This window comes from Poeciliopsis prolifica, unplaced genomic scaffold (genome assembly GCF_027474105.1).
Source record: "Poeciliopsis prolifica strain line A6 unplaced genomic scaffold, Auburn_PproV2 SCAFFOLD035, whole genome shotgun sequence".
Classification (NCBI taxonomy): Eukaryota; Metazoa; Chordata; class Actinopteri; order Cyprinodontiformes; family Poeciliidae; genus Poeciliopsis; species Poeciliopsis prolifica.
The window spans coordinates 6,209,925-6,282,013 of record NW_026562410.1 but is presented as its reverse complement, the minus strand read 5'-3'; the positions used below and the strand labels follow the sequence as shown (position 1 = coordinate 6,282,013).

At 40.8% G+C, this 72,089-nt stretch overlaps 1 protein-coding gene, 1 long non-coding RNA gene and 2 pseudogenes across 3 annotated transcripts; 2 read left to right on the top strand and 2 right to left on the bottom strand.

The window, feature by feature from the left end:
• LOC129374331 (rabphilin-3A-like) overlaps window positions 1-26,008 on the bottom strand; it is a 27,158-nt pseudogene extending 1,150 nt beyond the window's left edge.
• Window positions 26,009-35,336: 9,328 nt separating this feature from the next.
• LOC129374103 (tyrosine-protein phosphatase non-receptor type 11-like) lies at window positions 35,337-47,691 on the bottom strand (annotated as a pseudogene).
• Window positions 47,692-48,977: 1,286 nt separating this feature from the next.
• Window positions 48,978-54,141, top strand: LOC129374346 (transmembrane emp24 domain-containing protein 2). 2 transcript variants are annotated; one of them, XM_055052733.1, is made up of 5 exons: window positions 48,978-49,318; window positions 51,413-51,605; window positions 51,729-51,746; window positions 52,595-52,702; window positions 52,815-54,141. In XM_055052733.1, exons 1-5 carry the CDS (start codon window positions 49,139-49,141, stop codon window positions 52,937-52,939), a joined length of 624 nt encoding a protein of 207 aa, XP_054908708.1. In that variant the 5' UTR covers window positions 48,978-49,138; the 3' UTR covers window positions 52,940-54,141. The 2 variants fall into 2 exon arrangements, with proteins under 2 accessions (XP_054908708.1, XP_054908709.1); XM_055052734.1 differs by lacking the exon at window positions 51,729-51,746.
• A 5,399-nt stretch (window positions 54,142-59,540) lies between these two features.
• On the top strand, window positions 59,541-68,869 carry LOC129374164 (uncharacterized). Its single transcript, XR_008607466.1, has 3 exons — window positions 59,541-59,630; window positions 59,846-59,938; window positions 68,821-68,869. It is a non-coding gene; the product is annotated as an uncharacterized LOC129374164 (long non-coding RNA).
• Window positions 68,870-72,089: the final 3,220 nt, after the last annotated feature.

The window sequence follows — 72,089 nt, the reverse complement described above, 5'->3', positions numbered from 1 at the left end:
TTTTTTGCTTGCTTTGTTTTGGACGACGCACACACCAGAATAACAACACACATTAACCAATGAGCTGTGATTAGACACATCAGGGAAGCCGACCTCTTCACCCAGCAATGACGTGGTCACCGGAACGACATGAGGTCAGAAAGACGACCGGGAATTCCCTCTGTTGAGTCTGAGCATCTGTGCACTCTTCAATACAACATCCTCACCTGATAGCAGCGATAACAAAGACTTTATCTGCCCCGGGAATTATGATAAAGGCTCAGTTCAGAGGCAACTTTATCATGTTTTACAAGGTGCGATACGATAAGCTTCCTGGATTAGTTTAGGGTGGGTAGGTGAGGGACGGGGGGCGGGTTACTTTAGATCGACATCCATGTTTGTCACCAGAAATTTAAAATTCACATTGGACTTCTGGGGAAAGCTCCATACAAACACACGGAGGAATCAGTACCAACTTTAGAAACTGGAAAACATTTAGCAGAGATGGAATAAAGAAGCAGATAACTGAATCATCACGGCGTGAATTAATCCTCAAACTGGACGGTGTTGTCATTCAGCAGGACATGCCAGCGCTCGATCTTCTTGTCTTTGTTCTTGAGGCATTCGTACCAGTGTTTCAAACTCTCGCCTTTAGCCTGGATGCCGAGCTGACATCCCCCTGAAAACCAGACACATGAGATCAAGAGTAATGTGGTCATTCATACAGAAAGGCTTCCATTGACATCGTACAACAAATGTTTGTTTTAATGTCATATTTATTCATTTCATTATTTTTATCCATTGCAATTGCTTGTCTTTTGGAGGATTCAGTGTTTTTATGGGGGCGTTTAACTTCCAGTGCTAGTAAATAAATTCAGGTGCAGGTTTCTTCTTAAAACAAGATGCAAAATGAGATATATTGGTTTTAATAAATCTAGTTAGAGCGAGGTTTTTAATCTCGTTAAAACCAGAACATTCTCTTGCTTTAAGAAGTTTTGCATCAGCGAGAAGGTTTTCTCATCTAAATGAGTTTATTTCCTCGCTCTGGTGGTTTAATGCTTCTGCATGTCTTTGCAAACAAGCTTAAAAACCTTTTGTGTTTTCTGACCGGACCACCCCACCGTTAATGATATTGTCATAGCCTGACATAGATAACGATAACAGACTGGTACAGATTTCTCCTCTCAGAGGCAAAGACACAACCTGAACCTCAGATCAGATGGCGAACATGAGTCTATGCTTGTGCCATTAGACCTCAATGCTGCTTTTGATGCAGTCCACCACAGTAGGAATGAAGGTGGGGTTTGACTACTTTAGACCATTTTCCTCACAAAATGCTGCACTGGTGCAGAGTCATGAAATAAATCTGCATTTCAGTTCATTCATGTCTGTGTCTTTAAAAAGAAGAAAAGAAAAACAACATTTTCATTGAATTCAGCAACCTCAAATATCTGTATTGGTATCAGAGGTGAAACAAGTGGATCGGTGCATCTGCAGGATGAATGCTGTGTGACTGCACATCATGTCTGATGAATTCAATCAAATGAGCCAGACAAGCCTGGCTCGTTGTCACATCTTTTCAAATTTCGACACCACCACATATAAACAACCCAACAACCCCTGAACTCATGAAGAAATCTGTCTGTGGACTTACCGATGAAATCGTTGGATTTCCCCATGTCGTAGTCCCAGACCGAAACGTCCAGAGTTTTCTTGGCGAGCTCAGCATGTTTAATTTCGTAACTGAACTCCTGAAACCCAGTGAAGAAACGCGGGCTCTGTTACATAACCTGCGGGTGGAGTCGGAGGGCACGGTTCAGAAGAAGGAACTGACCTCGTTGAACTCCGGGTTAAGGTCTTCTTTTTGATCTGAGTCTTGTTCTTGGCTTTCTTCCCCATGTCTGGCTTCAGACATCTACGGCAACAAAGAAGCAGAAAGTTCTGGACGCGATTCAGTCATCGACAAGAAAAAAAAAGAAAAGAAAGAGCTAATGAAATAAAGGTGGATGAAAGTAGGATGCACATTTTGACAAATGGGTCAGAATAGCCGTTGGAGTCCATGGCGGCCAGGTGAGCGCAGCGGACCACGCCCACTACCAGACAGCTCTGCTGACTGTTGTACATCAGCGATATCAGGATGCGGCCCCTCTCCTCCGAGTCCTCGCCTTCCTTCAGCTGTGTACACACACACACACACAGACACACACACACAATACACACTCGGCTAATGAATGCAGGAGCTTTTCAAAGAAACACATTTTCTCTGATCTCGATATCCTTTGTGCTGATCTCGTATCTGGACAAATTATCCTCTAAATGGAGCAAAGCATACTTCTCTAGGTTGTCATTATATTTTTCTCTAAGACTGATGCAATATAATTCATATAATTTTGAATTAATTTCATTTTCACAGCGTAGAGAAAAGAGATAGGGAAAGCAGGCTGTGCATCAGTTTGATTTAGTGAATCTATTTCCAAAGGTCAGACAGACTCCAACTCTGCAGGGGATCACAACTGGAACTGATGTCTGAAGCTGAAAACACACACAACGTCTGTCACAGTGTCTTAAAGTAGCTTTGTAAAGACACAAGCGATAAACCTGATCACACATTAGTTCAGAAGGACTATGCTAACCTTGTCGAGCTTTGGAGAAATCGTGACAATAGTAATGAAACTTACATCGTCCTCATAAAGTGCCATGCCACGAATTGACCCTCCAACAGCCTTCTTCACCTGCAAGCAAACCAAAACATCTGTCACCATCGTAGCAGAAAAAAAATCCTGCATCTTTTACCTGCTTATCTCCCCATGTGGATATTTAAAAGGGCAGTGTTAAGTATAATCTAACCCCCTCACAGCTCCTTCAGACTAGCCGGCAGCAATTAGAAAACACCTGGTGGAACTGTGCATCTGCTGAGCTCATCGTACTTCTGAATGAAATGCTGGTAAAAACATTAAAGTGGTCAGTAGAGGAGCCATGCTGTGATGACTTCCTGAGGGCGGAGTTTCAGAAAGACAAGAGGCCCAATTTCAAGGCGCTGAATTATAAGGTCGCATTTCTTTTAAGTCATATTTGCATACAGTGACAAATACAAACTGATGGTTGTCACTTGATTGTGCTATAAAATGGCTCTATATGCCGAGACAATACATATTACTGACATAAATAATGGTAGATGAGGCAATATGGTGGTAGTTCCCTGTCAGACCACAAGGTGAATCAGTCAGAGGCCATTCAAAATATCAACTATTATTTGGAGTTATGTTTGAGCTTCACTAGATGAATGGATATAGATGTTTAACAGTGAATTGGGTCAAATGTCCCTTCATATCAGATCGCACTACATGAGCAGTGAATGTTCTTGTTTACCGGGATCACTCTCTCCAGGCAAACATTGAAATTCTTCTTCTGGTCGAACTTCAGCTTCTTGAGTGCCACCCGTGTCTCTCCAATGAATTCATTATGTCCAAACTTGTCCTCGTCGCTCACCGACAGCCTGCGGAAAGACGACCACGAGTTCTGCAAATCCTTGCCATTCCAAACCGGCTTCACAGTGACGCAGGTAAAGGTGATCGACGGTACCTGAGCGTTTTGCGTTGCATCTCGTCGTCGGTGATGCCGTGGTAAATCAGCGTCTCGTTCCACACGGGGTTCAGGGTGGTTTTAAGCGTCTTGGTGCGAAGCTTGTTGGACTTGGAACAGAACAGAACAGAACAGTCTTTCTGAGAAAGGAGCAAACGCTGAAGGTTGACTGAAAAAACCCACAAGGCTGATATATTAGAATAAAAAGCAAATCTCATGTTTTAGCTTGTGAAAGAGTTCAATCACATTCTTTGCGCCCTTGAACTTTTAACTGGTCAACTTGTTGTAATAAATATGCTGATAAATACCTTACTGGCTCCAGGAAGCAGATGCAGCTTTACATACGGATCTGCCAGTCCATTAGAATCCATTGGTTTCAAACCCTAAAGGTAAAAAAAGATTCTTGTCGTGACAACGTCTTCATAACTGGTCCATCAAAGCATTGTAATATATGTCATTCTTGTGATGAATGGTCACAACCTTAAGGAACACCTGGGTTCCATTTTCAATCAAATGTCCTTTGTTTTTGTTTTCTTTTTTTTGTTCAACTTCTTTTGTGTCTCTATTTTTTGACCGTATTAAACTTTGAAGTAAATTCATTTTCTTGGAGTGACACAGACAGAAGGGCTGCACTGGTACATCTGGTAGGAGACGTTCCTGAAGTCCATTTGTGACGTTTGTGCTCCATCCGTTCTGCCTCGTGTTAAAATTCTTTCCTTGACATATTAACTTGTCGGATTTGATGTTTTTCTGTTTGAACTTGAGCTTTTATTCATTGTTCTCTCTTTGTTGCAGTTCGTATTTGATCTTTTTCAGCTGTCTTGTTTCTTCTGTCTTATCGTCTTCATAAGACAGAAGACGATCATTTCTGGTTAATATTTCCTTCAAGGGTTTTCGTCCTGGCACAACTCCTTCAGTTGTTGTCTTGAGTTGCCAGGTCTTAGGTCAGCTTGGTGTTGTTTTGTCTTTCCTCTTTGTGCCTCGTCTCTTTCTGTTCTCTCTCCTTCCTTACTGTACAAACCGTCCTTCGGCTCTATTTTCTTTTGTTAATGGCCTCCTGTCTCCTCTTATATTGTTACATCCTCCCCGTCTTGTGTTGCTTCATCGCGTCTCTTACATCTGCTTGTTTTGTCTCTTGTTGTCCTGTCTCGTTACGTCTCCTTCCCTTCCTCTTTTATCTGCTCATGTTGGACCACCTGGCCTTGTTGTGTCTTACTGAATCTTGTTTTATTTGTCTCGTCCTGTTTGATCTCGCCCTATTTTAACATGTTTATTGCTTTAGCCACACTCCATATTGTATTGCTGTCCTCTCCTGACTTGTCTCGCTCTACTTTTTCTCTTCTGTTTTCTCAGCTTAACCAAATGTTGGTCTTTTTTTTTCTTTAACAGTTTTTCACTGTCATTTTTACAGTTCTGTCTATTATATATATATATATATATATATATATATATATATATATATATATATATATATATATATATATATATATATATATATATATATATATATATATATATATATATATATATACATACATATACATACTGTACACGAGCCGCAAGGAAGGAGGCAGAGGACTAGTGAGTGTGAGAACCACTGTCCAGGACGAAACAACTAAGATCCATAAATACATCAGGGACAAAGCCTCAACAGACAATGTGCTCAGTGAATGTCTCGACAACAGGGAACGAGGCTGAGGTGCCAGAGATACCATCATGGGAGGACAAGCCCCTACATGGAATGTACCACCAGCAAATAACCCAAGTGGCTGATATCAGTAAATCCTACCAATGGCTGGAAAAAGCTGGACTCAAGGACAGCACAGAGGCCCTCATCCTGGCCGCCCAGGAACAGGCCCTAAACACCAGAGCAATAGAGGCCCAGATCTACCACACCAGACAAGACCCAAGGTGTAGGTTGTGCAAGGAGGCCCCTGAGACAGTCCAGCACATCACAGCAGGGTGCAAGATACTGGCAGGGAAAGCGTACATGGAACGACATAACCAAGTGGCAGGCATAGTGTACAGAAACATCTGTGCAGAATATGGACTGGAAACCCCGAGATCAAAGTGGGAAACACCCCCAAAGGTGGTGGAGAACGCCAGAGCTAAGATCCTGTTGGACTTCCAGATCCAGACAGACAGAATGGTAATGGCGAACCAACCAGACATTGTCGTAGTGGATAAACAACAGAGGAAAGCCGTTGTGGTAGATGTAGCAATACCAAGTGATTGCAACATCAGGAAAAAGGAGCACGAGAAACTGGAGAAATACCAGGGCCTCAGGGAAGAACTGGAGAGGGCCTGGAAGGTGAAGACCACAGTGGTGCCTGTGGTCATCAGGGCCCTCGGGGCAGTAACCCCCAAACTGGAGCAGTGGCTACAACAGATCCCAGGAACAACATCAGACATCTCAGTCCAGAAATGTGCAGTCCTTGGCACAGCCAAGATACTGCGCAGGACCCTCAAGCTCCCAGGCCTCTGGTAGAGGACCCGAGCTCAGAGGATAAGAACCACCCGCGGTGGATGAGAAGGGAATTTTTTATTTTTATATATATATATATATATATATATATATATATATATATATATATATATATATATATCTATATATATATATATATATATATATATATATATATATATATTATATATCACATTAACCACTGCTAATGTGAAAACCTAGGCCATTCATAACATAAAATATTAGTGGGAAAAATTGATTAGTTCTAATAGCAAAGGTTTTCTGGTCAGCAGAGATTTGACTCAAATCTAAAAGATGACCAGCTTTAAGGTACCTTTTCAACTTTTGTTTCTAAGTTACAGGACTTACAATTCACTACAGTGAAACAGATTTGTTTGATTTTCAGCTGAACTGTGGAGGATGTCCTATTAAAAATGAAAAAAGTTCTGAAATTACTCATTTTTGTACTTTTTACATCACAGAAAGTTTGAGTCATGCCATGCTTTTCAGGCATATTTACTTTGTCTTGTTGTTTCACTGTTCTGGTTTTGTGTTCACCTTGGCTTTAATGATGCAGCAGTGTAGAGCATGATGCTCCTGTTCATAAAGAAGGCTGAACTCCAGAGATCCCAGCGTGGCTGTAAGAATAACGACACAGACGCACAACTTACATTTGCAACTGAAAGTAAAATAAAATGTAAAAATGTTGAAATTTTTGAACAAATGAGACAAATGGACAAGTGTCAACCGTCTTACTTGCGTCGTCTGAGTCGTAGTCATTGTCGTCGTTCTCTGTGTGATCTGGAGCGAGTTTCTGAGTCATCGCGTTGCTGGGAGGTGGATTAGCAGGTGGAGTGATCCTGGTCGCAGGTTTGTAAGTGGGACCCGAGGAGACGACCGGTTGCCGCTTGCTCTCCAGATCCGCTGCTGGAACTACAGACACGGTGAGTCTGGGCCGTGTTTTCTTAGAAAGTGCTATCTGAAATGTTTGGACCCCCCTGTGGTCTCCCTGCAGCGTTGGGCTTATTCTTAGAGGGAGGAGTGTGATTTTACCTGGGGTGGGTGCCGTCTGCTGCGTGTTTTCCTGAGGCGCTTTGGACGCCAACACATGTCTCTCCGCCTTGGTTCCAGCTGCCTGAGTAGAATGAGTCTCATCACAGCTGTCAGTTGTTGTTCTTGCTGTCTGCTCCCATTGTTCTGACGCACTGGACTGCTTCTGCTGAGGCTCTGAGGAGACAAAGGAAGATGATCAGAGCTGCCACAATCGTCTGCGCCACGGCAGCTACGTCAAACTGCTGCTTCGATGGACGGACTAGTAGTGACTGCTGGGAGTGGGGACGGTAACAGTCACCAGCGCATCCTGGATCCAGCATCATGCACACACCTGTTCAGGAAAACCTGCTCATTGGTACCAGCAGCTACGTTTCAATTAACAACAGAGTTGAAAAATAAATTTGCTTCATGGGAACGCGGCAATTTGGAAAAAAACTGGTTTCTCCACTAGGATGAGGTGGTTTATTTGGCCATATCAACAAAATGTATTTTGCAAAACTGCAACTTTTTTCTTCTTTTTTTGCAGGTACTAATCACGTGATCAACAGCCAGATGTTACTACTGGAAAAAACAACAAAGAAGACGACAGGAAGTGGCAGGGTGATCATGGATTGCTTTTGTTTGCTTTTTGTTTGGCCGAATCATGAACGTATCTCGTGTAGCTGTTCACATCCAAGATTTTTTTAATGGCTTATCACGTGGACAAGCTTATTCACATGTGATTTTAATGGTTTATTTTTGGGTTTATTTAATGGAAACACCTCAATTACAAAAATGTGTTTTTTCAACATCAGCAGAATATCGACATATATTTGTTCTGGAAAAGCAGGCAGCAGTACAAAGCCATGTAAAAGTTTTTATACCCTCATATGTAGAACATTTTCTTCCCTGGTCCTGCATTGGCACTACAGGCACAGCATGAAAATATAACCGACTGCCTACATGGAACAAAAATAATATTTGGAGATGGTATCCTATCTGCCTGATTGGCTTTATGAAATCACTACTGCATCTGGCATCAGAGTGGATGAGTCGAATTAATGTCATTTGACCTTATGACATTCAACATGTATTGTTCTGTTGTTTTTATTGTTTTGTGTGTGTGTGTGCCCCATAAGAAGAAGTGCTGTTGTTGGGTTATGAGTTAGGCAGAAATGAAGTCAATACAAAGTCCTTCTATGGCTAGAAATACCAGCTTGTGTGTTTCAAATATTCTCTCTGTATTTTCATGCCCTGTATTTGGGATGAAACTACTGTAATTGTGTTCATTGTCATAAGAACTGAGCTACTAAAAGAAAGGATTACACTCATACAATGTATGAAATATAAACATGAATGGTTCCACATTTCCTGTTTTTGCAAAATCAATACCCTTTGGAAATATAATATAAATTTTGCATATTCTAGTCTGATGTTTTAATTCTTCTTCTTCTGACATTGAAGTTAATCGCTTACATTTTCAAACACACACCAGGACAAAGTTACTGACTCTATTCAGTTGAGCAATCCTGTCTGTGACAACATTAGACGTGTATTTGATGAGCGTGTTCTAAGCTGCAAGCAGGGGGCGCTAACACATGGTGCTAACTTGCCATTGACTGCAGTGTATTGAAGCCATAGGAAACTTGTTCAGGGCAAAATTTATAGATAAATTATGTAATTTTTTTTCTGGCGTTCATGCTCTCCCCCTTTTGTCATGGTGCCCTGGGCAACTGCCCAAATGGGTCACGTCAAAAACTGACAGAGAAAAGTTAAAACGGAGTTTATCATGTTGCGAAAGTGGGCCCAGGAAACGTAGCGCGTCATTCACACACACACAGATAGGCTACAACCAAACCAATAATCAATTAATCAATTAAAATTAAGAAATTTATATTATTTTGGATATGTAAAATATTCTTGAGTTCTAGTGTTGTGTGTTCTTTGCAAAATTATAGTCTGTCTTTTGAGAGAGCAAAATTGCATGATCATGCCTTTGAAAATAGTCTCAAAACATCAAAATTATGGTTTATCGCAATACTTCAAGCATATTTTTTATTTGACAGAGATACGTATCCTTAACCCTTACAACACCTGACCAATGAATATCGGACGCGACGTCAACAAGCCTTTGTAGTTAGAATCATGTTTCTAAATCAAACTGTAGGTGACAAGTAAGTGCAACAGTTAGTGTTTTGGTTACCATCAGTCTGATGACTTGGTCTGTGACCCCGTGACCCTGTGTTGTCCTCTGAGTTGGACTGAGGTCTGGAGAGAGGCAGGGGGGAGGGCAGGCCCTGCTGATCTCTTCCTTTATAAAACCAGGCCCCCGAACGTTTCTGAACCTGCGACAATAAGACAAAAAGCCCAACGAGGACTCATGCTAAAATTCATTTATCAAAATGATTTTTTTGATGTGTGGTCCACCATTCAAAAAACGCCTCAGGACAGGTTCGAGTTTGTCAGGACTAGATTATAAACTAGAAGAACAAAAAAGGAGCGAGCTGAATCCTGCGACTTCTACCGAGTTTGCTCTTTCCTCACCAACTCGATGTTTTGCTTCTTGCCTTCTGATGGAGGATCTAAGTCCTACATGTACTAACCGAATATTTAAGACAATCATTCGTAAAGTAGCTTTGAGAAGTAAGATGGTTTTAAGGCTCAAACATTTGCTACATCCTCTTTTATTGTTTGTTTTTCTTCTTCTTTTAACAAGTTTGGGGTTTTAGTTTATTTTAAATGATAATTTGGGGAAATAAACACCTTTTACATCACAAAGCCTTGACATTTTATCAAGCGTGTGTTGAGATCCAGGGTATGATTGATATGAATCCATAGCTAAGTGTTCCCTATATACCTACAAATATATATGTTCCCTATATACCTACAAATATATATGTTCCCTATATACCTACAAATGTTACATTTGATTATCTTCTTCTAAAGTGTAATTTTAAAAGCATAGTGTAATTTTATCTTTTAAAATTACACTATAAAAAAACAAAAAAAAAACATCTATGTGCATTACACAATGTAGTGACAAAAGCCACACCAAAACATGTTACCAATGGCACCACAGGGTTTTATGTTGACATAGTCTGTGATAAGAGAGAGCTTCAGGCTCTTAAAGACACAGTCCCTCATTATCCAGAAGGTATTGTGTAACAATACCACAAAGACAGCATAAAGTAGGACACGTTAATTTCCCCTCATCTGAATATTCGAAATTAAATAGTCCTAAATATATCATTACTTCCTCCCTATTTTTGATATCTACACTCTATTAATGGAAGCCAATTTTCCAGGTCAGTGGGCAGTGAAATACTATTGTGTGCTAAAGCATGGGTGAACGTGAGAAAACGGCTCGTTCACAGGAAACTGAGCTTCTGCTGGCAGAGCGGTGACATAACGCCGTGACTCAGACCCTGAGGTCCAAAGCCTCCTGGCTTCTCCTCCGGCCCTGCAGCTCACCTCTTGCTGCTCGTTGCAGATCCGGCAGAGCCACGTCGGACAAGTTCTGCTGTTGATCCAAATCCCGCATTTGCTGCACATGTGCTGCAGGAAGACAAGTGCACACACACGAACACACCAACTTAGGGCGAGGGAGAGAGAGGATTGAGCGCAACATGACAGGTGCACAAAGCACATACATTTTCACAGTTCATATGGCATTAACCCCTACTTGAGTAGTGAGAGCAGCATGAGGCAGAGTGTCACACAGAGGGCCCGGGAATACACCGTGTGCATCAGAACAAGTTAGCACTCGGACCGCTGACTGCTCAGAACCTTTACAGAACCGCACAGAACTGCAGAATGTGTTGTGGAAAGCAGAAGGGGAGGAATGATTGCTGAGTTGAGAAAAAGAAAAAAACTTTGAACATTCGATTAAGTAGGGAAGCTGATGAGCTGCTGCTCAGGGCCCTCACGCCACCAGAGGGCCCCCAAGAGCACTGAGCAAGTGTGACAATAAAAAATAAAAATAAAGTTTTTTATTTAATAAGTTTGGATGATACAACTAAATTCTAAAATTCTATTACACATGAAAAAATAATTTTTATATTATTTGTACAGCTGAGCACATATAATGGGGTGATCTCTGCCTGTATTTGTTTGCTGCCACTGTAAGGAAAATATAAGATATTAATCTTGCTAACTTGTTTTTTTAAAATTCAGTGATTGTTTCCTGATGTTACTGACAAATAGATAAAATGACGCAGCACACTTAAATACCTCTCTACCCTTTATAATCCAAATATTCCTGTGAGTTTGCTCCTCCTGTAAGGTTAAAACCAGCAGCCGTAACACCAGTACATTAGGTAAGCAGCCCTGGAATGATGAATTATCTGGCGTTGACCTGTTGGTGTTGGGGCCCCCAAATGAAAAGCCACCTTGGGCTCCGAAAAGGCTTGGTGCTCGGGTCGGATAACATCAAATTTAGCAGCATGTTATTTTTAATAGTGAATTAGACTGTTAAATTAATGCTTTATAATCAATACAATCATTTCAATTGGGAATCAAGTAAAAGCGAGTCTGTGGATATATTGGTTCATGTTTCCCGTCTGCACACAAACACACATATGGAGCTTTCTCAAATCTTCACTTTGGTCAGGAACAATGACCCCTGAGGGGTTAGGGTCAGTGACTCTGACCTGAGTATTTGCTTCATAGAGATGCTCTTATTACAGTCCGTCTGAGCTTGAAGTTAAGATAAAATGAAAGAACTGTGAATCTTTGCTATATGCAGCCAAAGCCTTGCATTTTACTTGGTCTAATTTCTAGTTTGAAATAAGAAAACAAACTTATATTGACTCAAACGTCAATATAGACGATGTTGTTGTAATTAAGTAATACTTTAATACTGATGAAAAAGAACAGATTTTGAACCAGTACTTTTTCGTCAATATTAAAGAATTGTTGACTTAAAACAAGATCCTACAACCTACTAGAAAGTTGTGTGTCACACTTTTTCAACCTTTTAGTGTAAATATTTTGAAATTTGTGAAAATTAATGCAGTTTTGACTGCATTTTTTTAATGCAGTCAAAAACTGCATTAAAAAAAAACAAACAAAACAAAAAAAAACAACCTCTTGTTAATCGTGCATTTCAAACAGAAATCCCTCCTCTGGAGAATCCGCCTTTGTGTACAGAAGACTCTCCGTCGTATTTGTCGCTAGAATAACAACTGTACCTTTTTGCACTGTGAACAGAGAACAGCTGTGACCCCCTGCGCTCCGAAGGACGTCCCACACAGCAGGCAGCGAGACTGTCCGTCTCCACACGCCGTCTTCTTCATGCTGTCCAGGCGACTGGACAGACGCCTAAGAGAACATCCGAAAACGTATCAGCGCGGTGACACAAGCACGCCTCTGGGTTTTTACACACGCAACGTTTAACAGACAGCAGAGAGGCTTCCTGGACAGAGTCCAGAACAACAGAGGCAGCGTTTCTCCGTCTCACTCGATGCGCTGCTGCTCCAGGGCCTCCATCATGGCGGCGCGGGCCAGAACGCCGTTGATGATCTCCTTCTCCTCATCTGTAAGGTCGCCTCCCAGGGCGCCCCCAGACACGCTCATCATCCACCCGGTCCTGCTGGCATGAAACACAAACACACACGCACACACACACACACACACCAAAATAGATACAAAATTGTCAGGTAAAACATTTAAAAAAAATAAGCTAAATGTGTTGAAATTGTATCAGTACAAAGAGTTAAACGTTAAAATCTGCAGACAGGAGCACAGCTGGAAGCATGTTGGAGTTTCACTGATGCTGAGCTGCAGTGGAAAACGTCGCACATATTTATCACACGGAGATGAAAAAGTCGTGGGGAAGACAAAGAATCAGAAAGAAGGGAAATATTGTCTTGATTTGGACTCGTGTCAATAACTCCAGATTTGTGTTTGTTGGTTTCGGAGTCACTTTTCATTGAAAAGTTTTCAGTGACTCCGAAAAGGGTTTGAAATATGAGGTTCTGCTGCTGGAAGACCCAGACAAAGCCTCTCAAAATGTTTAATCTGCATCTGATTTAAGAGAAAAACAAATCTGTTTAGAAGTGAAAAAATGTGGAAGACTATAAAAGGTGGAAAATAATAATAATAATTTAAAAAATCCAAGCAGAGAGTATATGAGCATGATCGTTAGCAGTTGCACCCTCTTCTCGGCTCTGATTGGTTGTTTTGGACCAGGAGCGGTGTATTTTGCAGACAGCAGTAGCAGCTCAGGGAATCGGTGAAGGACCTTGATTTTTTTTCACATTTTATTTGTCTCATACTGCCACAGCATAGTGACATGGTTTTTATTTAGTCGGTTTGTGAAAGTCACAAACTGCAGCTTGAATCCGAAATACAAGGATTTGCAGTAATCTAGGCCGGATGCAGAAGGAAACACTGCTTCTAGTCCGTACCGGGTTGGACAGATCATATTTTTGTTATGTTTCTTAGCTGAGTCTTTTCAGACTGAACAGCAGAATCTAATCTGTGAGTCATAGGTTAACGATAAGGGTAAGCCGGCTACACAGCTCCAGGCTCGACTACTTCCTGTTTTGCTTTACCTCATTTTTTTTTGTCTTTGAACTTTTGTGTGTGTGTGTAAATTATGCCCAAACTTCTCAGACCTGTTGATGGTTTTTATTGACTGTTCCAACCAGCCACGGCCGCTCAGGCTGGGAACCTGAACCGTACAGTCGATATGGGAAGAGAATTACGGGGTTCCAGGTGTGAGCCAGAGGAAACGTCTGAGTGAATTGTGTTTCTCTCCCATCTTGAAGTGTTTATCTTTCAGCTCTCACAGTGTGATGGTCGGATGAGCTGACTAATGCTGCTGATGTTGATAATTGGCTGGAAGATGCCCGGCATTAATTGACTTTGAGGTTTAAGCTCTCTGACAGAGCAGAACTCACTTCTCCTGCCAGCTCAAATCATTTGCAGTCGTTTTTTTTAACTGAGACCATAAAACTGTTTTTTTTTTTGTCCACCAAAGGATCAGTTAGCCATAATTTTGTGGCTTCCAGTGGCATTGGGATGCTTTCATGCAGAGTTTGGTTGCACATGCCAGTTAGATTTCTCTTAAACTTTATATCCAGCACTGGAAAACAGGACAAAAGAACAAGCAAAACACAGCAGACATGGACGCAACGTCGCTAAGATACAACGTTCTGAAGTTATTCAAATGAAGCTTAGAGAGCACAAAAAACACGCAAGCGTGCTAAAATATTTATGCTGCCTATCAATCAATGCAGTTTCTATCTGTTGATATCAATCAGTCCCTCCAGTTTCTTGAGAATTTTTGTGGAAATTCACACAGAATCAACAAATCTCCACACTTTTTTTGCACTCACGCAACTTATTGCAGATTTTTCTCAAAAATTGTCAAAAACCTTCTTACTAGTGATCAACAGCCCTCGGCCTTAATTGATGTCAGATTACAGTCCGTGATCCATACAGAGTAATGAAAAAGTCATATTTACCATCAGAAATAAATATTGCAAACATTTCCAAATTAGTTCCACAAACACTTTGATTCTTTTTGCAAAAAAAAAGTTACAAAAACTTGCCTCCTTCCCATCTCGTTTCCTAACCTCCTGTTTACCGGAATACACTCCTGATTCACTTCTAATGGCCTTAAACTAAACACACACATTTGATTGAAATGTAATTTCTTTTAGGGGACTAAGTACCTTTGAATTTTAATTAAGCGTCCCTTACTTTTCTCCAGCAAAATCTCGCAGAAAACTGATAAGCTTCCACAAATACGGAGTGCTGTTACAAATGCATTCCATAAAATGGAATTATTTTCATAGAAAAATAATAATGACAAAAACCATGCTGTCAGACCGGGCAGGAAAAAAAAAAAGGATGGAGAGAGCCGCTACTTCTACTCAACTCAGCTCTGTCACAGCTGCAGCTATTAGCGCTGCTGGCCACTAAAATCCTAAAAATCTGCATCTGGTGACGCGCGTGTTGTGTGCTTGAGCTGGAAAAATGGTGCGCTAATTAAGGCTGGCTGTGGAAAGTGACCCTGCAAAAGCTAACAACGCCTGGTCAACAGCAGCAGCTGCAGCAGCAGCAGCAGCTGTGGAGACATTCTCACCACTCATTATCTTCTCATAAGAACGATGTCAGGAACAAAGTAACTTCTCATCTCTGGCCCAAACAGATCTGCAGGCCACAGAGAATCTTATTGGTGACATTTAAGGGGACGTTCTGAGGGAAGCTTGCTTGAGTTTAAATCCTGCATCATGTTACCCTTTTTTTGCGAAAGACTCCCGAGATTAGCTGCTTGACCCCGTGTCCACCGAATCTCAGACAGGAGACGGAGCCGCGGCTGCTGAGTAAGAGGAGCGCTGGCTTAACGGCTCAGCGCCCTTCAGCTCTCACATCCTCTTCCTCAGCCCCTTGGAAACCTACCCATCCCCACAGCGTAGAAATGTCAAAGGTCGCCGCCGTGGACAGCGTGGCAACCTGACAGGCGGCCGTCGCATCTGTTTGCGTGTGAGTGTGTGCCTCGAGGTGTTCGGGTGAGGAGAAGCGGTAATGGGAATACTCTGATGAAAAATGGGAGAAACTCTGCAAACACACACACGTGCACACATACACACATACACACGCCGTCATTATGAGTCAAGACTCTGCATTTACCAGCCTGGAACATTTATAATGACAAATTAAGATCATGAAGGCATCTTCCACTGTAGCAAGGGGAGAATGAGCATTTTCTTTTCTTTCTTTTTTTTTCTTTTACATCAGCACAGATAGATGTCATGTTAAGTGGCTCCATTCTGAGTTACATCATTTGGACTGATACACAGAAACACACACACACACACACACACGCACACACGCACACGCACACACACACACACACACAATATAACTGTGGGCACTATGAACACATACTTTTCACTGCAGTTTGTGCTGAAAGGATGATTTCCATATAAGCGTCATTTCATCGTTCTATGGTTTCCATTGACCATAAAATTGCACAAATTGAAATGACAAAAAATGTTATTGTTTAATGCAAAAATGCCAATTTCAGATAAAAAGTTTTTACACTAGGATGAGGTGGTATTGTGGTCAGATCGAAATAGATCTATTTAGCAAAACTGCAATGGAAACGGGAGTTACATGATCAGCAGCCATATGTTGCTACTGGCAGAAACCATGAAGGAGACGACAGGAAGTGGTAGGAGGATGATGTTTTTGCCTGTTTTAATCAGACCATGTGCAGCTGGCTCCATCAGAGCTCTCACAACATCACACAATTTCAAAAAAGTTACATGTCATTTTGAGAGGTTGGATGAGCTCTAATGTAAAATAACTGACTACAATTTCACAAAAAGGCAACAGCAGTCACTTCCAAGTAGGCGGCTTATCGCTCCAACCCCTGAACAAGCCGCTGATGTCTCCTCTGATTGGTTGATAGATGATGAGCGTCATGGCTGACTTATGAATATGTCGTTTAACTGTTTACATCTGTCATTACCAAGATTTGTAATGATTTTCCACATGTTGCATTAGAAATGGTAAATGGAAACAGCAAAATTTTAAATAATTTAATACATTTTGTGGTAGTTTTCCAGCTCCATGGGAGATAGAAACACCTTTACTGAATAAGTTTTGACGTAGTGAACATTTTCCTGTTTATTACAGCTGTGCATAATGTCAACATCTGACAGAATTACTCTTTTGATTTATTGATCAGCCTGTTGATTCACTCCAAACCAGAAGATGAATTAGTGTTTTCTTTTTGTTTGCAAAATTTTAAGTTTGCATGACAACTATATAGTAAAATAGCTATTGTTTGAATTACCTTAAGCTCCACTTTGGGGCCACACACTAATCTTTGATCAAAAATCAATTAAAATCAGTGTTTTAAAGAAAAGCTTCCCAAAGAGCTGTTATGAAATGAAATGGGTGGAGTTGAATGAGACTGGCGTCCCTCCACACACGCACACACACACACACACATTACGGACTGGCAAGTTTACACACTCACCATTAGCGCCCTGATGTGATTTATTTTGCTTGTTTAATAATTCATCTGCATGGATCTTATTTCCGGGTGAAATGATAACAAACAGGACCGACCAAAGTAAGGCCTTCCGAGGGCTGTGGAAGGATTCTGTGTCGACCCGGACCGAAAATCCAAAACAGTACAACCTTGGACCCCATGTTGTTCTTTTCACTGACAAATTGAAATCTTCATATAATGGACTATGTTAAGCACACATTCATGTATTGATCATGTAAAAAAGAAAAAGAAAAAGTCACTTTAGAAAACGTAACAGAGTAAAAGTAACCGAACTACCCACCTCTGCTTGACATTAGAGGATGCAAGATTTACACTGAACACAGTTGTCGATTATGAATTATACTCTACTGAATAATGAACTCCCCGCTAATGGACAGAAACCACTTATAGTATTTTATGCGTCGTAAATTGTACACCGACTGTTTTCATCAGTCAGCGATGACTGCACACACACACACACACACACACACCCACACACACACACACACACACACACACACACACACACACACACACACACACACATACACACCTGAACACACAGATGTGGGCTGAATGATTACCGACTGGAGCTCTGCTGTACACAGTACAGAACAAAAACTGCTCGTACATGACAGCATATCAATATCCCTCCTGTTTTTACCCCATTACTCTCAGTTTGTCTCTCACACACACACACACACCTACACACACACACAGCAGTCGCAGCGGCGCTGATGTTATTACTGCAGAGCTGACTGGGACGGACCCCAGAGTCAAATGCTGATATATTCCTGTGTGGTGATGTCATCTCCCAGTTCAGGACCATCAGTTTCTCACAGCAGGTAAAATCTTCTCATTCAACAAAATACATTTAAACATGAAGTAAAGTGAGAAGGAGGGATGGGCTTCGTTCTGTGACTCTAAAATATACATAAACCATTTTGACATCACTCCCTTGTTTAAAAACCCTTTAAATTAATCTATTTTTGTTGCAGTGAAAGTGTTGTGCTCATTATCTCAGAAAAAAAAGTCTACATTTAATTCATTCTCTGTGTGGGGTATATTCCCCCCAAGAAATGCTAAAGAGTGGATGAAAATTATTTCAGCCCAAGATGGTCATCAACAAAAAAAACAAAAAAAAAAACACAAAAAAAAAGAGACCAACAATTTTCTTTTCCTGTTCTGACAATGCTGCACATTGTGTATTTACATTCACATTTACAGTGGAGCTTCTTAGACAGAAATTTGTTCTCATAGCTGCAAATAAATAGCAAACAACACACTCACTGAAAATGTGTCCAGAAAACTCGGTAGCTCAATCTCTGCATAAAGCCATGCAGTAAACAGAGCAAGCACTTCCAACGTCAACCTTTTTTGACTTGTCTAATTCTTTTGCGTATCCTCACCGTCACCCTCTCTCTAAGGTCAAATCAACATCACTTAAGTGAAGCGTCCTTTCTGCCTCGGTGTCTCTCTGCAGGTGCACTGGAGCAGATTTTCCTGCGACCTCCGCCGGCCCGTCACTAACTTTAATACAAATTGACATGCAAATAAACACACACACAAATCATTTCCTCTGACTCGTTCTCATGCACCCGGACACCAGGGTTTGGCGGAGCGGCGACCTGCCACATGGAGTTAGCAGACGACGGGGAAAGCATTGCAAATGGATGAGAATTAGCAGACAACTGAGCGACTTTAATATCAAGCGACGGTCTGGGCTTTCCAAGAACTCCGAGGCCACTGGTATGACACACACACACACACACACACACACAGACACACACACACACACACACACACACACCCACACACACACACACGCGCGCGCACACACACAATAACACAAGTTATACTGTATGTTTCATAAGAGAGAAATGCATTATGGGTGGAAAACTCCCAACAGCCTACCTAATCCTTCTGTGTTTTCATTAACGCCAGGAGGCTTTCCCTGCTCCAAACTGCCTTGACTTTTGTTTCCATATTCATGTTTTCAAGATGAAATGTGCCGACATACGTTGCAAGTAGATATTTATGTATGTGAATTATTCCACGCTCGACTGCAGTGCCGTGACAATGTGTTGGCTCCATCACAGGGTGCTTCTGTTTCCATGTTCTCCATCATCAAACATGTTAACATCAGCCAAAGACGACCTGGGGAAATACAAGAACGATAGTTTTTTTTAATCATGATTTTATTTATCCCGGGAAAAGGCCTGACACGACGAAACAGAACAGCGATGAACCGAAATAGCTCCGCCTTGGACTCTGACGTATTAAATGTTCCCTTCGGTACGGTCAGCAAAAACTGACCGTGTCGACTCTTTTGAAAAGAGAGAACCCGTCTCTACGGTGGTCCGGAAGTGGAAACCCACTTCAACAATTCACTGCACACGACTCCACATTTAAAAGCACAAAACATATTCAGTAACACAACGATATAAAAGAACAACTACAAATGAAGAAAACAACATTAAGAAAGTGAAGAGGAGGGTCCCGTTAGACGTCATAAAAACAATGTACAGTCACCAATTAAGAAACCAGTAACCAGAGTGTCATCATCAATACACTTCAAATATTATGGTTCAAATGCCACTAAAAGAAATGTTGACTAGTGACCTGTTGAAGTGGGTTGCACTTCAGGGCCACCGCACTTCTCTCTCTCTCTCTCTGAGGAAAATATTCCTTGTGACTCAAAAATAGGCAGAAAATAATCCTTTAAAAAGCAGGCGGAGTGGCGAAGGTGAGGCAGCACAGACTGCACCGATGTGCCACATCGGAAAGCTTGTTAGACCTGAAATGAGGTGAATCATCGGAGGAAAGCCAGTGTGGGCTTTCCTGGGCTTTGCTCTCTCACAACAGCAAACCTTCCCCCTGTCCCCCCTGGTATTTATGGTACACAGAACATTCCCTAAGGAGTCCAAACGCTCCCAACCGAGTTAGACAGGAACACTTCAACCCCCACTGTTTTTTTCCCTCGTCCATCTCCTCCCGCCCCCACTCGTTTCCCCACAGCTGTCACTTCTCAAATCTCGTCATTTCCAGTGACTTCATTCACCAGCCTCTCCACACACAGGCTTCGGTCTTATCGGACCCTTCAGCCGTTCATCCTCACTCGTCCATCCGTTCAACACTATCTCGCCTCCCCCGTATGTTTCTCCCCCCCCCTCCATCCATCTTGGACCCAGATTTGTCAGAACAGTGAGGAAGCGGCTTATGGAGCTTAACTTTACAAAGGCGCATCACCACCTACTTTATTCCCCTGTGGATCTGCAGCCCTTCATCACACATATGTAAGTCCACACAAGTGCAGTTCTGACGACAGCTGTGTAAAACCCATTATAGATGCATGAGTATAATCTGCTTCATTAATCCCATCATGGTCGTCTCAAGGTTCGACATAAGAGTTGAAATTACTGTTCCACCACCTTAAAGGGGAAGTCACATCAATATCAAACACTTGCTGCGTTTCCATTAACCACAGAATTGGACAAATTGGATTAGAAAAATAAATTCCCTCAGTGGAAACACGGCAATTACAAAAAAAAATTATGTTTCTTGATGAAAAGTTGTTGTGTTGGGATGATTTGTTTTTTTTGCCTCATCTAAATAGATGTATTTCCCAAAACTGCAACAAAAACACTTTTATTGCGTCACGAGTCACGTGATCAACAGCAGGATGCTACTACTGGCAGAAACAACAAAAATGACAACAGGAAGTACTAGGAGAGTGACAGATTGTTTTTTTGTTTTTGTTTTTTTTTTCAGATAATGTTCAGCCGGCTTCACCACTGTTCTGTAAAATCACTGACTACAATTTCTCCAAAAAGCTGCACACGTAAAATCTTCCAAATGTAAGGGGCTTGTCTCTCCTACGCCTGAATAAGTTCATTTCCACGTGGACTTCATTTAATGTCTCATTTAAAGGAAACACTGCACTTGCAACAGTAGTGTTTTCTCAACATTAGCAGAATATAGACAAAGATTTGAGCAAATTTGCAATGAAAATGCAGCTGTGTATCAGTGTTCTCCAACTCAGTAAATAGACATGGCTCCTTCCTGTTACATCAATGATATGGGACAAGATTAAAGTTTGAGCTGATAAAAATACAGATTTTGGTTTTCTTTGACTCTTTCCTCTTTGATTATGATTTAGTTTCCATTTATACTTTGTTGCATCACCAGACAGTGAACTGTCCCCTAAATCCACAACACTTTGAGCAATTTGACACTTTACAAAGTCACTAAGTGTCAATTTCTTAAAAATATCTAACATGATGAGAATTATTTTAGGGATTCCTCATGTTTTTTTCTAATATATTGTAGGTAACTGATTCAAAAATCTCAGAGGATTTGACTAAAACGGTCAAAATAAAAAGCTGTCAGGAATCGTCTTCCTGCCCAAAACACCTCGGTGACTCACTTGACTGCTAGTCGGTAATGATGCTCTGCAGGTTTGGCTTCTCCGAATGCAAAATCCATTTTCATCCCCTTGTACGGTTCTGCTTCCTTCCAGATTACCGTTTGTTTTTTTTATTATCTGCATTTACTGCCTTCAAAACAAACTGCAAATTTAATTTCTCAACTTTATCGGTGAAAAAGTTTCCCATTGCTCTCAACAGAGCTGACTTTCAGGCATACGGTGTGACGAATTAAGTGGTGGAGCGTCGTTACAGCGAACAGTCTGCCTGCATGTCAGGATTGTGAATGTTAAATGGGTTTATATGTGGAGTACAATGTGAGTTGACAGATTGCTTGTCAGTCTGGATTCATGGTGCGCTGAGTCTTTAATTTAAGATCTGTGATGGAAGAGTGTTGCTCCATGTAATCCCTCATCATTCTCCTACTTCCTGCTGTCAGCTGCTCACATTGACAGTAAAAGTAGAACATAGTAAGAGGAGTAAACGTATTGGCAGCAGATTAACTGTGTTGCATTTTTGCTCTATCCATCTGTGCGTGTGTCTATAAGGCTGGGTTGCTTTGGATGTTTTTGTTGTCAAGATAGACATTGTGTGTAGGTAGAAACGTAGATGACAGGAACTGCAGGAACAGTCACTTGTTTACTTCCTGCTTTTCAAATGTGTCCCTTTGAAGATGCATTTTTAAATTCATGAATAAAATCTGTTTTTGCCATTTTGCCATTTTTCGCTAATTCACGCAAACATATGCGCAGTGACACAACCGTACGTCTTTGAAAAGCATTAGCAGTGCTTCCTGTGGTTTCTGCATGGTTTAGGTCAACGTCAAAACACTTGTCTTTTTCAGCTGACCAAAAGTGCTGGAGCTCAGCTCAGGTTGCCAGCGAGAGGCAGTTCACGCCTCCAGGAAGCACAACATGCTACAAACACAAACTTTACTTTACTGACTTCTTGCTTGATATCATTTTTTCAATCAATGTAAAATAATAAAAACTGTGAAGTAGAAGGAAAAGAATACATATTGAACCTTTTTTGAAAATGCTAAACTTTTCAGATTTTTACTTGTGAAAAAGAAATAAAAACCACACATGCCTCTTTACTTACTATTTATTGTCACCTTCTGAAAATAATGGCCTCTTATTTTTTACCCAAAGTGACTTTGGCAAGCAAAGAAGATAAAAAATAAATCACCATTGACGATATGCTATTTTATTGTTTTTCAGTCCCATAAAATCCCAGCACCATAAAGAAAAGTCTCGGTTGTTTCACCACAAAATGTAAAACATTTAAAGACACAAACGTTGAACAACTAACTAATGGCAAAGCTGACAGTACCCCTCATTTTCAGCATTATATTTTTCTGTCTTGGAGCTCAGCAAGTCTGATCTGCATGACTGAACAAGCATCAGTTAATTAAATGTACATTTTGTCGCAAAGGTGTTTCGCTACCGAAAGCAGCTTTAAAGACAATTAAGTCTTTAAATGCTGCCGTCTCAGAAAGAACAGCCAGGGAGGGCCGGGGGGGCTAGAAGAGGGAAGAAAAAAAACTAAAGTAAGATGGATTTTCCCTGACTTCAGCAGCCAGGAGGTGTTGAGCTGGCATTACGCGTTTCTGCTCAAGCACATTTGCTACATCACTCAGCTTCTGAATGCTCAGCAGCTCTCGTCTAATCCAGCAGCACCTTCCTCACTCACACCTCAGTCAATACAGCTGATTGAGGGCCAAAAGGGGTATTCATCTGGGATTACACGGAGCATGAGAAAGAAGAGAGGGTTCAAAAACAAATCTGAACTGTGGCAGAGGATGATAGAGCGAATAAAAAGAGAAAACTGAGCGCAACAGCACTGCAAATCAATTCCACCCCTCTCTACTCACACACACAGTCACTGCCATCTTTCTTTCTCTCCTGTCATTTCTGCCCGTTCAGGCCCTGAATGCTCCTCTGCCACTGCGTGTTAGGCTGACGGCTCCGTGGCCCCTTCACTTGGAGGACCGACGGTTTGTAAACGGGAGCCAGAGAGGACGACAGCCCACCTCCTCCTCTCAGACGCACGACCAGTTCCACTGGCCGCTCGCAACCCGAACACTCCGGATTTGTCATCTGCTTAAAGAAACGACTGAGCAGCTGGAGTCAGACAAAACAACAGTCTGCGCTTTCACTAATTAGAACTGCGCAAGTTGTAATCACAAAAGTAAATTTGCTTAATTGAAACATTTTGAAAAAGCATCGCTTAATAAAGCAATGCTTTAGTTCTTTTGTTGGAACTAAAAGACAGATATGTTCCAACAGAAGAGAACAATATCACCAAAAAGGTGGCTTTTTGGCGATATTGATGTAGATGTATTTCGCAAAACTGCAGTGGAAACACTTTGTTCCAAATTGCACGAGTCACGTGATCAACAGCCGGATGTTACTGCTGGCGGAAATGGAGAAGAAGACGATGACAGGAAGTGGTCGGTGGAAGATGGTTTGTTTTTTTTATTTGGACGAAGTTACGAATCAGAGCGTTGCACAGTTTATAAAAAGCTGTCACTCAAATGTGTTCAATTCATTGCCATGATTTCATGTTTAAACATCTGTGCTGTTCTCTCTGTGAAACACTTTGATTTTTATGTGCGAAAAGAACAAAATATGTCCTTATGAATGCACTTCTAAGCATTTTATGTCCTCCAATCCCTCTGGTAGCATTTCCATTTTATGATTGATTCCATCATATAAATGTTATCAGAAGTTCAAATAAAACATTCATGACAGCGGCTATAAACATGATTCATACACAGCAGTAGTATTGGGCTATGATTAGATCTTAAGGCCATTACACAGCCGGAGGACTCTGAAGCTTTATGTTCAAAGGTCTAAATCTTATTTCTATATCCAGAACAACCAGGCATGAGCAAATCCATTTTTATTAAGCTTACTTACAATTGACAAGCAAAAAAAGGTACTTGCTATGATGTTTGTGAACCTACACTACCCTGATCTCTGACAGTTCAGTTTCACAGGCACTCTAAAAAATAGTTCATTAATCGTCATGCTTCAGAAAATAAACGATTCTGTTTTCACACAAGAGTAACCAAACTGCATTAACTCAGTCTACTGTGCAACCAGATGGTTTGCTGTATTTTGTGTGTGCAAAATGCAGCAAAAACGTTGGCAGTCATGGAGTGACTGTTGTAAACCTTGCATGGAGAGATGACCTGGTGGTCAGCCTGACGGTGCATCAGCCTCTCTCATGGTGGACAGTGGCTGATTTTGTGACCTTGTAGGTAGATAAGGTTTGTGGATAGGATCGGTTCCACAAGTAAGAAACGGCCAATTGCCAATCGTCCTAAGGGAAGTAAATCAGGGATATGTATACCATTACAGACATACTTATGTAATGGTGTAGCCCGCCCCTGATCACACGAGTCGCATGACCGGCTGGATGTTACTACTGGTGAAAACCAGGAAGAAGACAACAGGAAGTGGCAGGAAGATGATGGGTGAGCAGGTGACTCCTCCACAGCTCTTACTTCATCACACAGTTTATAGAAAACTGTGAACAATCTTAACTCGAATGTGATTTTAATTTATGACTTAATGGAAACACGGCAGTTTCAAAATTTTATTTATTTATTTTGACTGACATGAAGAATAAATTAAAATGGCAAGATGGAAGAAAACAATCAATAAGGAAAAGAGCGAGGCAGAGAATAAGTGAAACAAATCCAGACGTGTACGGATTGTAATCCTATTGAGATTTTGCGGAGTGCTCGGATAATCCTGTGATCTCAAAATAAGGATTATTTTCAGCAGCTTATTAAATCCCATCAAAACTGACATTAGCTGAAGGTAGTCATTATGTGAAGAAAGAGACCCCGCCTCCTTCACTCTCTGTTGAGCTTGAGTTTTTCCTCCAAACCTCCCTCTGCAGGTGAACAGATGATCGATAACCAAACCCGATTGGCTGCTTGTTAATCAGCATTAACTGGAGTTAGAAACGCAACACAAAGCCAGATGAACTGGATCTGAAGATAGATCCACTTTCTGACTCGTTATCGTCAGAACTTAATGACTTTCATCACATATGATTAGATATGTCTTTTAGTTCCAGAACCAAACCCTCTTCAGCAAATAAATGCAAAATTCAAAACAATGACCATTTTTCTTTGGTAATTATTTAATATCGGAATTTTAGAGAAATTACATAAATAAAATATCTGCAAAAAAAAAAAAAAACGTTCAGGGTATTTTTCATTTTGAACAACAAAACTTTTAAAAATTTTCTTTCTTTATTAAGCATGTCACTTACACAATTTCCTAACCAAATGCCGTAGTGAAATTGTAGTGAAGAAGAAAAGTCCAAACGGACATGTGTCTTCGAAACATTGTTAAAACGAAACTGAGTGTCTCAGCATGGTCTTACCTGAGGCTGTGGGACAGACACGGCGCTGTTCTCTGGTTCTGGTCCGGATGTTAACGGCTTCAGCTCTCAGCATCCGTCCAGCAGCATCTTCTCCTCCGATCTCCTCCTCACTGACAGCCTCTCCAGCCCCACGCGCTGTAGTAGGAGCTCTGCTGCCTCCCCTCCTCTCTCTCTTTTTCTCTCTCTCTCTCGTTTTGCTAAACCTGTCCGCTCTCATCACGTCAGCGCCGGGCAAAATGGTGATGCCTCAACTCTTGGCAAAGTGAATTAAAAGAGACGCAAAAGAAGCAGTTAACCGCTTCATCAAAGGATAATCCTACAGAACTGGAGGCAGATTCATGACTACAGTTCAAGTCTGAGATAAAACCTGGAGATTTCAATACTTGATCTTTAAAAAACATGCATTTCTAATAAGAAACCAATGAAAGAAAGTTAAATAAACTTGATTATTTTTCATATTCAAAACAACACATGATCTGTTCTTATCAGATCATGTGTTACAGCATTTTTTAGAGTCTGTTGTAAATCACATTGTGGCTTCTACATTCATTTTTAATTAAATTCATTTCTTTAGCTTATATTTGTCACTTGAAAAATGAGGTTTTTCTCTTATTAAAGGGGCAGTGTTTTGCATTTTCATTTTGCATTTTATAGCACAATCAACTATAATCCTATAGAATTGGAACAAGTAACTATTATTTCCTTCAGTTGTTATAAAAAGGCTCTATATAGCCTATTTATATATATATATATATATATATATATATATATATATATATATATATATATATATATATATATATATATATATACACATATATATATATGTATATATATATATATATATATATATATATATATATATATATACATATATATATATATACTATATATTATATATATATATATATATATATATATATCTATATATATATATATATATTATATATATATATATATATATTCACAGAAATTGTCCTTCCTGATTTAACGCCTTGAAATTGGATCTCTCTCTTTAAGAAACTCCTGCTCTTTCTGAAACTCCGCCTTCAGGAAGTCATCACAACATGGCCCCTCTGTAGACCCTTTAAGGTTTTCACTGACAATAGCTGATATGAGCTCAGCTGCTTCTCCGTTCCACCAGCTGTTTGCCAATTGCTGCTGGCTAGTCTGAAGGAGCCGAGTGGAGCTGGAGGGAGTCGCAGGGCCTAGGAGCTTTATTTTCCCCGTAGACAACCAAACTATTGTGCTGCTTTAGTATAGTGTTCATTAGATAAATCTATAACAGAAATATTCATAATGTAACTTGATGTTTTGCTTATTTTCTGGCATGTCATTTTGCATTTAAAATGTAAATACAGTTTTTCATATATATATATTTTCATATCTAACACTCCTACTTAATTTTTTGTGTCATTATAATTATTTCCAGTTCTACCTCCCGTCTCGCTGAAATGTCTTCCTGTGCTTTAGAAACTCGCGGTGAATCTCCACACGAGCCCACTACACTGAACAACATCTATTTTCGGAGCTTTATTTTCCTCAAGCAAAACAGCTGCACTTATTATGTGCAACACAACACAAATCCAACAGCCGCGCTGCAGCGTGCAATTAGAGCACCATGACGATTATACAATTCCGTTATTCAGCTTCGAGATAACCGGAAGGCCTTTCCGCGGAGCGAGCGCCGCCACAACGAGGCCAGATACTGTTACAGTGACGTGGTCTTTGTGCTGCAGCGCTGAAAGCGGGTCGTCATGAGCCGGGCCGCTTCTCAGTGTTGCTGAACTCTGGTTCGGATTCGTGTCTGCAGGTTGAGCTGAAGAAGTAGAAGCCGGTGTCAGAGTGTGAGACGGCTCACTGCTGCCATCTCGTGGCATTTTAACTGTACTGCGTCATAAAATGCCGGGTCACTTCAACTTGGACACACGGGAACCACATGAGGCACAACATCATATATATACATAAATAGATATAAATGTTTAGATTTCATCCTTTAAAACTTTAATGCTTTGATACAAGGAATAGGCTCAGCTATTTTTATACAACTGCAAGCTGGAAACGTACTTCCTCTTTTTCCAGGAAACCTGCTCTTCCTGTCTCATTTCTGTCTCTGACTATGATTTCTTATGATTAGATAGCTTTAATTATACTTATTTTTTCTAAGTTTGCAGGAGACAAAAACAACACACACAACCAGATTTATTTTTTTGCAGTCTGGGTCTACTGTTGGGTCTGGATGTCACTTGTGTGACTAATTTTAAAGGAACTTTATTTATTGTTAACTTATGTGTGTGTGTGTGTGTGTGTGTGTGTGTGTGTGTGTGTGTGTGTGTGTGTGTGTGTGTGTGTGTGTGTGTGTGTGTGTGTGTGTGTGTGTGTGTGTGTGTGTGTGTGTGTGTAAGTTAATACAAAAAACAATAAAATTAAGACTGGTTGTTTTTTGTCTTTTATTTTTAAGTATGGAATAACATACAATGGAATATATTGTAAACTGCATTGTGAGTGAATATATTGCATTTCTTATATTCCTTCAACCATTTCGCATTTTGTTGAATTACGACCGCAAACGTAAACATATTTTATGTTTGGAAACATTTTATTAGACAACACAAAACTAGGATATGACGGACTTGGAAAGAAAACAGAAATGTTCCCCACTTACTTTACTGAAGAAAATGGGAAATTTCTGGCCTTTTCCTCTGTCCTGAATACAATCTCGTGGGATTGTATTCACAGTCCCCTTGTATGCAACGTAACCGTTACAAGGAATGGGTGAAATCTTTTGTCTCTAAAGCCAAGAGAGTCATACACCAAAAGACTTGGATTTTGTGAACAAAATATTTAGTTTGCATACTAAATATAATTTGGAGTTACATAATTAGCTTCTAGTTCCATTCCCATTTCTTCATATTTAGTCAGCAAGCTAAATATGTCTCTTCAAACTCAATGTTTAGTTTCAGGCTGAATAATTATTTAGCTGCTTAAGTATTTGCTTTCAAAACGAGATTTTTAGTTCGCAAAATAAATATTTAGCTTCAAACTGAATATCAATTCAGCAAGCCAAATATTTCACTTCTCACTGTACATTTAGCTTCAAATCAAATATTTAATTAGCAAGCTAAATGTTGAGCCTGAAATTTAATATTTAGTTAGCAACCTAAGTACCTTACTAATAAAATATTTAGTTTGAAGTGTTTGGCTACATTTAAGGACAAATGAGGCCCGCACAACCTTTTTTAAATCATTCTGAGAGATCCATGAATCTGGGACAGCATGTTGATGATGCCCTTCAGAGGAATCTGGAAAGCTGCGGGAGCCGGGCGACAGAAAGCGTAGGGGGAGAGTTAATGACGAGCGACAGATAATGCCAAACGCATGGCCACGTATGCTGGTAGCTCTGGGTCAGTGACGTGTTGAGCACTAGTGTGTGTGTGTGTGTGTGTGTGTGTGTGTGTGTGTGTGTGTGTGTGTGTGTGTGTGTGTGTGTGTGTTTTTATAGAGGCCTGCGTGAATTCGACATGTTTTCGTTCAGCAAAGTCGTTGGTAACCCAGGGTGAGACGCCCCTCACAGAGGCTGTTTGTTCCACTCCACTGCCTTTCTGTGTGTATTTATAAGGAGCGGTTGGTACTGAACGCCCTGCAAACAGTACCCATTTTGTTGGATACAGGTTTTTTCATGCCGTGTTTTAAAAGTAGAATGAAAAGATTGTAAGGTCAGGGCTCAACTACGGGTTTCGGATCATCCTGAGCAACAGTTTTGGTTTCCCTAAGGATTTTTCCATTGGTGAAGTCCACCTTTTTCAAGGCCCATATTTATATTTTTCCCTTATATCTTAACGAAGCTTTAAAAAAAATCCCTTATAAGCTTCAGAATTTGTTCATTAAAACTGAAAAACAAACAAACATGACCCTGATGCAGACTTCTGGGTCATTTGGTAAAAGGTTTTCTTTGGCAGCTGAACTTCCATTTCAGTTCCAAATCACTGCAGCATTTGAACAATGAGACTTTAAAAACGAAATAAATAGCTGTTTCGGTGCTTTGTCTGCAACAATGCTCAGCTTAAGAATCACAGTTTTCAGTTAAAACTGCATAAGCTGTGAAATTGTCCTTCTTAAAATCAGGAGGGAGTGTTTTCAGAGCTGGATTTTAAGGTAAAAGTTTCCAAATCATTTTATTGATTTAGAAACTTGGATCCCATTTTTGAATCTACTATTAGTGGCAGCATGTGGAAGTAGCTCTGCTACATTAGTCCTCATTGGTTCTTCTTGTAGACTTTTGTTTGGTTGAGGCATTGAATGAATGGACAACTATTCTCTGTGATTTTGATGCTTGTTTCTCCTTGAATTTGGCATCATTTGGATGCTAAATGTATTTGCGAGTGCAGTACATGGTTACAACCATTGCACTTTCCAAAAGTGACATCCATTTAGGTTAACCCAGGCTCGACAATGGTATAAAATGCCTACAGCAAGAATAAATCGACAAAGTTTTTTAGACGCAATTACACGCGTGAATGTGTTTGTCCACTGAAAATATCGCTATAAATAACTGATGTTTTTATTGGTCGTGATGGGAAGTTTCTCTGTTCTAATGCTTTTTATTTATTTAAGTGATGCATTTCATTCAGTCCGTCAAAAGTCACCATTTTCAATGAGCGTTCTGTGTTAACACCCAAACGCTTCCACCAAGGCTTTGAAACAAAAAAAAGATTCTTGCTGTGAAACCGAGACGCCTCTGTGCCGTCACAGGCCGGGTTCACATTCATAAGCTGAATAACAGCAGTGTTGATTCTTCAACAGGCCAAACAGCTGAGCAGGCCTTTAAAGGCATAAAATGATGAGCACTCGTATTCTTTAGCTATAGTTGCTGCAATTGCCAGCTAGCATCTCGACAGACTATCACCAAGTGAAGCTAGCTAAAGTTCACCCATATAAACAAACTTTCTGCTACACTTGATTTTTGGGGTTTTCGAAAGTCGCAATTCAAATTCCAAAAAATAAATGCTTGGAATATTTAATTCCGTAGGTAATGCATTTTTGTGAATTTCACTTTCTAAAATGAGTGGCAAGTTGTTGTTTTTTTCATCTTTTACATGTACTTTTATGTACATGGACTCATTTTCTTTCCTCCAATGGATGTTAAAGTTCACGCTTAAAACCCTCACTCTTGTTTTTGAAATAACGGCACCCAAGCTAAGAAATTTCCAAAAAAGGTTCACAAAAGCATCTGAGACGCAAGCAACACACAACGATGCGTTAACAAGGCATGAGCTAGCCATTTATTGTTTAGAGGAAGTTAACATGGTTAACTGTATTCAAAGTCATACAATACACCTCTTAAGCTCTGTGAGAGGCTCCTCCCCGTGTCTCAGGGTGAAAAGCTGCGAGGAATATAGATACAGTATATTTTATTGGCAAGTAGATATGTTTTAGCAAGTACATTCTCTTCTACTTGGTGTTCATGTACAATATACATGTCAAAAAATATAGTTTGTTTGCTTCGGGATCCTGCTTTCGTTTTTTTCTTTTTCTTCCTTTTTTTTTGTTCAGGATGTTCATGACGAAGGAATTCACATTTAGCTGTTACTCGTTCTTAAGATGGCGCCGGAGCTAGAAGAGCAGCCATTTTACACAAATACGCGTTATGCATAGAAGGCACCTCTACGCATTAAAATTGCTTTCATGATTCATGGAGAAGAGCAATCATCTGGGAAGGAAAGGAAAAAAAAAAAAAAAAAAAAAAAAAAAAAAAAAAAGCATCTGAGAACACAAGCACACCACGGAAAAACAAAGACAAAAAAAATAAAGAAAGCAAGCGATTTAGAAGAGACCAGACGAGAACAGAGTCATCCTCCTCTCAAGGAGAAATCTGCATACAGTACCACACCACAGAGCGTCTCCACCAGAGGAAGGACTTCGATCAGAATAATCAAGAACACTTTGAAGCAGGAGAGATCCGCGCTGGGAGAACTTCATGATTCCTACAGTAAAAGAGAAGCTGGTCGGCCCTGATTCAGTGGTTGTATAAAAAAAAACAACAAAAAAAAAACAAAGTGTCTCTAAAGGCAAAGAGCACAGCAACTTCCACTTCATTCCCCTGCCTCCCTGCCCCGACCCTCCTGTGAGAGATTCAGAGTTAGAACTGTTACAGTAAGTAGAACCACAACACTGCAGTTTCTCAGGGCAGAAAGCGAGAGGAGCAACGCTTAAGTTACGTGTTTAAGTGAGAGTAAAGATTGCTCTGCATAAGTGCAGCTGATTGTGGTGTTTGACATTAATAATAAAAAAAAGTTTAAAAATCCCTCCATTTCATAATTTTGTTTTAAAAAAATGGTATCGGTTAAAAAATATAAAAAAAAGAGAGATGCTGATTAGTCTTGTCAACCTGACGTATGAAACTAGCCCGAAAATAAATCCAGCACTTAACTTCCTCTTGAAACCACTTCTTGTTTTTAGCCCCGTTCAGAGCCACAGCCCCTCCATCTATCTCATTCAGTCGGTTTGTAGCCGTCAGCTACATTTTAGTACAGCTACCTGATAAAATATATATTAATTGATAAGATAAAATTTGAAAACGTTGGTGCAGAAGTGCTGCAAAGCTTATGTGTCTTTTAGATGCATTTTAGTTCAATGTCGCCCCAAATGTGCCTACAGTGATATTAGGGTTGCTGCTGAGGCGCCATTTTCCGTTTAAAATTAATATGGCGTCATGGTTTCCACCCAGGAAGGTGAGCACTACAGAGGACCTAAGAGAGAACGCTGGGATATCTTAAACCGCTGACCCTCTTAGGATGTTCTATCTCCATTTCTGCCAGTGTCTGGATACATGTACTAACAAGGTGAGCGGTGGGCTCAGGACACTGCCCTGTGGAACACCAAAATTAAGGAGAAGCCACATTTTTCTTTTTTACGTGTCAGTATATGTTGGTTGGAAAATCCACAAAATTCTACAGAACACGACTAAATTCTGGATTCAGCAGTTTGAGTAGGTTTTGATGACAATGCAAAAGAAAAAAAATTAGATCCAACTGTCTAACTGAATGCAAAAGCCTTGAAAAAGTAAATTGGTTCTTTTCACAAAATGTCAAACATTTTCTTTAAACGTTAGTTGAAATAACTTTCCTAAAAAGCTGTATGGATGCATGTGTGTGCGTGTGTGTGTGCGTGTGTGTGTGCATAAACCACATCAATGACCAATGTTGCGTCTTAGAAGCTGAGAGATGTGCGATTGTTTCGTTAAACAGTAATTCTCAAACTTAAGTACACGTGGTGTTTGTAAAAAGGCAATGGTACACAACAGGCATTTGTCTTCAATCATGAAAAATAAAAGTAAAGAAATGCACTTAAAAGAAAACAACAACAAAATGAGGAATTAAAAAGAAAAAGGAAAGAAAAAACTGTGGCAGCCATGAACGTGTGACGATGCCAGCAGGTGAAACAGACAACAGATTCCCCTGAAATCTCAGTATGTCAACATACTGTGTGTGGCAGAAATACAGGCCGCCGTGGTGACTCCTCCCCTACAAAGCAGAATTAGACCATTTATAAAAGCTAATTCAAGACTGAAACTGCTCTGCTGCTCAACAAAAAGCGCGGCGTTAAGGATACCCGGCTTCAGCTAAGGAATGGTTAATATACAGACTGAATTCCACTGAAAGAATATTAAGTCTATGTAAACTAGAAGACAGAAAAAAAAAAAAAGAGATTATTTACACTCTAAAGTTGAGTTTGAGTGCATTTCAGGTGGTTCAATACCTGGAAAAATAACCCAAAAACAAAACCCTCATTTTAGAAGTCACTGGGTTATAAATCTAAATTAATATGCAATCATTTTATTAATTACAAACATTAATGGATGGTAATTTTGCCCTACAATGCAGAAACCGTCGGGGAGTTTTCCTGTGTTGAAGGCAAACCGGTTCACATAATGGAGCTGAGAAAATAACCAATGAAAATAAGAAATCACTTGTGGGTTTGGCACGGGCCTGTTCTGAGAAACTCCTCACATTTTTTCTTCTAAATACTCTACCTCAACTTTGGTTAATAAAGAAAAAAAACAAAAACAAAACATAAATATACAGAAGATGAGCAAAGGTTAACTGTGTATCCCCCCCCCCTTTTGATTCCCCCAAGGCTTGAGCTGGACCGGAGCTGGGCTTTAAGCAGGTGACGCGTTTGGCTTCTCAAAGGCTCCTCTGACGATCACAGTGGTTTAGAGTTCAACTTGACGGAAAATGGTCGAGTAGAAAGCGCGACAAGATTATGAGCCCGCCGTCTGGTTCTCCCTCAGGTTTTAGTTTGGTTGTCGTGTGTCCCCCCCCCCCCCTCCCCTTATCGCTCCCGCCCCTCCACCAACTCAACCCCACCTCCTATTGTTCCGCATGGTCAAGTCTCAGGCGTCAAGGTGTAGCTGGCGAAAAACTGTCAGGTATCAGGATCCTGGAAGGGAAAACATAATTTTTCTTAAAAACTGGTTTGAATACAAGATGGAATATTTTAATAAGGTCACTTCTTGGAGATGTCATCTGGTGATCTGCCTTCTTCAGATGTCTGCCGTTTCTTATTTGGAGGCACTGCATTTTGTTGAAAATTGCAGCATGGATTTTATTTTATTGACTTTGAACTTTTTATGAATCGCGTCATTTTTGCATTGACCAACTAAATGTTGTAACTTTTGTTGAGAACTCGGTTAGCAAAAACCAAAGCCGGGAATTTAACCAGATCATGTCGATGATTTAATTATGAACATTTTTAAGGTACGTAAATTTTTTTTTACAACGCAATTAATCGCATGGTTTGATTTATTTTATTGTTTTAAATGCAAGGACTTTCTGGCCGGAACCTTCATATTCGCACAATTCTGGTACGCCCGCAAATCTGACGCACAAATTTCAACACTTGACACACACACACAAAAAAAACATCAATAAAAATATGAGTGAAATATATACAGTCCTGTAAGACAAGTTAAACCTGTGATCATCATATTTAAAGCCAACCTTTCAAAATGAATTAAGACGTCTTTGGACTTACAGTTTAATATTCATGTATCTAAAATTAAAGTATATGTGGACACCATGAATTAATAATTCTATTTTTTGAATTGATGACCTCTGTTGGATTGAGTTAGGAGTTTACATATTTATTGTAATTATACTGTAGAAATCAGTTTCACTTTGACACGAAGGAATATATTATATTTTTTTTTTTTTTTGCAAAAAAAAAAGACAAATAGTTCATTCTGTTGATTATGATTGATTTATAAAGGCAATAAGAATGGCAAATCATCCAGGGTTGAAATTTCTTACAGAATTAATATAGGAATATAATGCAGGGATGTGACCATATGCAGGAGTTACCTGGACCTGATGAAGAGTCCTGGAATTAAAGGTGAGTCTCATCTAAGGTCTTCTGCTGTTGCATCAGACCCACATTCTCATAAACTCTGGAGCTGTCGTCCCTCATCCTGACCACACCAACACCGTTCAGTGAGAAACAACATCAGTTTAGAAATATTGAAATCAGGATTACTCACTCTGTGCAGACGGGAGTCGGATGGGGGAGCAGAGGGGTAAGGGCTCTGCTCTCCGCCGGACGGTCGGACAATGAGTATTGATTTGGTGTACTCGCGTCCTTTGATCTTGCTTTTCTGCGGACGGAGAAGAGAGAACACGGATCATTACAGCAAACAGCCGGGCGGTTGGAGACGAAGCCGTGACGCGACTTGCTGCACACCAGCTCCTCCTCGATGCGCCCCTGCAGTGTTCGATGTAGTGCTGCACGGCCATGTAGATGAACCGTACTGCGCCTCGGTCTGCACCATCCCTGAGCGCTGGGAGCGAACCATCTGGATGGTCTTCGGCACATCGATGTCGCAGTCCACCCCTGTGGTGGGGAGGAACACTTCAGATGACGACGGCTCACACAAATCTGGTTTTACAGGTTTTTGGGTCTTTGTATCATGAATGAACCACACAACTTTTTTCTTTTTTCAATGCAAACCTCTTAAACTACGTTTCCCCAACTACTTATTGTTTTTTGGTTCTTTTACCTGTGTTTTCTAATGTATGAATGTTTGTATTTTTTTATTTGTTTATGGAAGTATAGATGGAAATTGTCAAGTTGTTAAATTTGGTAGATTTACAACAAATTGTAAGTTCATTAGTATGCAATAAATAAAATATAAGACATTTCTAGGTTGCTACTGTACTCTCTTTTTTTTCTTTAGTAGCCGTGTTACAGACAGTTTTGAAAATCATTTTCCAAACAGTATTTGTGATGCTACCAGCATGCAACTAATTAGAAATTTACAATAGTTTGTGTAAATTTCTGCTGTTACAACATGGACCCCTTGCTGCCTATTATGTAAAATAAAAAACTGCACCCTCTGACCTTTTGAAGTCAGAGGGTGGCAGGCTATATTCAGGCGTGCTCATTAGTCCAGAAATTACGGTAGGTGATGTCAGCGGATAATATCACACAATTATAGGTTGATAAAAAATGAAGGAAATCCCAACTGGTTCCCTTTAAATCTGTATTAATCATCTTTGTCATTATGCTGTAGAAATCAGTTATTTTTATATGACGAGGTCAAATAAAAACATATTATAATATATTCCAATAACAGTAAATGGATGGAAAATTATTTGCTGAATAATATGTTGTACATTATTACATTTTATATATAAGGAATGTCATTGTCCAATGAAGCAGTACATAAGAACTTAATTCGTTCTTATTCTGTTGTTTTTAACAGCAGAATGATGTTAAATTTAGCAGATGAAAGCATAAACAAATTTTATTTATTATTATTTTTTAGAAATTAAATACAAATGCATGAAGTTTGTCCTCAGTCGGCTTCATACCGAGGCTCGCTCTAGACTTTACCTCACGTAGCACGAACTGCACTTCACACTTGAGCTAAAGATTACAATGTTTATTGGGCCGTTAAGCGTATGCTGCGTTTGTGAGTTTGAAAGCACACTTCTTACCCTTTAATTTCCAAGTGAACCACAGAATTTCTGTGGGCTGAAAAGACGTGCCGTTCCCCTTTACCCTGCTGCAAAACACTAGAGGGGGGATCTACCTCAAAATGTTGGGCTAGAGCTTAAAAAAAAAAAAAAAAAGTGGCAACGAACTCCGCTGGATTCAGCGTTAGTTTGTTGCAAGACTCGGTGGGGGGAGGGTTTAACATTTTGCTCACTACTGTGTTTTATTTGATTTAAGCAGCATTCAGCTTCTATATGCTGCACAAATCTTTCACAAAACTGCAAAACCACAGAGATTCTTTAAACAAGGATCTGATTAGAGCTGCCTTTGATTAGTAGTAAATAGAGAATTTATCAACACATTTTGTGTACTGGCTTTATGATTTTGATGATGACATTGGACAAAATGTAATGTTTTACTGCTTGTTTCACAGTTGGTGACTTTACCATGTTTTATAATGTAAAGCTGAACAATGCTGAAATGTTCTATACAAATAAACTTGACTTAAAATACTAGAACATGTAATTTTTCTCATTTTTTTTCAGAATTAACTGCTTTATAATGTTACACAAAAAATATATATAACTAAATGACTCCAAAAGATTTATTCAAGAATCTCATACCTGTTTGATGTTGCTTGAACAGGTAATGCTTTTCTAAATCACGTTTTTTTAGTTCACTTTTGAATCATTTTTGTATCCTTACAAAAAATATTCTCACCTTTTTCTCTGATCACATCTATCAGGATGTCGATCACTATAAACGTTCCTGTCCGTCGATCCCCCTGCACTAATGGATGGATGGGAAAACCAAAGTCTGAGTTTAAAGTTGTTCTGTATTAAACTCCAGTATGTAATTTTTGCAAAAAACATGCTTTTCTTTTTTATATATTTGCTAAAACCGTCATCATGACAATGATGCAGATAATCTGTGTACAGACCAATCTCATCCACCTCCTCTACTTTTGCCATCTGAAGAAATGCAACGCTCCAGACAAAAACAGCCAATCAGAGCCAGGAGGCGGGTCTTAGCGCTGTCACTGATAAAGAAAAAGCATTTATCCACCATCATCGGTGGCTATGCCAGATAGCCTACCATTCATAGGCTCGTTGGTAGGCTATGAACAGTAGCCTACCAACTAGGTCTAGTGCTAAGACCTGCCTCCTGGCTCTGATTGGTTTTTTCTCGGAGCAGTGGAGAAGGCTGACAGTTTTAAGAAATATGTAAAATATTTTTAGAAACATTATGTACTGCTGCTTTAAGTCAGTGATTTTTTTATTTATTTTGTGTAGATCTGTGAGTACCTGCAGTGTACTGTTATGGGTCCAGCATCCAAAATGCTCTCCTGTTTCAGGTTGACTTCCTCCAAGAAGTCCACACGCCGCCCGGGTCAGCGGGGACACCGTGGTCAGGCCAGGTTTCTGAAGTGGTACTGCCACACTGTGCGTTCTGTGTTACCCTGAAGCAAGTTTGGGATCACAAGTATAATGTTTTTCCAGTCAGAAATGTGACGCTGTCCATTGTCTGAAACTTTTAAATTTCCAAATCCTCATGGTGCTGCTCCGACAACCCTTCTTGACGGGCAGACAGGCAACTCACCTGACCAACTTCGGACAGCTTCAGTTCTCTGAGGATGAAGTCGTGAGCTTTTGTCTCCTTGACGTTGCGAACGCGCATTGCGCCGTATTCCTTTAGAGCTGACATCTCGGGCCAGTACTTTACGCACTTGCTCTGTGGAGATAATTCCATTGTTTTAAAGTCTGATTTAAATCTGACCAGCTGGATTTAAAGGGCCACCGCTAAAAGACGGCTAACACAACAAACCAATCTAATTCCAGGAATCTTACCTTCCCTCGTTCCACCTCTTTGGTGGTCATCACAATGACCCTAGAGTTCTCCTGAAACACCATCCTCCAGAAGTCACTGATGGTGTTCTGCAAACAACCCTGAGTGGCGATGTAGCTCTTCTTGGGCTTGGCGTTGTTGCACTTGGAGTCCGCCTCCGGCTGCAAGCACACATTCAGGCCAAGAAACACAAATCAACTAGCAAGGAAAGAAACTAATTCTCTGGATTAAAATGTTTTTGATGCAATATCCTAAGCATTAAGGGGGTATCATTATGAGATTTCCATGCTCATAGTTCCATTTTACAGCACCATCAAGGAACAATGTTAACATGAGCTGTTATTTGTAATTAACGCCTTGAATTGAGGGCTCTGTCTTTTTTAAATTTACTGCTCTTTCTGACACTCTGCCTTCAGGAAGTCATCACAACATGGCTCCTCTATTAACCCTTTAACAACATTTTTACCAGCGCTGCACTGAGAAGTAGCTCCTATAATGAGCTCAGGTGATGGGAAGTTCCAGCAGGTGTTTGCCAATTGCTGTATGAAGGAGCTAAGCAGTGTGTGTGTGTGTGTGTGTGTGTGTGTGTGTGTGTGTGTGTGTGTGTGTTGTGTGTGTGTGTGTGTGTGTGGTGTGTGTGTGTGTGTGTGTGTGTGCGCGTGTACATGTGTGTGTGGTTGGGGAGGGCGACTGCTCTGAAACTTGGAAACTGCAGCTCTGAGGAGGCGATGCACCTTCTGCTCCCCCGAGAGTTTAAGAGTTTTGTACAGCTGAATTGTTACCAGGGGAGATTCAAGGATTTCTCAAACATGCATGTAAGAATCAAGGCAATACCTCATCTATGTTTTTTATGGGGGAATAACATTACAACATGGTGTAAAGCAAAAAATATTTTTTTATCAATTTTACATAATCCTGCCCCTTTAAAGTTTTTTTTTTTAACTAACAGAAAAAGTCATAATAATTAACAGCAATAAAGGCTTGAAAACATTGCCTGTGTGAGTTACTAAGCTTTTCAGTCACGTCCTAAATAACTTCTGGTGTTACAAACAAAACTGGACAGAAAAGACTACCATGATGATGTTGGCGTTGATGTAGTCGGAGCCGGCCTCGCTCGGGTCGCCATCGTTCAGCACAAAGCGAGAGTGGTCGACTGTCGGCGCAAACAAAAAAACAAACCGCTTTGCACAAAACCCGACTCAAGTCGTTTTATGTCTAAAGAGCTGTGTGCGATACTCACAAGGCAAAATGTTCTTGTATCTGTTCTTGTTTTTATTTTTGGTCGCTGACCCTCTTTGCGGCTGTAGAGCAGCTTGCACTCCTGTTGCTGCAGAGTCTGAACGGGAGAAAAACAAGCAGACAGAATGATGTCACTGTGATTGTTTTTTTGTTTTGTTTGTTTCTTAATAGGCCCTGAGATGGACTGATGGGGGCTTGGATGTCTCTCAAAACTACTTGCAGTGCTAGTTTGTTTTTATTTATTCATTTGTCCGTCCATCCATCAACTACTGTTGACTAAAACAACATTTTGTATTATTTGGTTTGGGACGAGAAAAAGAAAGATGAATTCTAAGAAAAAAAGGGACAAATTTCCAAAAAACGTAAAATTTGACTATCTTCTGTGGATGGTGCACACTGAAGTGTGCGCTGATGTCATATTCTTATGAAAATTGTACTATTTCCCCATTACTCCAGCTGTGTGGTAATAGGCTTTATGTTAGTCTTTTTGTATTAAAAAAAGTTAAAGGTTCACAAGAAATTTGAATGAGTTTTAAAAAAATACAATTAAAATAACTGTCGAATCCACACTCAGATAATAATAATGGTTTTGAGACAATTTCCAGGTATTATATTGATAATAGCAAAATTATCACCCTCTCTAAAACCAATAAATTTGAATTTAAAGTAGGAAAAAAAAACACTTCACTGAACTGGAAGATGTTTTAAATATCCAAAATAAAAACATGGAAACCAAAAACAATAAAATAAAGACAACCAAAAGTAAAAATTAAATGGATTATGATACAACTGCACATCAAAAAATATTAAATCATCAGAATGGAAATTTAATTAAAATTTAATTGAGCTCATTTTAATTTGTCGTGTGGATTGCGACAGGTTTGGTGGCAACAAAATACTAAAACTTTTGTACTTTATTATTAAATATTTGTTAGGAAGATTTGTGTCAAACTAATCATTTGGTCGTGGGAAAGTAACTGCCCCACGACTCTCATTATGCACATCTATAAACATACGTTTAATATTGAAGAAGAAATATTAAACACATTTCTACTTCTATTATTTGTTCTGTAAACTGCAACATTATATTTTTTTACCTCAAATTCTTCCCAGAAGCCTTGCTTGACCTTGTCCGTGGCCTCTGCTAGCTTGCTCAGCTCCCGAACTCGACTTTCAATCTCAGCTGCGTTAATGCGGGTCGTGTTCAGCGGCTGCAGGAGGACGGACAGGTTAGCTTCCTACTGAGCAGAAATTGCCTTCCTGAATTGAAAACAGCAGACCTGCTTCAGCTGGAGGACGGTGCCAAGAGTTTCCACCATGGGGTTTTTTTTGTAGTGCTCCACCAGGTCTGTGAGGGAGTCAAACTTCTCTCCTCCCCCCACGTCGTACTTCAGGTCACCCTGGGGAAGAAGGCACGTGTTAAGTTTGTGCAGGTAAATGTGACTTTATTGTAGCGTCATACTGGAAGGAGTTGGCCTCTCTCACCTGGCAGCGGATCATGACGTGAGTGACTTTGGGTTTGCCATCGTTGGTGTCCGTTTTGTCGTCTCCGTGCGGACCGACAGAACAAAATCCCGGGTGGCTCTGGCTCTCCCTCACCAGGAAGCTGCCGTTCTTGCCTTTCTCCGTCAGCAGCTTCTCTGCGTCGCGGCCTGACAGATGTCCGTGGAACCATCTGGGTGAAGAAGAAAAAAAACAACCTGGCAATAAATCAAGAGTACCACAAAAACTAAAACATATGGCAGTCCAAAAGGATTAAAGTATAGCAGTAAAATAAAAATAAAAAAAAACTTTGTTAAATTAACATAAATATGCTTGATGCATCACCTCATCAAGCATATATCCTCAATGCCATTTTAATATATATATTAGCCTGCAATCTGCTGTGTGTCTTCCTTACATTTCCATGGCATAAGAAGATATTTGTTCCATGATGCTAGCAAAGCCAGGCTCCAATGAGTGTTTTTGATTGGTCAAAAAAACCTCAGCACCATTAGCCCTGTGGCTCTCACACAAAGCACATCACACTATGACCTCATCTCAAGAACGCAGTTATCTACACCTGAAAGTGAAACCGATGGCATGACCTACATTCTGATTATTCTGCCGATGATTAACTCTACCCTAGACAGCTACTGCATTGAAACACGGGTGGGTGGGTGGGTGGGATAAATAAACGTTCTGCCCTGAAGCTGTGGCTATATATTTAATGCCAAAGCCTTAATCCCAATAAAACACACACACTGTTTAAACATCAAAAATATATATTGATATCAAAGATGTAATGGGACTTAATTTTCCACAAAACCCACTTTGCTTCCTCTGATTCAGACCAGTGTATTCATTGAGTTGAATACATCACAATATGGGTAACAATTGTAACAACTGCATTAGCATAATTTTTTCATTGCGCTACTATTGGTGCATTTTCTTTGTATTGAGAAATCGAATGTTGAAAGTTTTGACTGGGAAAATTGGAACTCACCAAGAAAACCCGACTTTAGTATCCAATATGGCCGCCAAGTTTATAGCATGTAAATAAAGTTGCTTCTATCGCATTAAACCAGTGGTACGTATAAGTCTGGAAAATATTATGAAGCCTTTGTGCTTGAATGCATTAAATGGAGAGAAATACATTATAAACCTATAAAACAAAGTCCAATGACTTTACAAGAAAAATGTACGTTTTATTCTCCAAACTAAACTCTCCTCACTTGGTTTAATCTGGAAACTGTCAGAATTTGGACATGACGTAACAAAATACTTTTATGTGTATGCCTGAAAGGAAATATTCAAGTGACATTACCACATCATCATCAGAGCTCAATGATGAGGATGTCTGACAACATCCTTCGCTCACCTCTCTGATGTTGGGTCGGCACAGTTGAGCGGATACTTGAGCTCGATAACGTCTCCATTTTTCTCCTTCAGTTGCCCGTGATGCTCCATGTAATACTGCACCAGCTCAGCTAGCGTGGCAAACTTCTCCCCGCCATACAGGTCATAGTAGTCTCCTGTGTTTTGGATCTTAATGTGGGTGACGGCTCCATTTCGCCTAAAGAGCGGAGGGGGGGGAATTTTCAGAAAATGTCAAGTTTGCAATCAAATCAAAACAGTTTACAACCAAGAGAGCAATTTTTATTCAAAAACAAGTAAAGCCAACAGTTACGAGGGGAAAATGCCTGAAACAAAAAATATGAAAACACTAATTCTTTAATTTGCCTTGTAGATGTTTTCAGTCTTGTAGATGTACAGAAAACAAGATAAGATAAAGAACAGGGTTAATATTTTAAAACATCAGAGACAACCTTTGAGTGTGTCTGTGGAGATCAATTAGGGACGCATCAATAAATTCACCCCAATTTTCTTCACTTTGGATGTTTTCACAGCTGATAGCGGCTCAATTAGAGACCAAAACTGTGACATGTTGTACAATTTTAGCAGCAGTTGTAGATCTTTTCCACACTGGGCTGTGACAAACCAACCAAAACCACTAATAATAAAAAATAAATAAATAAAAACTGTTCACTTCCTAGCCTATAGAGGCGCTGCACCAAGAACCACTGAAGGAAACTACACAAAAACCTCTGAAGTAGACACTGAGCAGAACTTCCTTCTTCACAAGATGTTAACAGATTTTAGTGGTTGAAGGATTTCCCTTTTGTCTTTGGTAGAAGAAAACGAGTCATTTCTCCCGCTAGTGTTAGACTTTGTTTTGGTTGAACCGGATTCACCAGGGGACAGAACAAGATGTGGATTAAAGTGGGCTGTGTCGATCCATTAAGCTCCATTAAAAAACACAAACAAACAAAAAAAAAAAAACAGGGAATCAGCAGTTTAGGATTTTTAAATATCAGCAATGGGCCAGAAAACTGCAATTGGTGCACTGAAACTATGAACTAATGTTTTCTTATTTAATCCAGGACTCTCTTATACCAACTGTACATATTGAAAGTGCAAATAAATAAGATTGTAGATGGGTGGCAGCATTTTGTGACTAACAAAAAAAAAAAAACAAAGAAAAGAAAAAAAAAGCATGTCTCTTCTTCCTTATTCAACCCAACAGATTACATAAACTTAGTCATTGCAGGCGACCACTGCTCTCTGAGAAAATAGAAAAAGAGAACTTGTGGCAGGTCAGTTACCAACGTCTAACTGTTGCCAGCTTACTGGTGACTGTGGGAGTTAAGAGACGAGACATGCTGGTTTGAACCAGCAGCGACTGGTTCTCCTTTGTGTCCACCAGGCGAGCGGGACTTGTTTTGTCTCCACAGGAAGTAAAACACGGAGAAAGATGAGAGAGCATACAGCTAAAATACGACCCTGCGACTAAAATAACATTGTCTCTGTCAGCTGCACTGACTTAATGATACTTCATCTGAAAAATGTACACCCTGTCAGACCAGAGATAAAAACCACGTTTCGTATAAGAAAAAAAACAAAAATGAATGACGCTTATTTTCCTGGCAATCATTCACTCGGTTTATTATAAATATCCTCGAATGATTCTACTGTCAATTTAGTTCTCTAAACACTTCTATGGGGACAGGGAGAGGCACACTAACATGCTATTGCTTTAAATCCACATTTCCAGAAAACACTGAGCTTTCATTTCAAGTCATGTTTGTGTCTGGCTTAAAGTCTAATATTTGTTCTCCTTTTAGGCCTGGATTGCTCCTGGTGAACCATCTGCTGCATGCTGCTCGACTAGCAGCTAACCGCCTCACTGTCAGGTTAATTTAGTGAAGCTAGTGTTGGGTGATATTGCTTTAAAAAAAAATCTAATAATTTTTACTAACTAATGATGCTATTAATGTTGATTAAAAAAATGACAAAATATTATTAATAATCCCTCCTGTGAGCTGTACATCAGAGCATTAGGGCCAGGCTGCGAGGATTTTAGCTGTACCACAAGAATGTAGTCGGGATATTGGCAAGATAAAGACGCAATATTGCAAGAAAAACGTCTCAAAATTACGAGAAAAATACAAATTTCTTTTATGAGAAAAAAAAAAAGCTTACATAGAGTCAGGAAATTATGTGACCAGCTCAGTTTCTGTGGCTATTTCTTCTAAATAGTTTGATGGTTTCAAACTACTGCTGCTGATAATTATCTAATGCTAATATGTTAAAAGACAAAGGAATTATATTTAGTTTTTTTTTTTTTTGTAAAATATATACTGAGGTAAAACTTCATAAAATTTCCAACATTAATCATCTTAAATTTTTGCTATTTTTTTTTTGTTATGGAGTTTGTGTACATTACGACTTTATTCTGGTAAAATTTCAAATTCATTCTCACAATATTACAATTTTGTTCTGGTAATATTAGGACTTTTTTCACAGATTTTTTTTAATTAATCCTACTCTGACCCGAAAATTTGATAACAGAGTTCCCCTAATTTCAAAGAACTAATAAATAGAACCTGTAAAACACTCTTGTCAAACAAGATGGCTGCCGTGGATGCGCTGACATCCCTTAGACCTGTGGAAATCCGAGGAGCGGATTTGCGAAAAAAAAAAAAAAGTCTCAAGTTTTTTTTTTTTACGATTTTGTTTTGGACAATCAATTTATTGCCCAAACCTACGTAAAGCACTTGTCTGCAAAACATTAAGCTTCTAAATTGCATATCTAATACTTTTAATCCCGAGTTTCTATTTACTGATGCAACTGTTTTCAGAAAATTCTATTTTGGGTGACGAAACTCTGATGGCGTTTCCTGCAGAGATTGCAATTATAATGTGAAGCATGTTCCCCTTTCATTCTGGACAAATCCAAGAGGAAGTTTGCCAATTTGCAATTTATTGCTTTGGACATCCCATCTTAATTCCAACTGTGTCCTGAGCCTCACGGCTTACCGTACTGAGAGGGTGAAGTCTCCTGGATTGCTTTTGCTGGGTCTGGCTAAAAAGCTCCCGTCCACTCCTCGGGTCAGCAGGAGGTTCTCCGCCTCCACGCCTGAGATGTTGGGGTGAAACCACCTAGAACATGGAGGAATGAGGATGAACCATGACTGGATTCAATGTTTAATGGGGAACTAATGCTGCTCTACATTATCATAGGCTGGCAGAGATGGATGCAAATTAATCAATAAATTAAAAACACATATTTCAACAGATGTGCAAATGGAACTTTATTAAGTGGAACTTTCTTTAATTGAAAAACATAAACTTCTAGTTTTTCTTGCTTTTGGAGCTGAAATTGATTTTATCATTATTATTGCTGATTGGTTTTCAAAATGTTAGCTGAAGAAACATTTTCCCAGCATTTTCTGTTCATCCATTCAGACCAAATATAAACGTATGCTGAGCAGAGATGATATTTTGCATGTGATGCTGACTCGGTGGTTTTCCCAGGACAGACTCAGTTTCTGACATGTCTCCCAGCGGACCCTGTGTGAGCAGAGGTCTGCGGCTCCAGACCAACCCGACTTACTCTGTCAAACGCATAACCTGGAGGAAGTCGTATTTTTAATCCTCTACCTTTCGCTCTTACTCAAATTTCACACATATTAAATTATTTCGTCACTTAATTGCCTCAAAGACACTTCACTCAGTGATTGTCTTGATGCAGATTATGTATCCAGATGATACAGGCTACTCTTAAATATATGCCCACTCATAGACTCATCAGCATCTATTTACTTAGTATTTTTGAACTTTTTGAATAAGAATGGATGAAAGGGAAATGCAAGTAGTAAACCCTTGAAAATAGTTACATGCAAATTTGCCTGTAACTATTTTCAGGGGTTTATCACACAGAGATTAAACTTAAACTGTCTTTTAAAATCTCACCCTCCCTTCCAAAACATTTTACATGCTTGCAAACGGCCCCCCAACCCCTCCTGTCATTAGCAACATTAGCTTAATGCTAATAGTAGTGATGTAAAATCTTACTTTGATGTGATATGATCGTATTCCTCAGTTATGGCACTTCATTTCTGATGACTAATTAAACGTGTTCCGTGCAAGTACCAGCTCTCCATATCTAAGCGTGTCGGGCTTTATTATATTTGTATATTTATTTTAATAGCAGTTTCAGAGATGTGACATCTGATATAATTACACACTACATGCACATCGAGTGAAAAGTTCATTTCGCCAATATACGTTTTTTCGTTTTCTTCCCCCCCACGGTGGAATGACACGCAGTTTCAGGAGTTGCTGAAAACGGGGTATAAAGTGTTGTTTACTGAACATGTTCAGAGTGGGCTTTTCAGGTGACCGTTAGCGCTGCCTCCCCCCCACCCCTGTGGCAACCCAACCAAAGTTAGCTGTTTCACTCTCTTCGCTTTTCTTCCAGAACCTTCATTACCCCCAACAAACCGAACCCAAACAGCTGAGGGCTGGTAAACGGAGCTGGCTCAGCTAACATTGTGACCAGACATTGTTTTCCAGACAGCAAACCCCCCTTATTTCTTCCCCCCCCCCCTCTTACCTCCGAGATGTCATTTTTTTCTTTTTTTTTCCGTTCCTTACTTCCTCGCTGGCACTTAGCGGTAGCGTCAACGAGCTGACGAACGTTTGCGACCGTTTCCGCTTCAGCTAGTCAATAAAGTGCTTCATCGGGCAACACCCGATCAGACCGGGCACGGAAAACTGGCTAGACATCCACATAAAATGACAGTAGCGTCCGCTGCAAAAAAGTCTCTAGGCCTCGGCCCTGAAGACTTCACAGCTAGTCGGCTGTTGGACGTCACCAAACATGCGACGCCACAAAAGGCTGCTCGGATTTCGTTACCGTGAGCGGCCGTTTTCTGAGAACCTTGATTAAAGTGAGCTTTTGTACAGACTCCGCCCGGGCCCTCCTCTTACCGGCAAACGGTATGATTGAAATGAAAGGCCCCAACAACCCTTACGTTGCGCATGCTCACTAAAATCCTCCTCATGTTATTTAGCTGCTGGAGAGACAGTTCATCAGAAAAAGTTAACTCAGAATGTGTCAGATCCAAGCAAACTACAATTGTCTTTAGGCGTTTTAAAGAAGCAGTTTCCCGCTGACTCTTGGACTCAAGCTTCTGTATGTTTATTTGTGTTTTTTGTTTTAGCATATTTGAAAAAACATAGTTGAAACCAGATATTACACTAAATCCAAATAAACCTTTTCCGTTTTTGGCACTTCACCAAGTATATGCCATAATGTGGGTAAATAAAGAAGATTCTATTCTTAAGAAGAACTTTATTTGTTGCACATTTTCAGCAATAAGGTAGTTCAAGGTAGAACTATAAAACTAAATGTTGGTTGTCCATGATGTCGTATGAACAGAAAAATACAGTCATAAAACACACAGTCCACAATCAGCGTTCAGCAAAGTACTATTGTTAAATTTTTTATTGATAATGTTTCAAAAGCAACTAAAAGCTGTGGAACAGGCAATACATTGCCATCTTGATGATAAATTGACAAAGATGTTATTTGTGTGGCCACTGTGAAAATTATCTGACCCCTTACAAATTGCTCTTTTTGGTCATGCTTAAATATCTCAGATAATTTAAGCATGATGTAAATACATTGTGTGACATTCATTTAATAATTCTTTCAAGAAACAAAAACAATCCAAAAAATTATCCTGCTCATCTGAGATAAAATGTTGTGAAATCACACCAGCCTGACATATAAAACAAACAAATAAAAAACACTTAAATAGAAGTCAGCATTTTTAAAGTCATTTGAGTTTTGATGATTATTCTTTTTACTTTTAAGAAAAGTGACATTTTGAATAAGAAAACACAAGAATATGACAAAGTCTGTTCATCAGGTCAGCCCCTAATTTGAAAGCCATCTATCGAAGAACATTGTTATTGTCTAGGTTCTGCGTGCTGACTTGCTGTTTAATCGTGACCTGCGTAAGATCACAGTGAATGGGTTCAAGATTTTCATCGGAATTCTTTCTATTGTGATTTGGAAATTAATTGTCGGCTAAGTTGTAAGGTGTCTCACCCTGAGGCGCTGCCGTCATGATTGTCCCTCACAGCTTGCCGTTTTAGAAACCGTACGTGGCAGTCAGAGAGCGGAACACGGCTGTAGAGTGGAGCTCCTTCCCTGTTCCAACTGTCCGCTCCTGGAAACACGGCGGTTTTCCTGTCTGTTCTGTAAAACAAAACGAAGAAGAAAAAGGGAGACACTCCTTATAGCGTTGGTGTTTTCAACCTATAGTTTCAATTATGTTTACCATCTCAGAACTTGTTGTCTTGTTGGCCGTTCTGTGTGCTACCGCGTCCGGCTACTTTGTTAGCATAGATGCTCATGCTGAGGAGTGCTTCTACGAACGGGTCAACTCCGGCACGAAGATGGGCCTCATGTTCGAGGTGGCCGAGGGAGGCTTCCTGGACATCGATGTAGAGGTAATATGCTTCCCCGAGTGCGTCCAACCTCCATAATCGTGCATTGTGTACAACTTGGAGCCATTACTACTTCAAACTCCGAACTGGCTCGACAGGCCCTGTGCTAACGTTAGCTGCTAACGATTAGCCGTCTCGCTGTGAAACGTCGCCTGAAGTTAAGTAGCTATGATCCGGATTTATTTGTAGCATTTTAGTCATTTGCAAAATATTAACATTTATCTCGTTGTATATATCACAAAGTCGCCGTTGTCGTTAGGACATTGCGAGGGCGATGCAGTGATGATAAATTGGTTGCAGCTTTAGCATTATATATGGCTAGGCTACCATGTTATACAGCATTTAGGAGTGTATTTTGAATTGCAAGTTTAAAATAGAGTTGAGCTCTGCTTCCCACAACTGTTCTGGAGATCTGTGCTTCTAATTAAAATAGCCATATATATATATATGGTATATATATAATACATATGTAGCTCCCTCTGACAGCTGCCATATGTCGACCTCTCAATGATTTGAGTAAAAATCGAGTCAGGGTTGCCAGGTCTCGCAAGAGAAGCAAGCAGAAAGGTCTTCGAAATCAGACATGAAAGAAACGACACCTCTGGAACCACCCCTAACAATTTATGTCGTATTTCGACAGAAATAAACTCTTAAAAATAAATTTTGCTTAGTAACCTGACCTGGCAGCTGACCCACCCACTGGGCTCACCTGCTTGTTCCTGCTCTGGGTCAGTAAGACTTGCTTTATCCAGCCGTTCATTTTTACGTAAGAAAAAAAATGATCATGTTAGCTTTTACACATTCATTAAATTGTGATGGTTTTCTTTTTGCTTGAGCAAATGTATAACCATGTGCTAAATAAATAAACAAAAACAAAATGAAGCATGCAGTCTAATGGATTCCACAGATCGGTACATGGCAATGCTGAGCTCCAAGATAAATGAATATTACAGTATATTTTTGAAATCTTGCCTCTGTGCTGAAAAACAGGGTTGTGCTGTTTCAGGTGTTTTTCATTCGTGGCGTTTATTGAAGGGAGAAGAAAATACTACAAATGTGATATTTTTACCTCTCCCGTTTTTGCATTTTGCACAGCCAGTGCAAGATTCCTGCTGAAAGTTTGAGATTTCCTAAAAGAGGCCACCATGTCCACCTCCATGCTGAGATAAAAATGTCATAGGGAAAAGCAGAGCAACTTTCCTCTACTCCATTTAGCCATTTTATAATATTTTAAAATATTCTGTAAGGGTAACCCTGTTGTACTAATCCTAATACTGCATGATACCGGAGTGCAATATTCATGTCGCAATTGACTGTTTGGAGTAGTAAGTGTTGCTTCACCAGTTGGACGGTCTATTGGCAGGAGACGCTCTAATCAGATAGAGATGACGTTGCACAAAATGCTTAATTTCACAGGTCGATGGAAGCGCAGATTAGGAAAAATATAGACAGTCGCTGTATTATCGCAAGAGTGAGAGACCACAGGCTGCGGGTTAAAGATCACAAGTACATCTCTCTCCTCATAGAGAAGAAAAAGACGTAGCAGCGATGGATAGTGGTGTTACATGGGTCAACTTTTCACTACTTCACTTTTTTTCCCTGTCATTTTTTTTAAACCTTCCATAAAAATTGAACATTACTGAAAATTTCTTTTGAGATTCTAGGCGAGTGGGACTTTATTTGAGTGTTGTTGTGCTTTTGTGGATATACAATGGTAATAAAAATTGTCAAAAAAGAATTTACCACATATCTGCCCCATACAGAGCTTCATAAGCCTGACGGGCCTCCAGGCTTTACTCCCCCCACCAGGCTGCATTGTTTTTATTCATTTGTTTGTACACCAGTAACTGTGATGGCAAACAAAGACGGGTTAACAAGCCTCTCGTTAGTGAAACTGTTGGAAGCACAATGGCAACATCGTATGCCAGTATGCGCATATATAGGGAGCCAGAGGTCAGGAGTTTTTATTTTACACAATTTGAGTTGTTTTTGTTTAACTCAAACACAGCAGCGCCTCCTACCACCAGCCTTAGCAAGTTTTCTGGGTGAAACTGCACCCTTTCATTATTTCTTACCCTGATATCGTTCTCTCTTCAGATAACTGGGCCTGATGGTAAACAGATTTACAAAGGAGACAGAGAGTCGAGTGGGAAATACTCCGTGGCTGCACACATGGACGGAACCTACAAGTTCTGCTTCAGCAACAAGATGTCCACCATGACGCCCAAGATCGTCATGTTCACCATCGACATCGGAGAGGCGCCGAAAGGCCAGGACATGGAGACGGAAGGTACTCAGATCGGCCACGTCTGAGTACACGGCCCGTTTTATGTGATGCTGTTTCTATTTTAAAGATTTTCTCGTTTGAATTTCTTTTTTGACTTTACTTTGGGTAAATTTCCCTCCTTTATAGGTGGTGACAGCTGGGATGGTAGGAAAAAAAGAAAGGCAGAATAAGTGAAAACTGTCATATTAAATTTGGGATGCACTGTGGAGTTTTCTCTAACCAGTCTTGTTTTGATATTATAAACTAATATTAGATGTTGTTTGCAACAGATGCGGCCTTAATGTTTGTTTTTTTTAACTGTTTGCACTGAGTATCAGAGAAATGGTGTGCTATGAAAAAGTATCTGCTTCTTTTATGGATTTCAGCAGGTTTAGCTCGTCTTTCTTGGTTACTGAAGAGCATCAGACAGAAATGAACCGATGAACATGCAGTGTCAGTTTAAGGTTACTTTGCAGCATCTCAATCCACTTTAAGCGCACACAGTGACCCAACTGCTCAGCAACCTTCCATTTTGTTTGGGTTGAACCTGCTGCATAAACACCCAAACACTTGATTATTTCAAGAATTTTCATTTAGAGAGAAGAAAGAAAAATTATGGTTTCAGCACGTCATTCATGTCTTAAAACGGCAAAGCAGCTCCAGACCATCATACTACCACTACCATGCTTCACTGTTTGTATGGTTCACTTTTCTGAAAAGTGGGGCAACTTTCCCCAAAAAAAGTTCCACTTTCACCTTGTCTGTCCATTTTCTTCAGTTATCCAAGTGTGACTTTTTATATATATATTTTAAAGTTTGACAGCAATCATTTAAATGCGAGTCAGATGAAATCCATAAGCAGAGCAAATACTCCTCCACAGAACTGTACTTGTAAAGGAATCGTGTCTCGGATGCAAGACGGTTTTTTTGCATGTACAGCGTAGAAGCCTGACGCACGTCCTCTGCACGCGTCGTCCTTCTGGGTTTAACGGCTCGCTCGCTGCTCGTTTCAGCTCATCAAAACAAGCTGGAGGAGATGATCAACGAGCTCGCCGTCGCTATGACGGCGGTGAAGCACGAGCAGGAGTACATGGAGGTCCGTGAGAGGATACACAGAGCGGGTAAGGACGCAAACCCAGCAACCGTTTGTTCTGATAAAGCGGAGTAAAATTTATCCTCACATCCTGTCTGCTGTGTTTTTTTTTTTTTGTTTGTTTGTTTTTGTCCTTCTAGTTAACGACAACACAAACAGCAGAGTGGTCCTGTGGTCCTTCTTCGAAGCCCTCGTTCTGGTGGCCATGACACTCGGACAGATTTACTACTTGAAGAGATTTTTTGAAGTGCGACGAGTGGTGTAGTTCCCTCCATCCATCCATCCATCCCTGTGTGTCCTCCACAGTTTTTTTTTGTTTGTTTTTTTTCTCCTCCAACACCAAGACAGTTATTTCCACACTGAGAGACAAGACTGGCCATTTTGAGAAAAGCCAACACATGATTTGATCTGATGAATATTTTTCGTTGTTGCTGCTCTGTTACCTGCTTAATTCCCTCTTTAATTGTATGTTTGGAAACATATGGCCAAAAGAGTCTCCTTGTAGACGTCGGATTCTTTCATTCTTTTCTTTCTCTTTTGGGTTTGCCAGGTTTTGGTCGAGGTTTGATTAAAGTCTAGTTAAGCGCCGGTTTCTCGGCAGGAAAGCATTCGCTGGCGCAAATGGCCGAGGTTTCTGCAAGCGCAACGCAAGAAAAATGTCAGAACGCGTGCGCGGAGTCACCACAGGGGGGGATGTAGGATTTCAATTGGAATGCAGCATCTGGGAGGTGGAGGGTTGTTCGTAAGGGTCAAAGTTCACCATTTCCACTCATGTTTTGAAGTGTTAAGGATTCATCTTGCAGCTGGTCTTTCTAAGAAAATAAAAAATGAGATAACCTCTACCACTGTTATTGGATTGAAAGTGGAACATGCCAAGGGGAACTCAGTGGACATTTTCATGGAGGTTTGTCTCTGCTCCCCGTGTATTTAACTAAATCAACCAGACCACTTGTTCACATGTCTAGTACGTTTTTACAGTTTAAAACTCGACTGCTGGTCGTTGAGGGTCAGATTTTAACTGAGCTATTTGGATGATAGCTCCGAAACAAAAGTGAATGAAATCTGAAATCCATATTAAATGTTGACTGAGGGCGGGGTCGAAAGGGGGCGGTTGGGAGTTTGTACACTTAATATATTTTTGTTTGGGCTTAGTTGCTTTTAGAATTGTCGTCAGGTTTTGGGTTTCACAACAATATGCCATGTTTAGTTTCTGGAGCATGTTGAGTGCCACGCAGCCGTCAGAGCGCCGCCGTGTAATTCCTACGGTCCCTGAATGCTGCGTGGAACCAAACGTGCTTCAGTTTTGTATTAAAACAGTTTTGGCGACCTCAGCCTGCTCTGGACACAGTGTCTCCTTTTGTTTTTGTAATTGCAACAACAACCTGCTTCATGGGTCTGTACAAATGAAGGATGGCTTTCTGTGAACAAATCCCCCAGGTTTCATAATAAAGCAAATATTCTGTACGACTTTTTGTCTCGTTAAAACATCTTTGAGCAGCAGATGTCTAGGACGAAAGATTTGCCTTTGTTTAGGGATGTGCCTAAAAGACCGAACAACAACACAGCAACACCCATTATTAATCAAGAATCTAATTGGAAACTGTGTCATTGCCATCATGTGGGCACAATGCAAAGCAGCTGTAGTATATTTTCCCCAATAGGAATAAAGTTGCCTTTTCTGCTGCTGATGGTCTGGAGGGCTGAGTTGATCTGAGACTAGCTGTTAAACAGACCAGAGGAGAGGTCAAAGGTTATGCAGTTATGAAATAAGCTAATTTGCTGCCATTTTACTAATTAAGCCCTAATAAAATCTTAACATTGAGAACAAGTTGGCTGCAGACTGATTTATAGAACAAAAAGCTCAAAGGGGTTTAACTATATATAATTTTTGATGTTTGCACATCTGAGATCTAGAACAATAAATCTGGTCTCCCTCTAACAGATTCACTGATATTTAAACATGTTAAACGTCTGTCTAGGGCCCCATATTACTTTGAGCCAACCTGCATCTCTGGAATCTACCTGAATCCCCCGTTGGCCCCTATGTCAGCCCGCCGATTCTTTGGGGACATTTTGATTCATTTAATTGCGGCATGTTTGGCTTTATGCTGCGGTTCTAATTATTGCTGCAGTATTTTCTCTGACGTTTATTTCATAACCTCTAAATGCTCTGGGCCGAAACTTCCTTTAACACTTGAGGTTCTGCAGTGTCTTCTATTTACAGCCGTTCACTTCCAGGCCAGATCCCATCAGCAGCGGCTTTTACCCACCTGGCAGAAACATTAAGGAGAAGCAGAGCCAACAGTCAGCAGGAGGTACCGGGTGGTACACTATACATTATATTACAGAAGCTAAATTAGGGAAAATCAAATGTTTTTTTTTTGCCATTGGTGATGTACAGACAGGAGGAACATGCTCCAGTTAGTGAGAGGTTGATCAACTTGAGGCTCAACTCTCTGCTGCCTCACCAGCTTCGCTTCCGGCAATTTAAATGGGAAAATACGAAAATTCAGCAATTTTGAAGAAAAAAAAAAAAAAATCAGAATTGGTCAAGCCAAATGAAAAATAGGTACTTTATAGTACAAACCTCGGGGTGAAAAAGCAATGTTAATTATATATTTCCATGATTTAATGATCGCAGGTCGCTGATTCACAATTAGTATCGAGTAACTGGCTTATTAAATTAATATTTTCATCAACCCAGTTTCACAGCAGTAATGATTTATGTAGCTGCTGATGAAATTTAGCTGATTTGTCTGGATGTTTTCCTAACTGAAAAAAATACAACACAACAACAGATGTATACACCCTGGTTTGCTGAACAGATGATTTGGGAAAATATTCCACATGAAAGTTTTATTTTCAATTTTTTTTTAAGAGTTTTTTAAACTCTTAATCAGATTAATTTTTACTATTTGATTAAAGACAGTAAATGTCAAAACATTTAAACCTCCTGCTACAGAATTTAAAAACCCATTTTATTATTATTATTATTTTATGTGCAGTATTTTTATAGAGAAAAAAAAAAAACTCCAAGGGAATCTTGTCCAGATCAGAACAAAGCGCTTTACTGACATCTACTGGTGAAAAAACATATGGCGCCCTTAACATTCCTTCTGCTTAAATCCCTTTCTTGCCGACTGTTGAATTTCTTTTGAACACTCGCAAACAAGAGCAAAATTACTACCTGTTCCTGTGACCTTTTAACACCTAGATAAGTTACAGCGTGTTTTACAGGGACACATTTCAGAAACAGCAAATTAATTAATTAATTAAGTTCATCGGACATTTCATATATGATATGATAAATATCACTGACTCAATAGGAATTCATATTTTCATTGATTAATGGTGTAGATGTTTTTTTCCTAGTTTCACAATATAAAATAGAAAATGAAAATTGTTTTATTCAAACTTCAGACGTTTTTCAGTTGTTCTGCTGGAGCGGGGAAACGTGACATCACGTTCCTGTGACATCATAGAGCTGCATTCTTGCATTCCAGGGAACAGCCAGGAAAATATCAATCATTTGTTGAAGGCTCTCCTATCGACATTGCTTGTCTGCGATTTGTTTGGACAATGGACAATGAACAATATCTGGAGCTTGAGGCTCAAATTGCAGAGCACCAGCTTGAAAACAACAGGCGGTTTGAAAAAATGGAGAACGAAATTTTGAAATTGCGAGAGGAATACAACTATCTAAAGCAAAAACTACAACATCTCAAAAAAAGGGGGGAGGATAGAGAGTTGAACATGGACAAGCTGGATGAAGACGTGCCAGTGCAGAAGACATCTCTCTTAAAATGTTTTGCCCTAGGCTTCGGAATAGGGATTGCCTGTATTGCTGTACTCGAGACCGGTCTTGATGTCTGGATCGGGTTCAAGAGCAAATTTTGATGGTCTCCGGTACAGAGGACTCAGGACTCAGAGGCTGGTCAGGATAGCAGCAGGAAGGAGACGCCGGGGAGACCTGTAAGGACGCGGGGGAGACCTGTAGGGACCCGGGGAAACCTGTAGGGACCCGGGGAAACCTGTAGGGACCCGGGGAAACCTGTAGGGACCCGGGGGAATCCTGTAGGGACCCTGGGGAAACCTGTAGGGAGCCGGGGAAACCTGTAGGGAGCCCGGGGAAACCTGTAGGGACCCTGGGGAAACCTGTAGGGACCCTGGGGAAACCTGTAGGGAGCCCGGGGAAACCTGTAGGGACCCTGGGGAAACCTGTAGGGACCCTGGGGAAACCTGTAGGGACCCTGGGGAAACCTGTAGGGAGCCCGGGGGAACCTGTAGGGACCCTGGGGAAACCTGTAGGGACCCCGGGGAAACCTGTAGGGACCCTGGGGAAACCTGTAGGGAGCCCGGGGAAACCTGTAGGGAGCCCGGGGAAACCTGTAGGGACCCCGGGGAACCTGTAGGGACCCCGGGGAAACCTGTAGGGACCCTGGGGAAACCTGTAGGGACCCGGGGAAACCTGTAGGGAGCCCGGGGAAACCTGTAGGGAGCCCGGGGAAACCTGTAGGGACCCTGGGGAAACCTGTAGGGACCCTGGGGAAACCTGTAGGGAGCCCGGGGAAACCTGTAGGGACCCTGGGGAAACCTGTAGGGACCCTGGGGAAACCTGTAGGGACCCCGGGGAAACCTGTAGGGAGCCCGGGGAAACCTGTAGGGACCCTGGGGAAACCTGTAGGGACCCCGGAGAAACCTGTAGGGACCCGGGGGAAACCTGTAGGGACCCTGGGGAAACCTGTAGGGAGCCCGGGGAAACCTGTAGGGACCCTGGGGAAACCTGTAGGGACCCCGGGGAAACCTGTAGGGACCCTGGGGAAACCTGTAGGGAGCCCGGGGAAACCTGTAGGGAGCCCGGGGAAACCTGTAGGGACCCGGGGAAACCTTTTAGGGAGCCCGGGGAAACCTGTAGGGACCCGGGGGAGACCTGTAGGGACCCTGGGGAAACCTGTAGGGACCCAGGGGGAAACCTGTAGGGACCCAGGGGGAAACCTGTAGGGACGCAAGGGAGACCTGGAGGGACCCCAGGGAAACCTGTAGGGAGCCGTGGAAACCTGTAGGGAGCCCGGGGAAACCTGTAGGGACCCTGGGGAAACCTGTAGGGACCCAGGGGGAAACCTGTAGGGACGCAGGGGAGACCTGGAGGGACGCTGGAAAATCTGTAGGGACGCCGGGGAAACCTGTAGGGAGCCCGGGGAAACCTGTAGGGACCCTGGGGAAACCTGTAGGGAGCCGGGGAAACCTGTAGGGAGCCGGGGAAACCTGTAGGGACCCCGGGGAAACCTGTAGGGATCCTGGGGAAACCTGTAGGGAGCCGGGGAAACCTGTAGGGAGCCCGGGGAAACCTGTAGGGACCCTGGGGAAACCTGTAGGGACCCAGGGGGAAATCTGTAGGGACGCAGGGGAGACCTGGAGGGACGCTGGGAAAATCTGTAGGGACGCCGGGGAAACCTGTAGGGACCCCGGGGAAACCTGTAGGGACCCTGGGGAAACCTGTAGGGACCCGGGGAAACCTGTAGGGCCCGGGGAAACCTGTAGGGACCCTGGGGAAACCTGTAGGGACCCCGGGGAAACCTGTAGGGACCCCGGGGAAACCTGTAGGGAGCCGGGGAAACCTGTAGGGAGCCCGGGGAAACTGTAGGGACACTGGGGAAACCTGTAGGGACCCTGGGGAAACCTGTAGGGACCCAGGGGGAAACCTGTAGGGACCCAGGGGGAAACCTGTAGGGACGCAGGGGAGACCTGGAGGGACGACGGAAAAACCTGTAGGGACCCCGGGGAAACCTGTAGGGACCCCGGGGAAACCTGTAGAGACCCTGGGGAAACCTGTAGGGAGCCTGGGGAAACCTGAAGGGATGCCAGGGAGACCTGTAGGGACCCCAGGGAAACCTGTAGGGACCCCGGGGAGACCTGTAGGGACCCCGGGGAGACATGTAGGGACGCCGGGGAAACCTGGAGGGACGCCAGGAAAATCTGGAGGGACGCCGGGAAAACCTGTAGGGACCCCGGGGAGACCTGTAGGGACTCCGGGGAGACCTGTAGGGACTAGGGACCCCGGGGACCTGTAGGGACTCCGGGGAGACCTGTAGGGACCCGGGGAGACCTGGAGGGACGCAGGGGAGACCTGGAGGGACGCCGGGAAAACCTGTAGGGACGCCGGGGAGACCTGGAGGGCCGGGGAGACCTGGAGGGACGCCGGGGGGAAACCTGTAGGGACACCGGGGACCTGGGGGACGCCGGGGAAACCTGTAGGGACCCGGGGAACCTGTAGGGACCCGGGGAGACCTGTAGGGACCCGGGGACCTGAGGGACGCAGGGGAGACCTGGAAACCTGTAGGGACGCGGGGAGACCTGGAGGGACGCCGGGGAAAACCTGTAGGGACGCCGGGGGACCTGGAGGGACCTGGGGGGGGGAAACGGGGGGGGAGGGGGGGGGGGAAAACCTGTAGGGACCGGGGAACCTGGAGGGGCCGGGAAACCTGTAGGGACCCGGGGAGACCTGTAGGGACCGGGGAGACCTGTAGGGACCCCGGGGAGACCTGGAGGGACGCAGGGAGACCTGGAGGGACGCCGGGAAAACCTGTAGGGACGCCGGGGAGACCTGGAGGGACGCCGGGAAAACCTGTAGGGACGCCGGGGAGACCTGAGGGACGCCGGGGAGACCTGGAGGGACGCGGGAAAATCTGGAGGGACGCCGGGGAGACCTGGAGGGACGCCGGAAACCTGTAGGGACGCCGGGGAGACCTGGAGGGACGCCGGGAAAATCTGGAGGGACGCCGGGGAGACCTGGAGGGACGCCGGGAAAATCTGGAGGACGCCGGGACTGGAGGGACGCCGGGAAAACCTGTAGGGACGCTGGGAGATCAAGGTCAGAAGATGGTGATGGTGAGCTTGCTTCTACTCTTCCCATGATGGCCAGTCATCCTGAGACAGAAGCCGAAAACTTTTCAGAAGTAAATGTGTTTTGTTTTAAAATTTTATTTGCTTCTGTACATGATTTGTTTGCATTTTTAAAAATAACGTTACACCAATGTAATGAATGTCATGAAGTTCCTAAATTAGATACTTACATATCTAAATTATTACTATGTCTTTTCAAACTCTTGGTTGTCTTATGAAGAAAATATGACAACTAAAATGTACTGTTCTAATTCATGTTATATTCCAGGCTCCACAAACAGCTGTAGTACACATGATCCCTTCAACAGAAAATTATGCACTACCGTCTTCCACTGGAGATGTAGGACATCCCAAAGACCAGGTATGCACATATCCGCTGTGCCATAGTCATAGATGACCTTCTTAAGTTGTTCATAGACAAAAGCATAATGGAATCAGAATTAAGAATGGAATTTAATCATGAAATGGCTGTGGACGACAGTGGAGTGTCAAGGGACGTGTATACAGCTTTCTGGGAGCAGTTCTTGGAGCTCTGTGAAGGGGAGGAGGAGAGGGTGCCAAAACTCAGACCAGACTTTTCCAAAGAGAGGTGGTATGCAGTAAGCCAAATTTGGGCCAAAGGACTCATTGATTATGGCATATTTCCAGTCAGGTTGTCCAAGACATTCATAGTTGCCTCTGTACTTGGTCTTCAAGCAGTAGAATCAATCAATCAATCAATCAAATTTTATTTGTATAGCACATTTCAGCTACAAGGCATTTCAAAGTGCTTGACATCATAAACACAAAACACAAAGGCATGCAACATAGAATAAAATACCAAGGTTTTTTTTTTTTCCTTTTTTTTTCTTTCCCCTTCTTCCCCTTTTCTTCCCTTTCTTCCCCTTCCCTTTGACACGGAATTTAAGCGCCTGTTACCGCCGGACTCCGCCGTCCGTTTAACCACGGGTATTCGCCGGGCCCCGTTGCCCACAACAGGAAAAAAAAAAAAAAAAAAAAGATTACATACATAGCCACAAAATCAAATCCATACATATTCCTTTTCAAATACAACTCTAAACAGGTGCGTTTTTACTTGAGATTTGAAGGAAGTCAGGGTTTCCGCTGTATTACAGTTTTCTGGAAGTTTGTTCCAAAGTTTTGGTGCGTAGATGCTGAAAGCTGCTTCTCCTCTTTTGGTTCTGGTTCTGGGGATGCAGAGCAGACCAGAACCAGAAGACCTGAGAGGTCTGTAAGGTTGATACAACAACAGCAGATCTTTGATGTATTGTGGTGCTAAACCATTCAGTGATTTGTAAACTAACAACAGTATTTTAAAATCTATTCTTTGAGCTACAGGGAGCCAGTGGAGGGACTTTAAAACTGGTGTTATGTGCTCTATCTTCATGGTTCCAGTGAGAACGCGAGCAGCAGCGTTCTGGATCAACTGCAGCTTTTTGATTGATTTATTGGACAGACCTGTGAAGACACTGTTGCAATAATCAATGCGACTAAAGACAAACGCATGAATAAGTTTCTCTAGATCTGGCTGAGACATTAGTCCTCTAATCCTGGAGATGTTCTTCAGGTGGTAGAAGGCTGATTTTGTTACTGTCTTTATGTGGCTCTGGTCTTTATGTGGCTCCGAGTCCATCACTACTCCCAGGTTTCGGGCCTGATCGCTAGTTTTTAGTTGTAATAACTGAAGCTGTGCATTGACTCTAGATCGTTCCTCTTTAGGTCCAAAAATAATGACTTCAGTTTTATTTTTGTTCAGTTGGAGAAAGTTTTGGCACATCCACACATTTATCTGTTCTAAACATTTATTCAGTGATTGGATGGGTTCAGAGTCACCTGGTGACATCGTAATGTAGAGCTGTGTGTCATCTGCATAGTTATGGTACTAATATTATTCCTGTTATGACCTGAGCTAGTGGGAGAATATAAATATTAAATAAGAGGGGTCCTAGGATTGAACCTTGGGGTACCCCACATGTGACCTTTGACCTCTTTGATGAGAAGTTTCCAATTGAAACAAAGAAATCCCTGTTCTTTATGTAGGATTCAAACCAGTCGAGCACCGAACCAGAGAGTCCAACCCAACTTTCAAGTCGATTCAATAATATGTCATGGTCGACAGTGTCAAAAGCTGCACTGAGGTCCAACAGAACCAGCACCGTGGTTCTGCTACAGTCCGTATTTATATGAATATCATTGAATACTTTTACGAGGGCAGTCTCCGTGCTGTGGTGAGCACGAAAACCAGACTGGAAAGTGTCAAAGCAGTTGGTCATCATGAGGAAACTATTTAATTGTTCACACACAGTTTTTTCAATAACTTTGCTGATGAATGGGAGATTTGAGATTGGCCTGTAATTCTGCAATAGTGATTTGTCCAGGTTGTTCTTTTTTAACAGTGGTTTGATGACTGCTGTTTTCAAGGCCTGGGGGAAAACACCTGATGTAAGCGATGAGTTACTATTTGGATCAGATCAGTAGCAATAACAGGCAGGACTTTCTTAAAGAAATGTGTGGGTAGGACATCCAGACAGCAGGAGCTTGAACTTAATTGACTTATAATTTCTTCTAGAGTTTTATAATTAAGTAGTTGAAAATGGGTCATTTTTTCTGTATTTGTTTTGTTTTGGTACAGCAATGGTTCTGGCTTTGAAGTTGATGTGCAGATTAATCCTCTGATTTTTTGGATTTCTCTGAAAAGAAGCTGGAAAACTTGTTCCAGGCAGCATTAGATTGGAGTTCATGTGGTAACGTCACAGGAGGGTTTGTGAGCCTGTCAACTGTTGCAAATAAAGTTCGAGCATTATTGATGTTTTTGTTTATGACATCTGCAAAGAAAGCCTCCCTTGCATGTTTTAGTGTTAAGTGATAGTTACGTAGTTTTTCTTTGTAGATGTCATGATGAACATGAAGTTGAGTTTTACGCCATTATCGTTCTGCCCTGCGGCAGACTTGTCTTGCAGACCGAACTATTTGTGCATTTCTCCATGAGATTTCTTTCTACCAGTCAAAACCTTTACTTTAAATGGGGCAATGGAATTAATGATATATGAGACTTTAGACTGAAAATCATCTAACAACTGATCTACATCATTACAGCTTAAGGGTGAGGAGGAAGAATAGATTTGATTAAATGTTTCTGTTGTGTTTTCTGTGAAAGAACGTTTTGTGACAGTAGCTGTTTGTCCAAGTGGGTCAAAGAATAAAGAACCTTCAAAGATAACAGCAAAGTGATCCGACAGGGCGACATCAGTTACAGAGACATTGGAAATAGTCACACCCTTACTGATAACCAGGTCCAGTGGTGTCCTGAGTGTGTGTTGCTGTTTAACATGTTGTGTTAAACCAAAATTTTCTAAAATATCAGAGAGCTTTTTTGCTCCTCTGTTTTCGGGTTTGTCCACATGAATGTTAAAATCACCAACAATTATTAAACAATCATAATCAATGCATATGAGAGATAAAAGATCATTCAAGTCAGTAAAGAAATTTTCCACATATGCTGGAGTTTTGTATAAAGTTAGTGTCAAAGTTCGTTTGAAGCCTTTAACCTGAATTCCAAGATACTCAAAAGATGTGAAATGACCGAAAGAGATTTTACTACAGTTTATGGTATTTTTAAATATAGAAGCCACGCCTCCTCCTTTTTTATGTTTTCTATTCTCACTTAAAAAATTGTAGTCAGGAGGCGCTGATTCAATGAGTACAATTTGGTCATTATCGTCATTCAACCATGTTTCTGTCAGAAACATAACATCAACATTATACTCAGTGATGAAATCATTAATTAATAGAGCTTTAGCATTTAGCATGGTATTTAAAAGTGCTATTTTAAGTGACTTGGAGGCCAAAAGATTTTCAGTCTGAGGTTCCTTTAGGCAGGGGATCAGCCTGAGGTTCAAATTAGGACCGCTGTATTTCATATTTCTATTTTTTGTAAATTTTCTTGTAGTGATCCGGACAGGTAATGTCCTGTTCTGCATTTCCAGGGGGCCAGTTGCATTCTGGAGGAAGACGGGTGTAAAGATAATATCTGGTCCCCAGCCTCAGACCTCAGAGACGCAGAGTGATGGATCCTCTGGAAAGTCAGGGGCAGGTGGCTTAAATGTAGTGAGGTCTGCTACGTGAGTACTAAGGAGAGACGTGCCGAGGCGAACCTGTTGATTCATTCCATCTGTAAATTTAAAAAACTCTGGTCCGGAAGACATTTCTTCATTGGTATCCATTGAATCCTGTGAATGATTGGAGGAGCAGAGAGGGAGGGGGGAAGGAGCGAGGGAAGCAGTCGCTCCGTCTCCAGTCGATTTATCAGCTTGTTTTGGAATATCGTGCTCCTGATCCGGGGAGCGTTCCATCCTAGTCAGACATCCTTGAGCCTGTTCTTCTGGCGCGATGATCCTGTTGCTGTCCTTGTTGATAAAATAAAAAAGGTTTGCAGTGAGTAGCTTTATCCCATGTTTATTAAGATTGCGTCCTCCTCTTCCAAAAAGGTGAAAGCGCTGCCAATAGATCCAGAGGTTATCGATGAAGGTCACTGAGCTGGTAGAGCAGGTTTTAATCAGCCATTTGTTGATCGTGAGCAGCCTGGAGTGTTTTTCATCTCCCCATTGAGGTGATGGAATTGGACCACTGAGAAATAACTTCATTCTCAGTTTTCCCATAGTGTCCAGAAGAATGTTAAAGTCCTTTTTCAGAATCTCAGACTTTTGCTTTGCCAGATCGTTGGCTCCAACATGCACAACTAAAGTTTGAATATCTGGCTGATCAGTGGTTAGAGAGAGCAGTTTGTTGGTTAAATCAGATACAGTGTCACCAGGAAAATACATCACTCTTGTTTTCCTTGGATTGCAAACGTCACTGATTCCCTTTACTGCCTCATCTCCAACAACAAGCACTTTTGGGTTACCTTTAGTTTTCCTGGTGGTCGCTTTGTCCTTTGGAGCTTTGGGGGATGGATGTGTTGGTCTTGCCTCACTGTTGATATTTGAAGGCGAAGTTTCACTCAGAGGCTCAGGCTGGAGTGCAGAAAATCTGTTTTTCAGTGGGATTCCCACAGAGTCAGAATGTTTTGAGGCTCGTGCAGGTAGGTTGCTTTGTCCCTGGGAGCGGGGTCAGCGGGGTCGGTGGGGTCAGTGGGGTCGGTGGAGGCGTTTTGGTTGCAGCTGCTTGTTTGTCTTTCTTTGGCGGAGCAGGTGTTGAAGTTGAAGGTGGGTTTCGGCTCAGAGCCGGCCACGCTGATTCGTCCAGGTGCGGGGTTCTCCTGATAGTCGTCTCATCGGATCCGCAGTGCGAGACTCCCGTTTCGGATTGGCACCCAGAGCGTTCCAGGGTGAGCTGCTCGTGCAGGGCTCCCGACCTCTCCGTTGATTTGAGGAAGGGTCGTTTCATTTCCACAGGCAGCGTTGATCTCAAAGTTCACCTCCAGCAGTTTGATCTTCATTTCTATAAACTGAAGTCGTTGTAAAATGCTGCTCATGTCCTTGGGGTCAGTCGGAGGCATTTTGCCCTGGTTTAACTTGGAGGTAAAGAAAAGTAGGTAAAAATAAAAATAAAAGTACGAAAATCCCCCAGTCCTTAGGTTAGTAGTAATCCAGTTAAAATGTCAATAATGTAAATATAACTATAAAAACTGTCGCTTTAAAAAGTAATTCGCAGGCAGTTATCAGGAAGAAGAAGAAGTTTGGTTTGTCCTCCTTTTCTAAGTATTTGTCAGAGAGCGAGAGAAGTACCACAGAAAAGGCCCTCAGTGGAGTATTGGAAGAGGATGAGGAGGAAAATTTGTTGGATCTGTTTTCACAGATGGGGGCTCACTGCATTCCATCTCAGGAAAATATCAAGCAAGCAATACAGATCATGGCTCATAAAGTCATATTACAAGAACCAAAGTATATCGTTGATTGCTTTAATGACATTTTCAAAGGCATTGCATTAAATCTGTGTCATCCAGCTGGTGTCCTTCATTTATGAGTCCAAAAAAGCAACAAACGAATGTTTGCAGTTGACATGCTGCAAACAGAGGCTTTATCACAGGAAGAGCAGACAACATTTACTTACTTGCAGAGGTACATTAGGAATGCAGATCAGCGCAAACTAGAAAAATTCTTGCGATTTTGCACAGGGTCCTCCGTTTTATGCACAGAAAAAATTAAGGTTACATTCAATGCTGAAACAGGTTTTGGGAGAAGACCTGTTGCACACACATGTGCAGCAATCATTGATGTGCCTTACACTTACAGTTCCTACCCAGAATTTAGAGCAGAGTTTGACAGTATCTTGGTAAGCAACTTCATGTTGATGGATATTATTTAAGCTTGAAAAGGTAGTTGACATTTATGCTCAATTAAATCCTATATTATTCTGCATTATGCACAATGTTCATGATTGTTAAATTATGGGTTTCCATTTTCAATGCTTAAAAGCTGTGCAATGTTGAAAGGTTTGTGTTTTTGCTTGAAAACCCAAAGGGTAAACAATTTCCAATTTTGTATAGTTTCCAGAATTTAATAACCGCCAGTTGCAATTAGACCAGTAGTTAGTTTTCATATTTGTTTTAATAAAGTTCTGTCACGCAGCTGAAATTTCATCAAGATATTTTAATAGCACATGTGTTTGCAGGAAAAAACTTGTAATAGAACCAAATTTGGAGTTTGACTAATTGATCAAAATACATTCATTCTTTACCCTTTCATTTGTTGATATGCACAATGTTGAGAACATAACATAACGCTGGTTTAAAAACATTGTTTCTTGTAGAATTTTCTAAATGTGAAAGAGTGTTTTTAGGAATTAAAGGGATAAGAATTCACAGTTCTTGTAATTTTGGCCATTTTATCTAATAGTTCCTGATAGTATTCCAGCAGTGAAATTGATGTATTTTCATCTTTATCAAAGTATGTTTAGAAATTCAACAGAAAGTTTATTTTGATGGTTGGATAATGAAATGAAGTAAACACAACAATACTTAAAATACAACAAAATTCAGAGTGTTTGTAACATCCGCCAACCTTGGTTTTCTGGTGACCTGTTTTATTGTTTTGGTGGTGCCAAAATGTTTTTAGGTAAACTTAAACATGAAGTAATTGTCTTGCAAAGTTTTTATTTTTGATACATGTTTGGATTTCCTGTGAATGTTCACAATAAATGTTACACAAATATGCAATTTGCGTAAACATTTATCCACAGCTGTGTGTTGTGCATGTTGACTTTTGCACTTAGCAAAATAAATTAGCACTTAGATGGATTAATGTTGTAAGAGGGACATTTAGTTTTCTGCTTCTATTTTAATACTTTAGAAAGGGAAAAAAGAGTCAGATTATTTATCAAGTTTAACAGTTAGAATGCATGTTAATGTCTCATAATCGAAAACAAGCAGCTCCGTTTTGAGACATGTGGAACCCTAACATGGCAGGCTCTTTCCAGTCAATACTCACAGTAATCCTCTAATGGCATCTCTCAGTAACATGTACAGTTTCACAGAATCATATGGATCTGATGGTGTCATTAGACCATATTCTGCCATTAAAACATTGCAAATGTCATACACAGCAGAATCACATGGTATGGTCTGCCGAAAAGTGCATGCATCTCTACACAGTTGAATCTGTTCTACTTCAAAAGGAGTGAGGAAGTCTGTAGTTCTGTACAGTTCAGGTAGGGCATACATCACATTGGGCCGACCGCTGGGAACGTGCAAGTTTTTAGATGGCCTGATGTGGTGTGTATTCCATAGTTGTGCTGTGTCATCCAGCTCATCCTGTAACATAAACAGAAAAATTGAGTACATTTTTGTTAACCTCAGCTATAAAAAAGGATTAGGCATAGTCACTGTTTTATGTCATAATTACAAAATAATGTTTATTTAGGTTGTACTGACTATTTGTCCAAAACTTAAATTCAAAAGTAACAAAACGTAAGACTAAAAGGTGAATTCAACTCAAATAGTGCAAATGGTGCATCATGGATTCTACAAAAGGTCAAAATGCAGTTCTTTGTTTTATTCCACTATTCAGACAAAACAAGTAACAGGCCTCACAGGATTCCACTACTTCTTTCAGTCTGATTCCTACACCTGTTGTTTTTATGAACTGGCTGACCGATTGGATAGACTGACTGATGACTAACTGAATAGACTGGTAAAAAACCTTTTGACCACCCACATGCATAATGTGCTAGTTCAAATCTGTACTGTGTAACACCCACGTCCCAAAATTTAATTAATTAACTTAAGTGAACCAGCAAACTTATTTTAAATAAACTGAACAAAAATTTTAATTATAAATCAACTAGAAAATAAGGAAGAAATAAAAATTAACTAAATCTAAATAAGATTTAACTAAGAAAAGAGAAACAGCTCCTATAAAGTACTTTCAGACTTGCTGTTTAGAACTGTCATTCATACAATTACAGTTGTTACCGAGTTATAGAAATACATTGTGACATTTCTTAGATGAATTGATTTTAAAGATTACTTTGGTATCTTGTAACAGTTTGACTTTTGACACAGTTAGAAACTTAATGCATATTTAAACGCCTGCTATTGGGTTAAAATTCGTTCACTTTTGATTTGGTTTTAAAAAATGATAGCCAATGAAATTGAATGTATCTTCATTATAATAGAGGTTTAAATGCAGCTGTCAAAATGATCCCTTGTTGCTGCTGTAGTGTAAAATCTCACACTATAACAGCAAGTAACCTGCTCTTTCGTGTTATGACATTAAGGTAGAAAAAGTAACCAGTGCATTTTCAGCACCACAGATGTGTGAACAGCGACCACGAAAGAACAACTGGAGAATCGCTTTGTTTCATGATATTATAATTTACCACATATAAACACAAAGACATCTACTTCTCTTTGTAGAAACATATCACTTTCGTTTATGGGTGTGCCACCGTCGTGCGTTATTTCCAATTTTCAGTGTGATGAAAGTATGCACCTACGTCACAAAATTGAGCGTTCGCTTGACATTCAAGTATTGTACGAACAAAATACTAGACAGTGAACGCCACAAATAACCAGATACCATTAATGTTGATTTTAATGTCCATGCCTTTCAGGCTTTTCTTCCTTCCAAAGTATCATCCATCATAAATATTCAATTTGATTCAGGACTTTACAAGTCCTTATATATTGCTTTTCAATTGTTTTATGTAGGTGCAGCACTGTATTGGGTATTTAATTCCCACCACAGCGACATTTGTTGAATTTACCGAAACAACTTGGTTATTTTTGCTCTTTGATCGTTTAAGGTGTGTGAGGGAAAGCCAGAGCCCAGACTGCTGTACTGGGTTATTTCTGTTTTGAACAGGTATGTGAGTTGATTCAAGATATTATGTGGATGTTAGATTAATGCAGTTTATCTAACATTGCTTGTCTGTGATTTCTTTGTTGAGAAATGGCACAGAAAAAAATGAGGACCTGGAGTGTGGCAAGGTGATCTTGTTTTTCTTTTGAGTTAATTTATGATTCTTATATTGTTTGGACTGTGTATTTTGAAGTTAGTTAGTTTCCTAGATTATTTTGGTTTAAATGTTGGGTTGTTGTGTTGCATGTTTTGATTGGTACAACACGGCTGGAGAAGACGGCCAGGTGAGACGGCTGCAGCTGGACGGGCAGATGGACCAGGTGGGCTACGACGTCGGTTGTAGGAGGACGGAGGTGGACTGGAGGTTTGGAGATGGAGGACTGGCCCAAACTGGCCCAAAAGGAGTACTGCTGATCTGGACGCCGCAGAGGAGCTGGAGCCCAGCTGGAAGAGCGGGAATTGCGGGATCGCAGCTGGAGGTCTGTTGGGAACCGGAGGATCGGTCGGCCTGGGAGCAGCAGAGGACTACATCCCTTTCCCCTCCCTTGTTGTTGGGCCAGCTAAGACTCTCTCTCAGATTTAATCTGGAGATGGAGGACTGGCCCCAAGGAGTGCTGCTGATCTGGCGGCCAACTGTAGGAGTGGGGACTGCTAGGTCGCCGCTGGAGGTTCGCTGGGAACCGGAGGATCGGTCGGACCTCTACTGGAAACAGTAGAGGACCGCGCCCCCTTTTCCCCGTTTTGGGCCAGTTAAGAATCTCTCACAAACTTGTGTATTGATTTCTTGTCAGGAACTGTCTATGCCTCCTTTTTTTAACCAGCTGTTTTTGTAAATAAATTATTGAATCTTGATTGAGACTCTGTGTACAATCCTTGCAGACTACTATTTTCTTTATTGAGACTAAAACCTCTCGACCATCACAGGAGGCTCAACTTGCAGAGTTAAAGGGACTCTGAAGGGATACCAGGGGACTCTGAAGGGATACCAGGGGACTCTGAAGGGATACCAGGACTCTGAAGGGACTCCTTCAGAGTCTCTAGAACCAGGGGATCCAGCCAAGTTCCATGCAGGCATTGGGTGCACTAAACATGTAAAGGTTTAGGGTAAAGGTTAGGTGGCAGAAGGTAAGTCGGTGGTCCCTGGACGAGATCCAGGGTCTGGGAACCGTTTACCCAGAACGATGCTCACTGGGGCTTGGTCAGTTGCAAGGGTGCCAGGTGACTGGCACCGGACTGGGCCTTTCCTGGGGACTCCTTGGGACAGTGCCCAACCCTGGGAGCCATTCCCTGGAGCCCCCCGGCCGAGATCAGAGAGCTATGTATTCTGTGGTTGTTCAATGGGGAACGCCAAGTTGAAAGGGTGCCACGTTACTCTCTTCCTCAAATTGTTGTTAAAACACTTAAGAGTTGAGACTCTTCAACGGCCGAATTACTACGTTTTTTCAAAACAACAATATATGTTGAGGTGTCAACACCTGTTGAGCCCTGTTTTTCTGGTAACGAAACAAACTAAAGATCTGATTTTGATTTTTATAAAATTTACCTACATGTTTCTTATATCTAAATAGATAAATAATATTTCAAAAAAACCTAACTAACTTTTTACTGTGTTTTTTTGTGAATGTTTGTTAATTCTTGATTGTATGTTTGTAATGTCTTTTTGTTGTTTGGGTCTCCTTGTCTAGAACTACAGATGTAAATTAGCAATTATGCTACAATCTGGCCCTTTACAGTCTATACAGTAGTGTTGATTGTTCATTAATGTGCACTGTCCTTAATAAAGAGTAGGGGTAATAAAGATTATTTAAATATTAATTTTATTTAAATATTATTTTAATCAATGAAGTGTTGAGCACTTAAAGAGTGGCAGAATTTCTGTTTTCTAAAAACAATATTTGTTAAGCTGTTGCTAAAAGACAAGCTTGTTTTCTTGTAATGAATCGAAACGAATTAAAGAGATAAGTGGTTTTTTTTATTTTTTTAATCAAATTTACATACCATAAGTTTCTTGTCTCTTACAAAAACACTGATGTTTTATGAACAATTAGTGTTGACAAACTTTCAAAAGACCGTCAGAATTACTATGTTTTTGGGTCAATATTTGTTTAGCTGCTGTTTTTCTTGTTGAAACAAAGTAAAGATCTTATTTTATAAAATTTACCAACTCCAAGTGTCTTGTGTTAAGTAGATAAATGAATATTTCAGAACCACTTTGTTTTATTAATCAAACAGAGTGTTGAGACAGTTCAAAAGAGTGGAAGAATTGCTGTTTTTTTTTTTTTTTTTTTTAAATTAGATTTGTTGAGCTGTTGCTAAGACACAATCTTTTTTTCTGCTAACGAATTGAAACGACCAAAAGACGTGAGTTTTATTTTTATAAAATTGACCTACTTTAAGTTTCTTATCTCTTTGGAAAAACTCTTATGTCTTATGAACAATTAGAGTTTGAGACATTTCAAACAGGGGTAGAATACTGTTTTTCAAAAACAACAATGTTTGTTAAGCTGTTGCTAAAAGACAAGCTTGTTTTCTTGTAATGAATTGAAATGAATTAAAGAGATAAGTGTTTTGTTTTGTTTTTTTTAATCAAATTTACATACCATAAGTTCTTGTCTCTTACAAAAACACTGATGTTTTATGAACAATTAGTGTTGACAAACTTTCAAAAGACCGTCAGAATTACTATGTTTTTGGGTCAATATTTGTTTAGCTGCTGTTTTTCTTGTTGAAACGAAGTAAAGATCTTATTTTTATAAAATTTACCAACTCCAAGTGTCTTGTGTTAAGTAGATAAATGAATATTTCAGAACCACTTATGTTTTATTAATCAAAACAGAGTGTTGAGACAGTTCAAAAGAGTGGAAGAATTGCTGTTTTTTTTTTTTATTTCAAAATTAGATTTGTTGAGCTGTTGCTAAGACACAATCTTTTTTTCTGGTAACGAATTGAAACGACCAAAAGACGTGAGTTTTATTTTTATAAAATTGACCTACTTTAAGTTTCTTATCTCTTTGGAAAACTCTTATGTCTTATGAACAATTAGAGTTTGAGACATTTCAAAACAGGGGTAGAATAACTGTTTTTCAAAAACAACAATGTTTGTTAAGCTGTTGCTAAGAGACGAGCTTTCTTTCTTGCAACGAATTGAAACGAACCAAAGACCTGAGTTTTATTTTTATAAGATTTACCTATTATAAGTTTCTTGTGTCTAAG

Excerpts from the sequence above, each read along its gene's own strand:
- LOC129374346 (XM_055052733.1), top strand. The coding sequence starts at position 49,139 with ATGTTTACCATCTCAGAACTTGTTGTCTTGTTGGCCGTTCTGTGTGCT. Across the intron at positions 49,319-51,412 it reads TCCTGGACATCGATGTAGAG|ATAACTGGGCCTGATGGTAA; the intron begins GTAATATGCTTC and ends TTCTCTCTTCAG. Across the intron at positions 52,703-52,814 it reads TGAGAGGATACACAGAGCGG|TTAACGACAACACAAACAGC; the intron begins GTAAGGACGCAA and ends TTGTCCTTCTAG.